The 71,794-nt window shown below is 37.4% G+C and overlaps 4 protein-coding genes, 1 long non-coding RNA gene and 1 pseudogene across 11 annotated transcripts in view; 5 read left to right on the top strand and 1 right to left on the bottom strand.

Annotated features, from left to right (window-relative positions):
- Positions 1-570, top strand: part of LOC126623718 (beta-glucosidase 12-like) — a 3,525-nt gene extending 2,955 nt beyond the window's left edge. Inside the window, exons 12-13 of the mRNA XM_050292700.1 lie at positions 1-108; positions 225-570. The exon at positions 1-108 is cut by the window's left edge and continues 1 nt beyond it. Coding sequence (XP_050148657.1) covers positions 1-108; positions 225-396 — 280 coding nt within the window. The 3' untranslated portion in view covers positions 397-570. The remainder of the gene's footprint in view (positions 109-224) is intronic.
- An 11,041-nt stretch (positions 571-11,611) lies between these two features.
- On the top strand, positions 11,612-15,008 carry LOC126624449 (uncharacterized). Of its 2 annotated transcripts, none has more exons than XR_007624110.1 (3): positions 11,612-11,791; positions 11,878-12,273; positions 14,442-15,008. It is a non-coding gene; the product is annotated as an uncharacterized LOC126624449 (long non-coding RNA). The 2 variants fall into 2 exon arrangements; XR_007624109.1 differs by lacking the exon at positions 14,442-15,008 and having other exon boundaries at positions 11,612-11,786; positions 11,878-11,977; positions 12,204-12,366.
- A 9,172-nt stretch (positions 15,009-24,180) lies between these two features.
- On the top strand, positions 24,181-45,135 carry LOC126622148 (pre-mRNA-processing protein 40A-like). 4 transcript variants are annotated; one of them, XM_050290807.1, is made up of 31 exons: positions 24,189-24,323; positions 24,425-24,499; positions 24,886-24,953; positions 25,268-25,329; positions 25,879-25,944; positions 26,040-26,372; positions 26,460-26,621; positions 26,714-26,790; positions 26,936-27,005; positions 31,092-31,144; positions 31,235-31,292; positions 31,415-31,752; positions 31,859-31,919; positions 31,997-32,092; positions 32,230-32,298; positions 32,382-32,459; positions 32,798-32,884; positions 32,980-33,014; positions 33,120-33,225; positions 40,686-40,766; positions 40,852-40,944; positions 41,016-41,069; positions 41,160-41,276; positions 41,443-41,541; positions 41,861-41,908; positions 41,981-42,073; positions 42,911-43,018; positions 43,170-43,234; positions 44,171-44,270; positions 44,393-44,689; positions 44,780-45,135. In XM_050290807.1, exons 4-31 carry the CDS (start codon positions 25,297-25,299, stop codon positions 44,915-44,917), a joined length of 3,015 nt encoding a protein of 1,004 aa, XP_050146764.1. In that variant the 5' UTR covers positions 24,189-24,323; positions 24,425-24,499; positions 24,886-24,953; positions 25,268-25,296; the 3' UTR covers positions 44,918-45,135. The 4 variants fall into 4 exon arrangements, with proteins under 4 accessions (XP_050146763.1, XP_050146764.1, XP_050146762.1 ...); XM_050290805.1 differs by having other exon boundaries at positions 24,844-24,953; XM_050290808.1 differs by having other exon boundaries at positions 24,190-24,323; positions 24,844-24,953; positions 44,783-45,135.
- On the bottom strand, positions 35,663-38,650 carry LOC126622150 (uncharacterized). Of its 3 annotated transcripts, none has more exons than XM_050290809.1 (2): positions 38,319-38,650; positions 35,663-37,417 (listed from the first exon to the last, which is right to left on the bottom strand). In XM_050290809.1, the coding sequence occupies exon 2, from the start codon at positions 36,465-36,467 to the stop codon at positions 35,793-35,795; it is 675 nt and encodes a 224-aa protein (XP_050146766.1). In that variant the 5' UTR covers positions 36,468-37,417; positions 38,319-38,650; the 3' UTR covers positions 35,663-35,792. The 3 variants fall into 3 exon arrangements, with proteins under 3 accessions (XP_050146766.1, XP_050146768.1, XP_050146769.1); XM_050290811.1 differs by having other exon boundaries at positions 35,663-37,257; XM_050290812.1 differs by lacking the exon at positions 38,319-38,650 and adding an exon at positions 38,102-38,312.
- A 3,169-nt stretch (positions 45,136-48,304) lies between the features above and the next one.
- LOC126621040 (phytosulfokines-like) lies at positions 48,305-48,880 on the top strand. The gene is made up of 2 exons (XM_050289402.1): positions 48,305-48,487; positions 48,587-48,880. The coding sequence occupies exons 1-2, from the start codon at positions 48,359-48,361 to the stop codon at positions 48,716-48,718; spliced, it is 261 nt and encodes an 86-aa protein (XP_050145359.1). The 5' UTR covers positions 48,305-48,358; the 3' UTR covers positions 48,719-48,880.
- An 18,051-nt stretch (positions 48,881-66,931) lies between these two features.
- On the top strand, positions 66,932-67,596 carry LOC126622641 (non-functional pseudokinase ZED1-like; annotated as a pseudogene).
- Positions 67,597-71,794: the final 4,198 nt, after the last annotated feature.

The following is a 71,794-nucleotide window of genomic DNA, read 5'->3' as shown; positions in this document are numbered from 1 at the left end:
TGTATCAGAGTCGAATAATCCAAAACTATCAATTGACGAGGCTCTTCTTGATACCGGTAGAATTGACTACCACTACCGTCACCTATGTTACCTTCAAGCGGCGATCAAGTAAGTAGTTATTAACAAATTAATTAAGGCTATATACTGCCTAGCCTTCTTAAGTTATTATTATTTAATCATTATATTGACCTAATCCATTTGAACATTTGTGTATGTGTGTGCAGAAATGGTGCGAAAGTGAAGGGATACTTTCCATGGACATTGTTGGACGACTTTGAATGGAATTCTGGATACACCGTCCGATTTGGTTTAAACTACGTGGATTATAATGATGGGCTGAAAAGACACCCAAAACTCTCAGCACATTGGTTCAAAAATTTGCTTAAGAAGAATTGAAGAAATTAAAAGAAATTTATTGTTGATTATAAACATTTAAGTGGATAATTTTCCTTCTTCTGTATTTGTATTTCAATTCCTTCTGCATTTGTATTTCCTTTCAATAATGTAAGTATTCTTTGGGATTCAATAATTCAATAAAAAGCTATAAGAGCTGTGAATGCTACAGTAAAACATCTGTACATAAAGGAATAACTTATTTATAGTCATAAACAGTTTCGGACCCAGTTGGGGTTCAGGAATAAATACCACATTGTAATAAGTTATTATTTTTCTTGGTCCTGTTGTGAAGAAACTCGCCTTGACATAGTAGTAATTGTTAATAAGTACAATAATAAGCAAGGCCACAAAAAAAAAAGTTTTAAGATGGACTAAAACATTTCTATACTGTTGTTTGGGACCATTTTTTTTTTTTTTTTGGGAGTTGATACCACTGCTTGGAGCTTACGGGTACGCATGTAAAACCTTGTCAATATCTTCTTGTTGAAGTCCAAATATTTCTAGCTCCTCAAGATTATCTCCTTCTCCTTCTTGCCTAATTGTATTAGTGATTATATTTTCAATTAAAGCGTACTCAACTTTTTGCACAACTTAACACAAATGTTTTCAGTTAGCTGGCTTTGCATATGACCTTGGGTGACATGACAAATTTGATAGAAGAAAAGAAAAAGTATACGCTTGAATTGGTCGAAGATTGGATTGTACGTATTTGTCAAATTTACTTAGAAGAACTAAAGAGTTTCAAAACTTTTGCTATATATTACAAACGTCTATTTTTTTATTCTTTGTTGAACATAAGGATGCTAATAGATTTTAATATATTCCACATGTTTAACATAGTTTTAAAACTCGTGGCATTGCGCGGGCTCAATTGCTTGTAAGAAACTATTTACAAATGTTGATGCACAAAATCATTGAGACTTTGGAACGACGTAAAGTGCGAAGTTTGTAACCATCGCAAGTTTGCTCCATCACCTAGTGAGGATAATATGTAAAGAGATAGAGGTAGGGAAGCAACACAAGATGTACATGGTTTAACTTAAATTTGGCTACGTCCACGAGGGTAGAGGAGTCCTCATTAATAGTGAAGATTTTACACAAGACATAAGTTTAAGCATAATCATCATTAGTGAGTTCTAATGACGAGTTTAATCACAATAATGACATTAGGAATTAATTGTACGAGAACGGTCTCCTTGTATAGTTGATGAGGGTCTTCGGCTCCCATCCCCGGTTGATGTGGGACTTTAGGAGTTATATTTTTAGGTTGACACGTGTCGTGTTGTGATTGGTCTCTTGATTGGAGAAAAACTCGTGTGCTTCGGCCAGGGTGCCTCCACATGAACACTTCAGTGCGTCCTTGAAGGTATGAAGTTGACTGGTGCTAAGTAGTTTTGGGGGTGGGGAAGTATGGAACAAACAGTTGTTCCCCAAGTTCACGAGTGGGGAAAGCTTCTCGGTTGGGGACTTGTAGAACCCAAATTGGTGAGTACTCAAGAAACGTTTGAGTACTAAAGTGTATTAGCATATAATGGGAGTCCCCCATGTCTCTTATCGATGAGGATTACCGAAGGAGGCGTCTTATATTTCCCGAGTCATTGAAGAAAAAAGACTTCAAAAATTCTTTACTCATTTTTTTTTGGATGTTGCCCAAGTACGATTTTTGTTTTTTTTGTTTTTGGAGTTGATACCACAACTTGGAGCTTGCTAGTACATATGTAAAACCTTGTCAATATCTTCTTGTTGAAGTCAAAATATTTCTAGCTCCTCATGATTATCTCCTTCCCCTTCTTGCCTAATTGTATTAGTGGTTATTTTTTCAATTAAAGCGTACTCAACTTTTTGTACAACTTAACACAAATGTTTTCAGTTAGCTGGCTTTCCATATGACCTTGGGTGACATGACAAATTTGATACAACAAAAGAAAAAGTATACGCTTGAATTGGTTGAAGATTGGATTGTACGTATTTGTCAAATTTACATAGAAAGAAGAATTAATGAGTTTTAAAACTTTTGCTATATACTACAGACATCTATTTTTTTTATTCTTTGTTAAGCAGAAGGATTCTATTAGATTTTAATATATTCCACCTGTTTAACACAGTTTTAAAACAAATCGCGCGGGATCAATTGCTTGTAGCAAACTATTTACAAATGTTGATGCACAAAATCTGTGAGACATTCGAACAACGTAAAGTGTCAAGTTTGTAACCTTCGCGAGGTTGCTCCGGTCACCTGTTGAGGATCATAATTAAAGAGATAGAGGTAGGAAAGCAACACAAGATGTGTGTGGTTCACCTTGAATTGGGTTACATCCACGAGGGTGGAAAAGTCCTTATTAATAGTGAAGATTTTACACAAGACATAAGTTTAAGCATAATCCTCATTAGTGAGTCCTAATGACGAGTTTAAGCACAATAGTGATATTAGGAATTAATTGTATGAGAACGATCTCTTTTTATAGTTGATGAGAGTCTTCGGTCTCCTTGTATATACTACAATGTTTGACATTCTGGCACAGTTGAATGAGATGTTAATAACGCTTCATACTGCAAGGTGATACAAGGTGAGTTCTTTCCTTACCTGGTTAGTGAAAAGAGTGGAGTACTGGTTGTACTTTCCATCACCTAGTTAGAGGACAAAGGTGAGTTCTTTCATTACCTAGTTGGTGGAAAGGGTGGTAAGTTGCCAAAGGAAAAAATTATCACTTGGTTGGTGATACGAATGTGAGTTCCTTCATAACCAAGTGGGTGAGAATAATGACGAGTTGCCGAGGCACATTGTAACACATGTCGAAGGGAAAAAGTGTATGTCGACACTTATTGTGAAGGCCCTGTGTGTTGTTTTATAATCTACCACAACGCAAAAGAATACTTGTGGTTGAAGCTACGGGCATATTCACATAATGACTAGTTTGACTTTTGACGAATGGTGTATAAATGTTTAGCGGAGTGTAAGCAATCAGCCTAGAAGATGCGTTGCACCACAAAAAGTCTCTTAAGCTTAGTGAAAGAATCTATTGTATCAGGTTGAAGACAACAATACTAATTGAGAGCTCCTATAGATAGAATGAAGGGGAAAATGAGACATCGTTCTTCATTATTATGCCTTGGTATGCCATGGTGGATTCAAAGAGATGGATATGCTCAATTGGATCTTCCCCCTCACCAATTTACGATAGCAAACCAATCTTCTATTTTGTTTCTCCTTGTAGAGGGGTGCCAAAGATCCTTCTTGTCAGAGGGCTTGGCCTCGGCTAATTCCAATCAGGTACCTTGGAATGGCGTTTGGCCTTTAGTCTGTTCACTTCCTCAAAAAGTTGTAGGATAAGGGGGTCCTGAGTGGAGTCAGGGACTATTGGAACCCTCATTCGTAAGTATCCATCATTTCTTGGAAGTGGAGAAGTTTAGTCAAAAGTATGTGACTTTTTTTTGGATTCACCATACTGGCTTCAAGGAAATTTTGGTTGGAAGTTCCTCGAGACTCAAACACCTTCTTGTCCATCTAAGTCTTGTCGTTTCTTCCTTAGGTTAGTAGTTGACCTTGGTTATGGTAACAGACTGATTCCTTCGATGACCCTTGGGTCAATGATCCTTGAGTCTATATGGATAGGTTTTTCTCGACGATGCCTCAAGAGGTCTTGACAGTCGCGATAACCAACTTTTGATCATTCCAATCCTTTTGCAAGGAGATGACCTTTTCCACTTATCTTGTTTCAATTTGAAGCAACTGGGTTGAGAGAAGTCTCGTGTTGAACAATATCTTGGGTAGAAGGCCATTCCTTATTAAGAATCCCCGTGTTGAAGACATGTGAACTTCGCGTGGGTACCTATGTGTTGATCCGCTGTCAAGAGGGCAATGACTCTTGAGTCTGAGTCTGTATAGCCTCTTGAAACATCTCGAAGAGCTTCATATACTGCTATTGGAGGATCTTATTCCGTATCGCCATTTTTTATATTTTATTCTGAGTTCTAACCTCTTGGACTTTAGTTTGAAAAACAAGCTTGTTCCTTTCCCTCATTCGCTGCCTCACATTAGGCATGCAAGGGGTGTTTTTCTGCATGTTGTGCTTTCTTTCACTCCCCATGTTGGAGAGCGATGCCTTATCAAATAGAAACTAGTCTGACAAAGCTGGTGAGAGTAGGAATTAGTGTCGTCCCCATGAACGGTGTAAAATCAGTTAGACTTTGGAACAACGTTAAATGACAAGTTTGTGACCTTCGCAAGGTTGGTCCGGTCTAACATGGTTGCGTGAATTATTGCATATGCCCAAGCAATGATTGGGACCTTGGTACGTATAACCAACAATCGAGCAATCATTTGTAAACACTTAATGAACGCCTCTGCCCAGCCGTTATGGGTATAAACATAGGGTACTGGATTGTCACATCCCAGACCGGCTCCACCGTAACAAGATATTGTTTGTTTTGGGTTTACCATTCCCTCACAGTTTTATTTCTGGGAACTCGACACGAGAACTTCCTAGTGGGTCACCCATCCTGGGACCGCTCTTGCCCAAACTCGCTTAACTTCGAAGTTCCTACAGAATCCGAAGCCAGTGAGTCCCCAAAAGACCTCATGCTACAAAGAAGGGAGTGTACACATATAAAGCACATTACCATTTTTCCATTGGTTGATGTGGGATCTCACAATCCACCCCACTTAAGGGCAACCCAATGCCCTCACTAGTATATCCGTACCGAATGGCAGAGTGGCTCTGATACCATTCCTATAATTTCATTTTTGCCACCCTTGCTGGTCTCTACGAGAGTCGAACTCAACCGCACAAAAGAATATTTCCATTTCCATATCCCAATCTCGAAACCACTAAAATCCATCCCTTCTAATATGCAATGACATATGCATATAATCACCATCATCATCACAATATCCACATTATCAACAATAATATAAATCATATTTCAAAATACACAATTATATCAATTACAGAGAAATATCAAGTATAACACATATTTCACAAAGCTTAAACAAGACAAATACCCCAATGGTGATAAGTTCCCCAAGAAACCCCTACCTCGACTCCAGACAAGTTAAAATCTTTTTCCTTAGCTTTCCCAAGCTTTAAGGCACCATCAAGTCCTTAAGCCTTCCTCTGCAAATTTAAACCTCCTTTTTTCTTCAGGGTTCTCACTCAAACTCTCTCTATAAACTAAAAGAAAACTTGCTATTAAAATTCCTATTCGAAGTGTCACTATTTACAGGGGAAAAGGTGATGATTGAAACCTAAACCTAGACCTTCCACCACCTACTTCATATCTTAGATTACTCAGCTATATAGACTGCTTACAAAGCACCTTAAACCCACCATGGACAACCACCTACAGCCATAGACTCTCCACCACACCCCTAGCTCATCCACCTTCTGTTTATGGTTTCCACCGTTTTCTAAAAACCCTCCACCTCCTAGTTACATAGCCTACACTAGCTAGCAAAATAGAGTATTGGAAAAAGATATTTAGGAAAAGATAAGAACAAGAAGGGAAGAAACAATTTCTCCTTGCTAATTCGAAAATTAGAAAGAGATAGTCTTTGTCTTTTGTTTGGTGGGTTATAACAATAGGCCTACACACACAAAAAAAAAAGTTGGGCTGAGTGTAAAATAAAAATTGGGCTGAAAATCCTATTTGAAATTAAAAAAATAATAGTAAATTAAATTTCAGGACTTACATGGATGTTTAGCTTCAACCTCAACCGACATGCAATAGTCATCAAAAGTATTATATATGAATTCTTCAATATTAGCCAATCAAATAGTTTTGATTGGATAATCAGGGTGGTGAGCCCTGAGCTTGTTAATCTAAGCCACTAGTGTTGAGAAGGCATCGTTTCTTGTGGACAACAAGCACATGTGTGACCAATGTGTGGAAGCGTCAACCAATACCATAAAATATCTAAATGGTCCGCAGGGAGGGTGAATTGGTCCACAAATATCCCCCTGAATCCTTTATAGATAAATATGAGGATTCGAACGAATCTTGTCATAAGAAGACTTAATAATAAGTTTTCCCATAGGGCAGGTTTGACATGTGATTCCTTGAATCGAACCTAAACTTCAGGTTAATGGATGCCCGTGTAATGATTTGAGGATACGGCGCATCACTGTTCATCTAGGGTGTCTCAAACGATCATGCCAAAGTGTAATTTGTGCGCAGTCCCAGAGGTAGAGCCGGCCACATAGTGGCTTTCTATAGGGCGTATGGTCATAGTATAAATACCACTAGGGATACGCTCCATCTTCTCTAGAATATGCTTCTGGCCATATTCGAAGGAATTTAAGCACAAAAATTCAACTTCGTTTTCTACATAGGTTTCAACGTGGTAATTATTGTTTAATTATTCTCTCGAATATCTTTAATGCTCAACAACTTTCTTTTGGAACGTGGAGAATAAAGTGCATCTTGAATGGTTAAAATAGTGCCATTGGACATCATTATACGGGCCTTTTCGTATCCTTCGATCAGGCTAGATGGACCTAAGAGGGTTGTCAAATGTGCATTCTTAGGTACAAAGTTAGTGAAATAAATGCGTTCATGCAAAACGGTATGTGTGGTTGTACTATCTGCCAGTCAACTAACATTCCCACTAGTCATACCTAGAATAAAATTAATTGAACCGGTCATATGCATTAAAGTTTGAAAACTTAAATTCATTCAATTAATTTTTTTTTGCTAAAAGTTTATGAACTTCAGGTTCATAGTACCTACAAACAAACACATATATATACGGAAATATACAACAAATATATACAAGTAGGTCTTCGGGGCCTATGATAATAATTGAATTAATTATTTGGACTTCGGGCCAAAATTAAAGGTTGGGCGAAAAAAAAATATAAAAACCCATAGGGCCTAAACAAATAAGCATTTAAACTCGGGGCCCAAAATAATAGGCCAAAACCCACGGCTGGGCAGAGTAATTTGAAATGTGAGGCCCAAGTCCAAAAATTAGGATGGGTTGGGCTCGGCTCGGCTACAAGCAGTTCTCGAGGCGCCCGATCGAGCCAGGTGCACCGAATCACAAGCTACAAGCTGAGATCTGGTGCGGTTAGGTGCAGGGAACCCCGAAAGCCCTACAGGGGTTCTGCTAGGTTGCAAACACAAAGACACCAAAGCCCAATTGGGCTGGAGTCATTCGTGGGAAGGGCTTTGAGTAAGAAGCCCATATGCATAAACGCAGGCTGCAAATGCAGGCCCAGATGGATATGGCCCAAATAAGGGTGCCATTATGTGTGATACAGACACAGATATACTAGCACAGCGGCTGGGATCCAGTGCGGTGGGAACATCATGGCCAATAGGCCGGTGTTGGGCTAAGAGAAGCGCTGAAGCCCAAAGGGCTGGTGCTTGCCAAGAGATAGTCCAAGCCTAAATAGGCTTGGGTTTTTTATCCAGACACCCCAGCATGAGCTGGGTAAACTCGCCGAAGAAGAAAATCGGTGCCACGCTTCTGGCGGTCATGTTGTGGTGCAAAAAAATCATGGTGAAGGTCGTGGGTTCAACGGCAACCCAAAAATTGGAACGGAAAGTAAAAGCTCTCAACTTTGTGTTTAGGAACCCTAAAAATTAAATCAGGATTTCAAAAGAAAAACCGATAAGATTCAAACGAATCTCGGTTAAGACTCGTCAGTGACAACTTCAGGTTGTCTAGAAGGGTAGCCGTGGTGGCTGAGCATGGCTGCAGGCCATGCTACTCGATGGTGTAGGAGATGTGACGTCGTTTGGGCGTCAGGTTTAGGGTTTGGGCCTAGAGCCATGGCTCTAGGATTGGGTTTCTCAGCTCGGGGAATGGGGTGGCCCATGTGACATGGTTAGGTTTCAACGAAACCCAAAAAAAAATTATTTTAATTCAATTCCAGATTATAAAATTAATGAAATTTGATGCATATTTAACATATAATTTAATGCATGGACATATACATGATGCAATTCATGGCAATATCAATTCACATAACTCAACAATTATGAATATAATGCATACACAATTTATGTAGAATCTAAAATTCGAAAAACTTAAAGTTGGGTCATGCATTATGGTGAATGTTCATGCTCTCAGGGCTGCAAAAATATCGAGTTAAAAACCGTTGTTTTTGAAAGAATTTGATAGCGTGATGATATTGATGAACTAGTTTGATGTAGAAAAATTGCACATCAGATTCCTAAGCGCAGCAGTAGGAGCGTGCTGATAACGTGTTGTGGCCTATATTTAACTGACAAAGAGAGGGGATCGGCGACACAGAGAAAATATAGAGAGAGAGAGAGATGTGTTTGTAGGATTGTGTAGAAGATGTGTTATTCCCCTTGTAGGGTTGCCTTTAGTTATAGTAATAAGAAAGGGATGAAATCCTTCTCCTCCAAGGACTACAAGTCCTAATAGGGAAGAATAACTAAAATCAAATCTAATCTAAGATTTATACAATCACACTTAAATAAAAAGTTTATAACAATAACTTATTTATAGTCATAAACAATTCTGGTACCAATTTGGGTTCAGGAATAAATACCACATTGTAATAAGTTATCATTTTTCTTGGTCTTGTTGTAAGGAAACTCGCCTCGAAATAGTAGTAATTGTTAATAAGTACAAAAATAAGCAAGGCCACAAATCAAAGTTTAAGATGGACTAAAATATTTCTCTAATATTGTTTGGGACGATTTTTTGTTTTTTGTTTTTTTTTGGAGTTGATACCACATCTTGGAGCTTGCGGGTACGTATGTAAAACCTTGTCAATATCTTCTTGTTGAAGTCAAAATATTTCTAGCTCCTCAAGATTATCTCCTTCCCCTTCTTGCCTAATTGTATTAGTGATTATTTTTTCAATTAAAGCATACTCAACGTTTTGCACAAGTTAACACAAATGTTTTCAGTTAGTTGGCTTTGCATATGATCTTGGGTGACATGACAAATTTGATAGAAGAAAAGAAAAAGTAAACACTTGAATTGGTCGAAGATTGGATCGTTCGTATTTGTCAAATTTACTTAGAAAGAAGAATTAAAGAGTTTTAAAACATTTCCTATGTATTACAAACATCTATTTTTTATTCTTTGTTGAACATAAGGATGCTAATAGATTTTAATATATTCCACCTGTTTAACATAGTTTTAAAACTCACGGCATCGCACGGGCTCAATTACTTGTAAAAAACTATTTATAAATATTGATGCACAAAATCAGTGAGACTTTGGAACGACGTAAAGTGTCAAGTTTGAAACCTTTGCAAGGTTGCTCCGATCACCTGGTGAGGATAATATGTAAAGATATAGAGGTAGGGAAGCAACACAAGATATACATGGTTCACCTTAAATTAGGTTACGTCCACGAGCGTAGAGGATTCCTCATTAATAGTGAAGATTTTACACAAGACATAAGTTTAAGCCTAATCATCATTAGTGAGTTTTAATGACAAGTTTAAGCACAATAATGGCAATAGCAATTAATTGTACAAGAACGGTTTCCTTGTATAGTTAAGGAGAGTCTTTGGCTCCGTCCGTGGTTGATGTGGGACTCTAGGAGTTTTATTTTTATTTTGACGCGAGTAGTGTTGTGATTGGTCTCTTGATTGGAGAAAAACTCATGTGCTTCAGCAAGGGTGCCTCCACATGAACTCTTCAGTGGGGCCTTGAAGGTATGTAGTTGACCGGTGCTTAGTAGTTTCGTTGGTAGAGAAGTATGGAACAAACAGTGCTCCCCCAAGTTCCCGAGTGAGGAAAGCTTCTCTAATAGGGACTTGCAAAACCCAAGTTGCTGAGTACTCATGAAACTTTCGAGTACTAAAGTGTATTAGCATATAATAGGAGTCCCCCAAGTCTCTTATCAAGGAGGATTACCAAAGGAGGTGTCTTATATTTCCCGAGTCATTGAAGAAAAATACTTTAAAAATTCTTTCTTTTTTTTTTTGGATGTAGCCCAAGTACATATATTTTTTTTTTCTTAAGCCCAATTCCTTCTTTCTTTTTTTTGTTGAGCAAAGAAAATTTGGTTGAAATTTTTTCCTTTGTGTATACAACTTCAGTGGTTGAAGCATTTTCCTTTGTGTATATAACTTGAGTAGTTGAAGCATTTTCCTTTGGACAAATGGCTTGAAAGGTTGAAGTTTTTTCCTTTGGGCACATAGCTTCAGTGGCTAAAGCTTTTACCTTTGGACATATAGCTTTAGTGGTTAAAACTTTTTCCTTTGGGCACATAGCTTGAGTGGCTGAAGCTTTCTCTTTTCCTTTGGACACATAGTTTAAGTGGTTGAAGCTTTTTCCTTTGGGAGCATAGCTTGACTGGTTGAAGCTTTTTCCTTTGGATACATAGCTTGAGAGGTTGAAGCTTTTTCCTTTAGGCACATACTTTGAGTGGTTGAAGCTTTTTCCTTTGGGCACATGTCGTGAGATGGTTGAAGCTTTTTCCTTTAGGCACATAGCTTGAGTGGTTGAAGTTTTTTTCTAGGGACACTTAGCTTGAAAGGTAGAAGTTTTTTCAAGCTTCAACCACTCCATATATTGATGTTGCTTCGCACACTCTTGATCAAGAGTGTGAGAAGCTTTCTACAAGTTGTAGTTGTATCCTATGTGTCGAAGCTTTGTTGGCCTCCTACACAAGTGATAAAATAATTAATTAATTGCTTAATTAATAATCAATAATTATTTAAACTACAATTAATTATTAATTAATGTCGACCTGGTCAACTTTGTGTGTTAGTGCAACGGTTGGCTTCGAGCTTTGCTTTCGAAACTTCTGTCATGATTTGTAGAGGACCATGAAATTAATCCGTTGCGTTCCTCGTTTACATTTTTCAATGCATATGATTGAGTATAAACCAGGGAATATGTGTGTGGAATTTAGCGGTTTTATACCACTTGATATTTAATACGGCTTTATGCTGTTTGGGATTTGAATAATTAATAGGTAAATGACCCATTAATTAGAATTTGAGTATGACAATCTGGCAAGGGTTTAGGACCACGTCACTTTCACATTTTTATAAGGGAACTTGATGGTGCTTTGACTTGTCTTTTTGTACTTTCTTTTCTCCCCATTTTTTTATATTCTTCTTTTGAACTTTCAACCCCATTTAAAATGGGACTTTGAAACCATTTGACCCAATCTTTTGACAGCAAGCTTTACTTTTTATATATATATGACTTTAAAGCTTCCAGGTTCAACAACCTCTCATCTTCTCCACGTGAGGTGTGAGGTGCAGACTTTATTTACGCCCCCCTTCACGAGATGGCTTTCAGAAATTCCTATTTTTCTTGGCTCTAATACACGATGGTTTTCCTTTAGAAGCAAGAATCAATTTCGATATACTTGGGCTGCCGTGGATTTCGTATATTTCAAACTTCTATTTGGATTGGGTAACCGTTGATTTCCAAGTGAGGATGGGTAAGGTTTGTTAGAGCTCAGATCCTTTTCAAATTTCTTCAATTTACCATCATTTCCCCCCCTTAAATTGCAAAGGCCTTTTTTTGTGTAGGCCACAAGCTTTCATTTTTCTGCTGCATTGTTCTCGTGCTTGTACTTCTTTTGTGGATCGAAAAATTAAAAGCAAAAAGGGAGGAGAAAGTAACAAGCAGGTGACTCCATTTTCATTTTCTGTATTCTAGATTTTGTAGGTTCTGATGTATAGGGGAGAAGAGTCTTTGTGTCCTCTTTATGGAGAGTCATTTTTTCTTTTCTTTGGAATATGTAGAGGAAAAGTGTCTGCTGAGTGTGATTGGTTAGTGCGAATCAATTTCCATTCGGTGTTGAACACTGCTTCCACCTTGACTTAATGTCAATTTCTTCCTTTCTGATTTGCAGCCCTGAGTTTGTTGATAACAAGTGTTGATTTATGGCTCCAAATGGGAGGATTGTACTCTAAAATTTTGTAGTAAGACATTCTTCATGTTTGCCATACTTGAATGAGTCTTGATGCGTTAATGTTTAATTATCAATTTCCGATATCTACATTTCTCCGTAAAGAGTCTTGTGACTGGTTTGGTTAGTAGACATTAGACGCCCTCCTTTTTTTTTTTTTTTTTGCTCCCGTCCATGTGCTGCCTTCTATGCTTAATCAGAAAATAGATGGGCACTATGGCCTTTCTTATTTGAATGCCACGTGAATGGCTTTATGATAGCCATGCTCATGGTAACTTGATCATACTTGGTTGTTCTTTCTTATTGACACTTATGCAAACTAATGCTTTTCCCAAAATCTTCTTGTAGTTTTGATTTGTCTACTAGGTCTTTGGGTGTTAATAAAGGTTGCCATGTAAATGGGTTTCCCTAATTAATTTGAGAAATTTGACAGCAGGCTTTTCCTTCCCTGTAAACTTGGGATAGCTTGAACTCTTTCAAGTCCAACTTCACGTGGAAGAGAAGCAAATACATTCTCGCTACTTATTTAGAGATTGGCAAATTTTCTTTCTTTCCTTTTGTCTTGTAGAATCTGTCAGTTTCATTTCAATGCTTTTGGTCAGTATTTTTGACCTATGCTTTAACTCTCTTTTTTGGTAAAGTCTCATGCTTTGACTTTGGTCCACCTTTGAAATACTATGCAAACATCATCCCAATATACTTTGCTGGAACTTTACAAATATAAAGGGAGACACCATCTTTTCCAATTTCTCCTTTTCCTTGGATTCTTATCCCAAGTGGGTTTTTATGGAATTTTATGCAAAGGCATCCTCTATGTCTTGTACCCGTGAGTAGCAAAGAAAACACCAAAGAATTACTAACAGAACAATTTGTTTCCTCTGGAGTTGCATCTTGGCTTCTTTTGGTCCATAAATGCACCTATTTTCTCATTGGAACTCAAAGAATGACTTTCCATATAAAACTTGGCTTCTTATGTCTGCTTCCTTAGCTTGATTTTTGACAGATGACCTTTAGAATGATCCTTTGTTGTTTTCAACCTTCTTTAACTTTACCCAACATGATAACCACATGAATGGCATTCATGTTATCTAGAAGACTTTTCTTCCTTTTCCTTCTCTGGAGTAATCTTTAAAGTCTTCTTCCTTTTCCTTCTCTGGAGTAATCTTTAAAGTCTAGGACATCAGCAACGTACCACCTTCTTGGAGCATAGTGTTCTGCTTTCGCCAGCACTCTTCTGCACCGTTGTTGATTGAATGAAGAACAGGTTGTCATCGATATTTGGAGTCGAAACTTGCTCTTTCTTTATCAAATCTATTGCTTGTCGTGACACCAATGGCTCATTCTTTCTTGGCATGGACGGTGAAAACGGATCTCTTAGATTTGATTGGAACTTCACGGGGTGGTTTAGGCCACCCTGAAGAAATTCATGGGATTTTGGAGATTATTTCTACTGCTGTCAGTGGGGAGTCCATATCCTCTTCTTCATTTCTCTTTTAAACGTTGCAACTTTCTTGTATAAACTGAAAGTTATAGACTCTGGGTAGTTGATTACGCCTTCTTTTTTCACTTTTGTCTGCAACACAACATTAAACAAGAAAGAAATAAATTAAAAGAACTTGTTTCATACCTGGTGATGAATTTTCTTCTTTTGGATCTTGACTCGAAAGCACGAATGGTTGAACCCCTTTTCTCTTTTCTGGTAGCACTTTGTTGCTTTTGGTATTTTCTCTCAAAGTTTCTCTTATTTTCTGCAAAGTATCGCCTCCTCTCTTTGTGTCTCTCTTTCTCATTGCAACTTATGCCTATTTATAGATATCTTAGGAAGGCTCTGGAGCTTTTATGTGGGGAGATAGAGGTTGTGTCTTCCGCCACTTTCTCTCAACTTCCCTCAGTGACTATCCCAGTCTTCCACGTCCTTTTGTTGCAGAAAATGGGGAGCTCCTGTTTTGCACGTTTCTTCCCCCTTTTGTAGGAAGAAACTTCATATATTATTTTATTTATTTATGGATGTTGATTTGTATATAAAGCCCATTCTCATTTTTTGGGCTAGATTACTTTCTTTTTTTTTTACCTTGTAGTTTGACCCAATTTGTATGGACTTTATTTTTTTATATATTGTATATATTTTATTGTTCAACACCATCAAAGACCTTGGGACGCTAAAGTATTTTCTTGGCATAGAAATGGCTACTTCTTCCAAAAGGATTGTTCCTAAATCAAAGGAAATATGTAGCTGATCTTAAGATTAAGGAAGAAGAGAAGGAAGTTTTCTAGAATAGAATAAAGGTATAGATATTTTTTTTTAACTTGAAAATAGAAGAATAAGTCAATGATTATAATAATAATTAATTAGCTTGATTTTTTTTATGGAAGTAGGGAAATATTTTTTTTGATGATGAAGATATAGTAAAAAATGTATGTGATCCGTCACATGAAGCTTCAGGTTGCGGAGCATGCGCACAAAGAGTATAGAAATAAGTTAAAAAAAAGAAAGTATTACTCTAATAGAGCAATTGAGGTGCGCACCCATCCTTGTCGTGATGTGAATCCTGCACAATAGGTTGAGTTGGGGGCATACTGGAATAGAGAAAAAATAAGGGTAATCTTTATATGATTTATTTTGTTATAACTTTAAATTTGTCTAATAAATTCTCTTATTTTTCAAGAGGTTGCTAAAAAAATAGGATTAATCGGCTGTTGAAAGCAATGAACCATACAACCGGTTCAAAATCTTTTGCAAGGGTGCATCAAGAATTTGTATGGGTTGTACATTTTTGAGAAATGTTACTAATTTGAAATTTAATATATGGTTGTTAGAAATTTTATTTTTAATATGAAGTTTGCTTAAAATTGTTTGTTTTTTCGTTGACATATAAATAAAGCAAAAAAAGCATGGGAAGGAGGCAAATCCTATTACTTTTTTTCATGAATGTCATACACGAAAAGATAAAACTTGGATTGATGAAACATCTCAACGCATAAGGGTAATTGATTTTTTTCGTGTTAGTATTTCATTGTTATTAATTTTTATTATCTATAGTTAATTTTTCTGTTTTATGATTGTTGAATTTTAATTTTAAAAATTGTATTGCAAGGCAACAATTGAGAGCAATCTTCAAACTTTGATTGAGTCAGGCCAAGAGGATAATGATGAACTTAGGACCCGAGTTTATGTCGATACGATGGGTCCTGAGAATCATAATAGAGTCAGAGGATATGGTCATGGGGTGACTCCTGATATGGTGTCCTATGCATCTTCTTCATCTTCTACTTCAAATTCCTCCAGTAGATCATCTAGGAGTTCAATGGCACTGTTGATGACTGAAAACAATGAGTTGAGAAGGAAGGACGAAGCGAATACTAAACGATTGGCGGACCTAGAGGTTAAGGTTGAACAATCAAACAATCGGCATAATCAGTTGTTATATTTGTAATGTCGGATTTAGTGTTTGCTATGACGGATGAGTTTTTGTATATTATGTGGAATGTTGGATATAAAATATTTGTATATTTTGGCACTATTTTTATTGTTAATAATTTTTATTAATGTTTGTTTTGGCCTATACATGAAATTTATTAATTTTTTTATATAAATTTTTTTAATTACTATTAATTAAAAACGAAAGCGGAGACAAATCTGTTTATATATTTATTATTAACATAGGTGGTGTCCGTTAAGACCGTTAGTAGATTGCATATTTTATTTATTTAATTGTTAGCTGTTGTCGGTTGTAGCTTGCATATTTTATTACATCCGGAATATTTTATTTGTTAATTTTAACACTATGTTGGTTAAAACCGACAATGGGTTGAATACTTTATATTTTAATTGCGACTTGATGTTGGTTATGACCGCCATTATGTCAGAAGAGCATGTCGCTTTTAATTGACGTAGAGTTCAGTGTCGCTTTTAACCGACGCAGATTCGTGGCAGATTAAGCAAACAAACCGACATCGAAGCCTTTTTGTGTTGCTAGCAATGGTGTCGCTATTCCAATCCAACATTGCATGGTTTTATGTCGGATTTTTATCAACTTTCCGACAGAAATTGGAGTTCTTGTCGGTTTTTGCTTCGCCAGTGATAACCTCTTTTGTAGTATTGTGAGAAATTACCCCTAACATGCTTAATTTGTGGGATGGTAGATCACGTTGAGGAGCAGTGCATGCATTTTCGAGGGCGCAATGATGATGATCTTGCGAAACCATACGGTCGTTGGTTCTAGAATGATGTGATTAGTTTGGATATCACAAAATTCAAGGGAGACGGTTCGGTTTAAATCCATCCCCAGGCTGGAAGATGGCAGCGCCACTCCATGACGATGAGGAGATGTTGGAAGGTTCACCAGAGAGCTGTCGACACGTTGGTGACCAGAGAGTTGACCACGAAGTTAATGCGACGAATGAAGGGGGAATGAACAATCTGTCAAATGCGAATCAGGAAAATCAACCTCGTCCAAATCTGCCAGATTTAAATGCAGCTGCGTCCGAGGAGGATATGGAATTTGATTGTATGGCTGTAATTCCTTATTATGGCGGTCCAGTTAGCCTTATTCCCATGGGATCTAATGACAATCATCTCGGGGTTCCCGCTATGCAGATTGATGATAGGTCAATGCATTATAATGACATATTCACTACTACTCAGCAAGAATTAACCTTATTTGGTGTCAATATTAAAAACCAGCCCCTAACAGATCCATGCTTGGAGACACGGATTCATGATGAGGTGGCAGGGGTCCCTCATAGCAGTAGTGGAATGAGCCAATGTGTTCTTGAGTCTGGGATCATCGACATCCTCTAGTTTGCAGAGGCTGATGGTCCAAGAAAGTAATATTAGCCCTTTGGGCCATTAGGAATTCTCTTTGGGACCTGACCCATTTAATCTTATGCCTATCATCGAACGTAAGAAGAGCAGGTGGTTCGAGGGGTTTGGCTAGTTCTCATGCACGTGCTTGTGAACCTTTCCCTGAGTTGGGTAAGCGTGCAAATCGTGATGAATATTTTGGTTTTCCCATCTGTGTTTCAAGACGTAGACTTGATTTGAATGGAGGGTCTTTCGATTTATAGGCGGCAGCTGCCGAAGGTCAGCCCCGCCGCTCGCAATGAGTTGTATCAGTTGGAACTGTCGGGGGCTTGGGAACCCCTGAGTAGTTCATGTGCTTAAAAAGTTGATATCCAATAAAGATCCCAACATTGTCTTTCTTTGTGAGACTAAGAGCAGGGTGGCTCAAATGGAAAGATTCAAAGTACAATTGCAGTTTGATTTTGTTTTCCCGACAACTCCGACAGGCCTTGGGTGTGTATTGTGTTTTCAACGAAATTCTTAAAGCTGATGAACAAGAAGGTGGTAATCTGCATCGAGATAGGCGAATGGAGGGTTCCGGAATGTAAATGAGAGATGTCAACTTATTGACCTGGGCTATGGTGGTAATAAATTCACATGGTTTACAATAAGGGTGGAGGGATAAAGGTGCGACTCGATAGGGCTTTGGCCAATTATGCGTGGCTGGAACTATTTCCCTCCTACAAGGTTACTCATTTAAAGAAGTCTTCTTCTGCTCACACACCACTATTTCTCAAGGTTACAATAAGGGTGGACGGAGACCGTTGAAATGCCGGAGACAATTTCATTATGAAGAACAATGGACTTCACAGAATGGGTGTCGGGAAGCAATAAAACAACGAGGGGCTAAAGTGATCGAGGGTGTTCCTATGTTCCAGGTTACGGAGGAAATCAAAGAAACAAGATCGAATTTGGCTAAGTGGGCCGTCAAAATACTTGGCAGGGGTTTAAAGAAATTTATGAAATAGAGAACAAGCTTACCTCCTTTCTCGGTCAACCTTTTACAGAGGTTACGATTGGACAGAAGAGAGAGCTAGTTGCAAGATTAAACTCCTTGCTTAAGCAAGAAAAAATTTATTGGCGCCAACGATCAAGGGAGAATTGGATGAAGCTTGGCGATAGAAATACAAAGTATTTCCACCAAAAAGCCACGCGTCGACAACGACGGAATGGTTTGTATGGACTGAAAAAGAAAACGGAGACTGGCATGACAATAAATCGGGTATGGAAAAGGTGGTTGTAGATTACTTTACGAAGCTTTTCGAGTCTAATGGTGGTGAACATCTAGATAAGGTGTTAAAGCACATTGCGCTGAGAGTCACCATGGATATGAATGAAGAGCTCAGTCAGCCATTTGTTGATGAAGAAATCAAATTTGCCCTATTCCAAATGCATCCCATAGAGGCCCCTGGGCTCGATGGCATGCCTCCAGGTTTTTGCCAAAAACATTGGGATATTGTAGGGACTGATGTTTGTAATGGAGTGCGCATGTTACATTCAGGATGTATGCTATGGAAAATCAACTACACTCATATAACATTGATTCCCAAAGTTCGAGATCCGAAGGAAATGACACAACTTAGTCCATTAAGTCTATGCAACGTTATCTACAAAATTGTGGCTAAGGTGATCACCAATAAACTTAAGAGGATTTTGCCAAGGATTATCTCTCTGATGCAGAGTGCCTTTGTTCCAGGAAGGTTAATCTCGGATAATACCTTGGTGGCGGGGGAAATTGCTTACTCCATGCATAAACAAAAATCCGGTTGGAACAGTATTATGACTTTGAAACTTGACATTAGTAAAGCTTATGATCGTTTGGAATGGAATTTTTTGGAGGAAATGATTAGGTGTCTGGGCTTTAATGAGAATTGGATTCGTATGGTAATGTTGTGTATCTCAACGGTTACAGATTCCTTCAAAGTTAATGGCGAGCAGATGGGGCTTGTTTCTCCTAAGAGGGGGATTCGACAGGGTTGCCCCTTATCTCCTGACTTGTTTGTCATATGTGTCGAAGGTTTGTCCGCGTTGTTAAGTAATGGAAAAGAACTCGGACTCATTCATGGTGTGTCGGTGTGCAAAAATGCACCGAGGTACTTTGGAGAAATGCCAGAACATCAAAACCTTGCTGCGTACTTACGAATTAATGTCGGGACAATCCGTTAACTTTAATAAGAGTTGTGTAGCATGATGTTGATCAAACAATTCTTAGCAAGTTGTCTTGGAGTTCAAAAAGTACAATTTCATGATAAATATCTGGGCTTGCCGGTATTTGTGAAACAATCAAAGAAATCAACCTTTGCATATGTTAAAAATCGTTTGTGGAAAAAGATGCAAGGTTGGCGTGGCGGTTTGCTTAGGAGTAAGGGGAAGGAATTATTGGTGAAGACGGTAGCCCAAGCAATGCCTACTTACACCATGCAATGTTTCTTACTCCCAAAAACATTCTGTGAGGAACTAAACATGTTGATAGCCAAATTTTGGTGGAGTGGGGATCCAAGAAAGAGGAAGATTCATTAGATTAATTGGAGAAAGTTATGGAAACCGAAGAATGGAGGAGGATTGGGTTTTCGCGATTTATATGCCTTCAATTTAGCTCTTTTGGCTAAGCAAGCTTGGAGGTTTGTTTCTCAGCCTTCTTCTTTAGCTTTTCGCCTATCAAAGCTCGGTATTTCCCTAACACAGATTTTCTGAGTGCAAAAGTGAATTCTAATTCTCCTTTGTGTGGAGGAGTATTGCAGCAGCTCGCTCAGTAATCTTGTGGGGCTTGCGTTGGCAAGTAGGGGACAGTTCATCCATCAAAATATGGGGCGATAATTGGGTGCCTCGGGATAATTTTTTCAGAATAATCTCGCCACCTCCAGCGAATTGGCATAGCATTGCCACAGTGAGTAATTTATTTGTGGAGGAAACACGTTGCTGGAACCTAGAACTTCTTGGCAATTTGTTTAGCCCGGAGGAAGTGGAAACCATAAAATTTATCCCCCTAAGTGAATGAGTTACGGTTGACAAAATTATCTGGCACTATGAAAAGAATGGAGCCTTCTCTGTCAAAAGTGCTTATCACTTGGCGAGAATAGAGGTGGAGATGATTAGAACAACAACAGAACGAGCTTGCAAAACCATGAATCGGTGCTCTAGAAGAAACTATGGAATGCTTGCATTCCAGGAAAAGTTAAAACCTCTACTTGGAGAGGTTGTTTAGATGCGCTGCCAACTAGATCGAACCTCTCCAAAAAGAGGATCACTACTGAAACTAATTGCTTGTTCTGTTCCGGGAAGTCGGAGACTATAGGGCATGTGTTGAGGGATTGCTCCATGGTGGCTGTGATGTGGTTGTCGACTCTGGGATTGAGAGTTCATAATAATAATAATCAATCTCTGTTGGAATGGTTGGCCCAGCTAGCACAAATAGTACCTAAACATGCTTTTGACTTGGTGTTGATAACGTTATGGAGTATTTGGCGAGCGCGGAATGACATACGCTATGGAAGGGTGTTCAAGCTTTGCCTCATGATATCTCCATTCGAGCCGAAGAATGGTTGCTTGCATCACCGTTGGCATTCACCAAAGAAGAAGAATGGGATCGCAACGTCGCAAAAATGGACTTGACCAACTGACAGATAGGTAAAATGTAATTTCGATGGTGCATGGGATGAACGATAAAGAATCGGTGGCATTGGGATAATAATTCGTGATTGCAAAGGGGAATTCATTGCAGTGATGTCGGGGAGTGCCACCACCGTGGGCTCGGCAATGTAGGCTGATATGATTTTTTTATGACCTGCACAAAGAGAGGTTAAAATCACACAAAATACTTGCAAGAGAGCAAGGTAGTTGTAGTAAAAATGGTTATGCAAGGTCATTCCACAAAGATTATTTAAAACAATTTATGCAAAACCAAAATCTTAGTTAATTATTTAAAAACAAAGATTGGAAAAGGTTGATTTTGAATTTAAATAAATAAAAATGAATTTAATAAAAGTAATTTAGGAAAAACAACTGGTAGCCAATTAAGAAGAAATCAGATAAAAAAGAAATGGTTTTGAGAAATAAATTTGGAAAAGCACTAGGATTCCACAATTTCCTTAACAATCCTATATATGTAGATTTACTAATTATTTATGAATTACCCATGCAACTTTAAAGGTTAGGTTTACTACATATTCTACTCGTGGTATTCAAGTTTAGCCAAATTGAAGCCGATTACTTATTCATGCTAATGCTCAAGGCATCGCCCTAGCAAAAGAAGGTTAATTACTCATATTCATAATAAAATCAAAAGAATTTTATTAAACTAGAAAACAAATGAAAACACCTTGTAAAATAAAGTCTGAAAATCTCTAAGCTTTAGCCAAATTTCTCTCTCTAATATTGCGTAAAGAAGAAGGCCACAATGGCTTATTTATACAACTAGAAAATCCAATCCTTCCTAGAAAATGACTTAGAATAAAACTAGGAAACCAAATAAATTAAAATAAATTAGGAAACATAATTCTAAATTGACTAGGATAATCTGCTCAAAATCTGCACAGCCACGTTTTGGACCCATATATGCTCCAAAACCAGCCTAAAATAACTGGATTTAAAGTTTGGACTATTCTGAACACTTCTCCAGAAGGCCACAAACCCCTCAGAGGTTATTTTAGGCTCCAAAAACACAATTAAGCCCAAAAACGTCACTTTCCAATACCATGCACTGCATCTTTATTTCCTTGCAAAAAAATAATCGCTTGGTGGAAAAATCTGATATTTTGATAGAGTCAAGCTAAAGCAACTCACGAACGTCCTCCAATTTGAATCATTTTAAAGTTCGTCTGTTTGATCATGTTTTGTTTCAGAAGAAGTTGAATGTCCTAGATTGAAAATATAAAGCAAAGTATCAAAATTCTACCAAAATAATTATTAAAACATACTAAGAATAGAATAATATATATAATATAATATTGACTCGTCGCAGGCCGAACTTACAGCGGCTAGGAAAGCAGTGTTTCTTGCGCAGGCTACTGTTGGATGCAGTGTAGAGGTGATTTTTGAAGGTGACTCAAGCCTGACTGATGCTGCGATGAATATGCAAGGAGAGGATTGCTCGGTGCTTGGACCTATCATCAACGATCTCCGTGCTTACCTATTGGATTTCTCGCATGCCTAGGTTAGCTGGATTCGTCGCGAGGCCAATGTTGTCGCTCATCGCCTTACGTGTAGTGATCTTGGACGAACTGGTGAGAAGACTTGGATTGGCGGGCCATCAGATCTTCTAATGGATGTATTGTTGGACGAAAACTCTGCACGATTTTCTATTTTAGCAAATTATATTTTACTGCTTATTTGAGGATAGATAGCTATTTAAGCTATTTGTGCAGGACCTTCTTTTTCTCTCGTCCAGATTGAAATCCCTAATAGGTTTTTATTGAGGCCCTTATATGCATACTATCCTCCTATTTGTACTTATTATTTTCCAATAAATGAATATCGTACTTTTTTTCAAAAGCACTAATCTTGTTCTAAAGTTGAAGTTTTTCAACCCACATTTTTGCACCCTCGAGTCTTATATCTATTTTTTTGGCCAATGAAAGTTTAACTTGTATTCCAAGATCTATAAATCTTAAACATTTTTTTAATTCAAAGTCAAAATTAGATCTCTCTTAAATCACATATTCGGGCAGTTAGTTGACTCTAATATTGACTATCTTCCTTAATAAAATAAAATGTCTTTTAGGGTGCGTTTGGTAAGCAGACGGGACGGAACGGAACGGAACGGAACGGAACGGAACGGGACGGGACGGGACGGGACGGGACGGAACGGGACGGAACGGAACGGAACGGAATGGAGGTTCGTGTTATGTTTGGTATGCATAGGACGGAACGAAAAAAAATGACGAATCAGACCCCCAAACAATTTCTTTCTCTTCAAATCAAACACAGAAAAATCCCAAAATTGATTTCAATCGTCCTCCGTGCAGCATCCACCTTCTTCCCTCCGACCCACCAAACTGTTTCACTCTCTCTCTCCCCAACCTCCCTTTCCAAATCGGCGACTTCGTCCTAATCCCCGGCACCGCCCACCTGCTCACCAACCACCTCGACCAGGACCACAACCCCCTCCCCGGCACCGCCCACTTGCTCGCCACCTCAGATTAGGAATGACGAGCTTAGCTTCGAATCGGGTCATGTTCCGGATCAGATCCACCTCACTTACACGGACGGAGATTACGAGATACGGGTCATGTTCGTGACGCCAGACGGCGCCGGAGAAGAAGAGGGTTTGCTATGGTGACGTCGTCGTCGTCGTCGGATGGGTTTGCTGGGATTGGGTTAGCAGTTGGGTTACTGGGTTTGTGGTGTAGGAAGAGGAGGGCTACGGGAGAGGGGTAGAAGAGAGGAGGTTACGGGAGAGAAAGGGAGGTAAACAATGTAATTAATGAAAAATAAGAGGGGTATTGTTGTCCAAAAAGTTATAAAGTTTATGTCCCACGGGATGGAAAAACTTGTTCCAGGGGGGAGGGGGAACCAAAATCTAACCCATTTTCGTTCCGTGGGACGCGCGTTCCACATAATTTTAGCGCACCAAACGTGGGACGGAACGGTTCCGTCCCACTCTGTTCCGTCCCATCCCACGTACCAAACGCACCCTTAAGTCACTAGTAAGAATATTCTTTTGATATACATCATCAAACAATTCATCTTATTATTTGGATTCTCCAAAATGGGGAGAAAAAAAAAAAAAAGAATACACATATACTCGATGGTTGTTGCAACTTATAGTTATGTTCATAACCACCTGAAAAACACAAAGAAAAACGTCATTTTATCCGACAGTATTTCATTCTAAACTACTAAATCTACAAAAAAAAAAAAATTCAAACTTAAGTATAAAAAGATATAAGCAGTATCAAATTTCAAAGAGAGAAGAGAGGACGGAATGACGCTATTGACAACAACTAGTCTAATTCACGTGTGCCACAGTCAAAACGGTTTAATTAAAATCTTACAACAATATATGCACCAAAATAAAATTTACCGCAATAAGAGGGGCCGCCGCATCATAAACCGCAAAGTTACCGAGGACTAAGTTGAAATTTTCCGTTTTAGTTAAAGCTGCAAAATTCAGACCAAATAAAAAAAAAAGAAAAATAAAAAGCTGCGACGGGCGAGATCGATAACGCTCGGAGGCTTCAAGTTCTCACGTGCTTCACCTCACAGCTTTCATCACTGAGCTGGTACGATTTTCCTTCAAATTTCATCGTAATTTTTATTATCTTTGTGATTATTATCACGTTTAAATTCCATTGATGTCGGATGAATCAAAATTCTATTGCAGTTTCCAACATGTATATGTAGATACTGTATGTATCTCCGGCTTCAATTGTCCTCGTTGGGATATCCAATTAATTAGGTCAGTTTTTGTTTAATTGGGATTCTTAAGTTTGAAACTTTAGGGATTTTAATTTGATTGGATTGACATTCTGGGTTGGTTTTGGATTTGGTGGTGGCAGTGTCACAGCCTACATTTTGCTTTCTGGAAAATATCTTTGTATTTGGCTTTTCTGAGAATTTAATCCTTTTTTTATTTTATTGAGTTTTCAAAATCTGTTCTTGTAAAGCAGTATAAAATTGTATTTTTCAGTTAGCAATTAATTTTTTTAAAATAGTTCGCAGTCTCCGAACTGCAAGATAAAAATGGTTACTTAGGATTTGTTTCATAACTTTCTGGGTTTTGTTTTTTGTTTTTTGTTGCAGATTTGATTCCTTGAACTTGAATTGGATCACTCTTTGGTGCAGTGCTTATTAAGTCTTTGTTGCGCATATCAACCGTCATAGAGGACTTCCTGCTATCAAATTATAATTTGGTACTACTCTACCTTTACCCTTCTTTTTCTTGTTTCATCTTTCTGTCCATTGCCTCTAGAATGTAGTTTAGTCTTAATATCTCTTCTTAGCAATGATCATTTAACGAACATCTTTCTGAATCTGCACCCCTCAATGCCACAAAGTTTAGGTTTCAGTTTTCTTTGCAGACTGGATCAAATCATATACGACTGTATGTTTGGTGTAATTTCCATTACGTGGATTGCGGACGATAAGTACTTGATAATTTGAAGCGTCCATCCTAGCATGCTCCCTTGATTCTGTAAGATTCTAATGATGTTTGTTGTCTTTGCAGTTGCTTTCAGAGGCTTGTAGCTTAGTGAAATGGCCAATAACCCTCAATTTTCAGGTCTACAGGTAATTTGTAAACCACCTAGATTTTAAAACAATTTTTTTTGTTTTTCTTTGATGCTCAGTGTGTATGTTTCTTTAATCTATATTTCCCGCCACTTAGGGATGAAGGGTGATCTTTTCGGATTCTTTTGAGGCCATTACTTTTTATCTACATTCCATATAGCTTAAGGCACTCATGGCATCTTAGCTTCATGCATCAAGGCTCTTCTTATATCTTCATAGGTTCTTATGCATGTGAAGTGACTAAGTTCCATTTTCCGATATATTTAATATTTTGATTTTCCTCCATGGTCTTCTTGACTACTGCCTTCCTTTCCGCATTTTCCTCTGTTCTTAATATAATTTGTTTCTTTTTACAAAAAAAACCCCCCATTTACCTTTCATAATTTTACTGGTTATACTTTTTCCTGTACTTGAATTTCTTTTGAAAAATACATGTAACTTTCAAAAAGGATGAAAGCTTTCGATTCCATAAAAGAAAAAAATTATAAAAATAGATGTGGCCAATTATGCTTTGCTAATTAACTTTGCCATTTTCTTTTCCTTGTAAAGCCTCTTCGGCCTCCTATGGTTGGTGCTGTTGATCCTCCTCGAAGTCTGCCACCCATGTCTTTTCAAGTAACTCATTTCTTCTTGACGAATATTTGTGTCACCTGTACAATATTAGTTGTTATAATTAAAATAATCCCTTTCAATTTAATTTTATGCTACAGTTCCGCCCAGTAGTTCCGACACCACATTCGCAGGAGTTCATTCCTGTGGCTTCTCAAAATTTTCAGCATGCCGGCAGGGCTCCATTGATGAATGTTAGGCTGCCTCCCCCAAATCACCAACCCCAGTTTTCACAACCAATGCAGCATCTACCTCCAAGGTCTGGTCAGCCAGGTCATGGTATGCCTCCATCACAGGCAATTCCATTGCCCGTTGCTCAGCCTAACAGGAATTTTGCATCTGAGTTGCCTCTACCTCAGCCTAATTCACAAGCTCCAAATAACATCATGCCTAACTTTGGTGGCCCACGAGCAGCTGTCCCTTCATCATATACTGTGAGTTTCATGAGTGTTCTTGGTTGACCTTTTGATTTACTTGAAATTCCTTAGGCCGCCTTGAATTCATAACTTGCACTTATGCAGTTTGCAACTTCTTCTTATGGTCAAATACCAAGAAGTTTCAATGACTCCACCCAGTATCAGTCTATATCTCAATCGCATGCAACCAGTGTTTCATCCGAGGGACAAGTTACACCTCTGCAGCAAGCCAGTGAACGGCCTGCTGTAACCACCTCCATTGCTCCAGTAAGAATTCTTCAGCTTGGAGCCTAGTTGTCATGCTTCTCAGTTATCTATGATCATTTATTGCTAATGTTCATTATCCTTTAAAATTTCAGGAAACAGGTGTTCGACCTCCCCCGGCCGGAGGGACTGCAGCAGAGTGGAGAGAGCATACATCTGCTGATGGAAGAAAGTAATTAGTCCTACTTTTCCACATATTTGTATTGTACTCTTTGTTTTGTTAGAATGTTGTGCTTTAGTGATTTCTTGGCTGATCTGCACTTTTCAAGGGTCACTCTTGCTAATTGAATATATTCTTTGCTGTATGAACTCTTCAGATTTTATTACAACAGGAGGACAGCATTATCTACTTGGGAGAAGCCTTTGGAACTGATGACACCAATGGAGGTGAGTCATGCAACTAACTTGCTTTTCCTGGTGTCCTTTTTTAAATTTTTAGTGATATCAATCGACAGTTTTCATTTCCGTGAAATTGTGAGCTTGTCGGTGTGTTTCCTTTCCGTGTTGGTGCTATTCTTACTGGGTTTGATTTATCAAGTTACTTGTGAGTGAAATGTCTTTCATTTTTGTACACTGAATGCAAACTTTTATGAAGTCTGGTGAAACTTTAGCTCATTACTGGAGTTCCTCTCAAGCAGGCACCCACGATTTGTAATTTTATTGCAAGGTTACCAATGTCGAGGGCCTGGTTGGACCATTAGTTATTAAGCTTTTCTGTTTACATTGACTCATTGCAATAAGTCATTTTTTGCAACTTTATTTATTTTAATTGGATCAACTATGGTGCTAAGTTCCCAAAAATTCTGTTGGTTACTATTCTCATAAGTTTATACTGTTAGGATGTCTTTTTTATTTTATTTTTTTTATTTTTTATTTTTTATATTCACACTCCCCCTCACATGTGGGCCTGTCTTGACCAGTGGAGAAACCAACATGTGGAACTCATAAATTGAGAGGTTGCAGTGATAGGATTAAAAGCACACCACAAAGTAGCACACACATGTCCTATTGATTTTCCTTATTAAAGCTAAGATTTGTCAATTGTAGCATATGAAAATAAGGGTCTTTCCCGCAGAAGATTGTTTTAACTAACTACTTAAAACTGGGCTGCTGTCCATACTGACCAGCCACCAAAAAATAATTATTAGACTAACTTACGCTTATCTAAAGTCTACAAAATTTTATATGACAACACTAGACACACATAGCTACACTCACACAAATTTTTGGGATTTTTGGAGTTGATTTGCTATTTAAATTAAATTGAACAAAAACAGGACAGAAACAAATTTTAAATAGTTCGTAAATTAAGAAAAACGAGTTAGGGGAATTGCTATCCACCACCAAATAATCATGCAAACATGTTATGTTTCATTCAAATTCCTTTTATTTCCGGATGAAGATGCTCAAGTTGGCTCAATGTTAGAACTCAACCTATTACTCTTTCTTACGTAGTATGTTAAGAGAATGGCGTTTTCAACTTAACTTAGTCCCTAGCATGCAATCTAGAATGACGTGTTCATAGATTTAACAAGTAGAAATCATTAAGAACGAAAAGAGTTTGAGTCATCACAAGGCATCGTAAGTACTGGCGTTGTCTTACTTATCCTAGAAATTGGTTCACATATTAATCGCAATTAACAAGTACTACTCTAGAACATATGTAGGTCCTCATTCGACAAGGGCAGGCACACACATATTCATAGTGTTAGAATCCTAGATATGCTTACTACGTATGCATCCATAGAAAACAAATAAAGAATTCATCAATGAGACAAGTAGTGAACCAATTTTCATCCATTCATAAAAGTAATTCAAACAAAATGTCATAACAAAATTGCAATCATATTCGGGGCTTCAAAACAGCCCCTAACTACTAAAAATTTAGTTACACATTATTATCAAATAAAACCAAAAGAAAGACATGAGTTTGAGAAGATAGAACCGAAAGAAATCGACCGAGGCCTCCTCCTCTATTTCCTTCCTTCCCCAATGCTGCTTTTAAACCAATTCTTGCTGCATCATTTCTGCTCCATAACTCACCCCACTAACAGCCAATTAGTGATGACAATAAGTGAGAGGAAATGGTAAAACAATTGTAACTCTTTGGGTAGTCTTTATGCCAATTACTCCCACTTAATCCTCATCTTTATTTTCATTTCCTCTGATATTTGAATAGGTATCAGCTGGTTTGTTCTTGGCTGCATCAGTTTTGGCTGCTAGATTTATTGGGTTTATTGCTTTCATTGCAGTTACAAACTGTCCAGTCTCTTGTGAACCTTTCAGTGTTAAAATGGCCATAACTTCTTCTACAAAAATGCTATTAACAATCTGCGAAATGCTCCAGAAAATAGACATCCGTAGCTTTCCAAGCATATAAGGCTCATTCTCTAATTCATTTTAAGCTGTTCGCAACTTGCTTCCAAAGTCAGCTGACCTGCACAGGCAGTTTTGACGAATTTGTTACGTAATATCCAACTTGTGCTATTTTTCTTTTCTTTGCTTGACAAATCCTAGAAAACACAAAAACAAAGTAAATAGCTCAAAAAAATAAGGAACTAACTAAGAAAAGACAATTGAATTTGATGTAAAGTATATATAAATATGAGCTTATCATGCAGTCCCAAGGGTTTAAACTTTAAACTCAATACTTTGGTATCAACCACTATCCGGAAAAGTTTAATCTCTTAGGATGCAGGCCAACTATTGTCTTATATCCCAAGAGTTCAAAAAAAGGGGAAGCGTTAATGGAAAAATTGTTGTTCTGGAAAATCCTACAGCTTTTGTAAGGGGAATATTTAGTACGTACAGAATGCTGTTTTGGTTTGGAATTACTTGACAGGATTTAGAATTTTAGGCCACCGACATGTAGTTAGTAAATTTAAAAGAATACACAAAATGAGTCTCTCCATAATTGTTATTTGAGTTTCATGGTAATTGTATTATCTTACCTAATCTTTTATGTTCGGTATACATGTTCTGGTAAATGACTTGCATCTTTACTTCTTGTCATATTGCTAATATTATTCTTAATCATTTAGTGTTTGATGTAATTCGAAGGTATTCTCTTTTGGTAAGGGCTTCCAAGGTTTTATGAGTTTTGTTTTCTGCTGTTTTCTATTTGCATTAGTCCTAGAAACAGTGTTAATGGTCATTTAATTCCTTTTTAAGAATTTTTTCAATTTATTCTTCATCCATTTATGCATTGGCAATGTCCATAGTTTTAAAGATGCTTACAGGTACATGCCGTGCCAATCTATTGAGAGGTAGGATATGCTGTGGGTCTTTGTTGCTTGCTCTACCTACTATGTAGCTTGAATGTAAATTCTGTCATTTGCATTATTTGATTTTACAATGATATTGGCGTGATATGTTGTATGTTTAATTCTTAGTGCATACTATTTGAATAAATTATCATTTTTCACATTTACACTGATAAGAAACTCGAAAACTGACCCCATAACTTGCATAAGCATAATCTTTCTTTTATACATGCATATATTGTGTTTCCAGTTTCAAAAATATGGCTCTGATAGCTACTCATCCCTCATTATAGTATAAAAATATCTTATTTGAGTTTTTAAAAAAATTTACTATCTTCCTTGTAGTTTGAAGGGTTTGGCCTCATATCGTTTGGGGTTTGTCCTTCAAGTCGTGTGTAATCTTTAGTGCCATAGAGGATAAGAAGGTTGCAATGGCTGATTATTTCAATAGCTTTGGCGACTTTTATCATTGGGATTCTATATTAGAATGGCCTTTGCATAAGTTGATGTTGCAAGTTGGTAAGGGTTAAAGACCTTTTTTGTCACTATGTTAACAATTTGTTAAGTGCTGCCAAACATAAACAATCTTAGTCCATTTTGTCTGTTTACAGTTAGAACATATTAAAATATTCATTAATTGATCTAAAATCAATAGATTTTTTTTTAATTATTTAAACTTTAAAATTTCATTTGGGTAATATTAGTAAAGTAATAAGGAACATCAACCCCTTGCCACACCCACCAGTCAAAATCCCCCCACCATTTTTAAAATTTGTATTAGCTTTTAGTTCTAGGGGCAATGGAGGGAGTTATGGGTATTATTAGACAGTTTCAGGTGAAATTCATCCATTGTTGACCTTAAGCAACTTTTGTCTGCGTGCTTTTATGTTAGGAAGAAAACTAGAACTATTTTAGACTTAATATCATTTGGTTTTCGAATTTCATCTTCTCCATTGGCTCTTTCTTGTATATTTTTACTGAAATGTGCTGATTAATGTCTTCTTCAATACGTGTACGCCTTTGTGTGCGTGAGAGAGAGAGAGAGAGTCATCGTCACGCGTCTTCTTCGTTGTGCTGTTTATGCTTTTGCTGTAAGAACTTTGGTTCGTACTGTTTTATTCCTGCCCTTCCTTTCTCTAGCATTCTTGTTTTGGGAGAAAGTGTTATTTAAGATAGAGATTCGACTTATTTAGTATCTTCACTGGGACAGAGGGCAGATGCATCAACAAACTGGAAGGAGTTTACCAGTCCTGATGGAAGAAAGTGAGTAATTGGTATTTTTGCATTGAGAAAGTCATGAACGCATGTTCACAATTGCATTTGCTTACCTCATCCTACATGCAAATGTTGCAGGTATTACTACAACAAGGTCACCAAAGAATCAAGATGGACTATGCCTGAGGAACTTAAGGTTTTTGTTCCAACCCATTCGCTTATGCCACTCATCATTCCCTCAACCTTTTATAGTTTTTCAGTTTTTTTAATTTTCTCCACTAGTCCTCTAAAAAATATGTTTTTATTTATTTATTAAAGTTGGCTCGAGAGCTAGTAGAAAAGGCGTCTGTGAAGGAAATACAACAGGAAACGATTGGTGATCATCATGCCACAGTCACTGTTTCTCCCTCTGTAGCTGAAGCTGATGCTTCAATCGGTACTGCTCAAGTAAAATCAAGCCCTGTTTTGGTGGCACCAGTTGTTGCCACTGGTGATGTTCAAACTGCTGTACCATCGAGAACATCTGCCTCACCTGTTGTGGATTCTCCCTTGAAAGAAAATCCCAGTGAAGTTCAGACACCTGTTGCACCATCTGCCTCTGTTATGGGAAGTACTGAAGCTGCTGTCACAATCAACGATACTGGTGCAGAACCAATGTACTGTCATTAACTTGTTTTTTTTATGAAATTTTCTTTTGCATTTGGAGGAGGTATATTTGGCATGTATTCCGAGAATCTGACTTTTCTTGCACCCGATTTGTAGGGAAATATCAGCTCAGGATTTTGATAGTTCTGCTGATGGAGTTCCTGCTCAGGAGAATGAGGTATTTCTTAGTTTTCTTCTTTAGTTTTTTAATTCCTGACATACTTTTCTAGCAACTCATACAGCGAGGTGTTGCAGGAAGCTAAGGATGATGCAACGGGAAAGAAGATTAATGATATTGCCGCAGAAGAAAAATCAGTTGATCGGGAACCCATACCATATGAAAATAAACTGGTACAAATAAATTTCAAATTTTGAGACACTGTGTTCTCTTTCATTGTTGCTTTCTCAAATTTGGATGCATTTCAGTCTCTGTCATTGTTACTTTCATGGCAATACCCTTATTATTTACCTTCTGCTTTCTTTTTCAGGAGGCCAAAAATGCATTTAAAGCGCTCCTTGAGTCTACAAATATTGGTTCTGATTGGACTTGGGATCGGGTAATTCAATTATTGCCATATATGCTCTCAGTTTTTAGCTAATATATGTTAAAAGTTCATGATATAATCCTGAAATTTAGCAGGCCATGAGAGTGATAATTAATGACAAGAGATATGGTGCTCTCAAAACGCTTGGAGAGCGGAAGCAAGCTTTTAATGAGGTAAATCTTCACATTGTTGTGTGCACTCGTATCAAAGAAATTAATAAATATACCTAGTAGTGGTTTCATGAAAGTGAGTTCCTGGGAAGGGGATGTGGTATTGTGTCAATCTTCTAGACTTTGGTATGTAGTGGTCAACTCTCAAGTACTGGATCCATGGATTTGTTTTTTTTGCACTGAGGTTACCATTAAATCCTGACCGTCCTGTCTGGTATTCTTATTAAGTTGTAGATGTGTATTGTTTCAATCACTGTTAGGGTATATAATTGGTGCTGCTAACGATTCACTGTATATCTATATACCTGTAAATAATCACTAATGTTGTTATTATGCTTCAGTTCTTGGTACAAAGGAAAAAGCAGGAGGCTGAGGAGAGGCGTATCAAACAGAAAAAGGCACGGGATGAATTCAAAACAATGCTGGAAGTACGTTGTTATCTGCTCCCCTCAAATTCTTCTTCTCTACATAGAAATTATATGCTTTGTCTCATTTTTTTATTCATGGCTTGAATTCCTTGCAGGAATGCTCAGAGTTAACATCATCTGCAAGATGGGGGTCTGTCTTTCCTTGTATCAATATTCTTCTGTTTCCAATGTGTGGTTAATAGACAGTTTGATACCTATATGTATGTATAAGACTGATGGTTAAATTATCATACAGAAAAGTAGAGAGCATATTCGAAAATGATGAACGTTTCAAAGCTGTTGAACGGGATAGAGATCGCAGGGAGATGTTTGAAGACTATATTGAGGAACTCCAAAAGAAAGTAATTATCTGCCACCTTAGTTTTTCTCCTGTATATGTAACATTTATATGCATGTTGTGGATGTTTACACCCCTTAGTTGCAAAACGTACATTGGCATTGAGCAACTTAAGGCTGGGATGCTGCTGAGGAATCCTTGCTTGTCTAACTATTGTACCGGAGTTGACCTCCTTAAGACTTAGTGTGCATTTGTGTGTGTTTCCACTTTCCAATGTGTATATTTTTATGCATGTATTTATGTACAGATAAAGGCATGGATATATTGAGATTTGCTCATTTTAAAGCTTGATTTTTGAATGGCTATTCTTAGCCGACAAACAGAGCTTTAGATATGACTGACCTCATAAATTAGGTGTGACAAATTTAACCTTGCCGAGTCCAAGGGCTTTGCCCCACACCAAAAGGAATCTTGGTGGTGGAATGAGGAGGTACAAACAAAGGTGAAGGCTAAGAAGGAATGTTGTAAAGCCTTATACAAGGAGAGGACCGATGAAAATGGTGAAAGGTATAGAAAAGCGAAGCAAGAGGCGAAGAAAGCTGTCAGAGAAGCTAAGTTAGCGGCTTACGACGATATGTATAAACGACTAGATACCAAAGAAGGAGAGTTGGATATCTATAAACTATCTAGAGCAAGGGAAAAGAAGACAAGAGACCTAAACCAAGTGAGGTGCATCAAGGATGAGGATGGAAAGGTTCTTGCTACAGAGAACGCGGTTAAAGACAGATGGAGAGGTTATTTTCATAATCTTTTCAATGAAGGACATGAAATGAGTGCTTCTTTAGGGGAGTTGAGTAACTCAGAAGAGTGTAGAAACTACTCTTTTTATCGTCGAATCCGGAAGGAAGAAGTGGTTGTAGCTTTGAAGAAGATGAAGCATAAAAAAGCAATAGGCCCAGACGATATACCAATCGAAGTGTGGAAACTTTTGGGAGAGACAGGTATAACATGGCTCACTGACCTTTTCAATAGGATTTTGAAAACGAAGAAGATGCCAAATGAGTGGCGAACGAGCACTTTGGTGCCTATCTACAAGAATAAGGGCGACGTACAAAATTGCATGAACTATAGGGGTATTAAGCTAATGAGTCATACAATGAAGCTCTGGGAGAGAGTCATTGAGCATAGATTGAGGCAAGAGACACGGGTTTCGGACAACCAATTCGGGTTCATGCCAGGGCGCTCAACCATGGAGGCAATCTATCTCTTACGAAGATTGATGGAAAGATATAGAGATGGGAAAAAGGATTTACACATGGTCTTTATAGATTTGGAAAAAGCGTATGATAGGGTCCCAAGAGACATTCTTTGGAGGATTTTAGAGAAGAAAGGAGTACGAGTAGCATATATCCAAGCTATAAAGGATATGTATGAAGGAGCAAAGACTGCCGTAAGAACTCATGAAGGACAAACCGAAAGCTTTCCCATAACTGTAGGATTACATCAAGGCTCATCCTTAAGTCCTTACCTTTTTGCGTTGGTAATGGATGAGTTAACAGGACATATTCAAGATGATATTCCTTGGTGTATGCTTTTCGCAGACGATATAGTGTTGATAGATGAAACTCAGGAAGGGGTAAATGCAAAGCTTAACCTTTGGAGAGAAGTGTTGGAATCTAAAGGTCTTCGCCTAAGCCGATCAAAGACAGAATATATGGAGTGCAAGTTCAGTGCAAATGGAGGCCAAAACGAGTTAGGGGTGAGGATCGGAGATCAAGAAATACCAAAGAGCGACCGTTTTCGTTACCTAGGATCTATCTTGCAAAAGAACGGAGAATTAGATGGAGATCTCAACCATAGAATACAAGCTGGATGGATGAAGTGGAAGAGTGCATCCGGTGTGTTATGTGACCGCCGTATGCCACTGAAGCTCAAGGGAAAATTTTATAGGACGGCAATAAGGCCGGCGATGCTGTATGGCACAGAATGTTGGGCGGTGAAACATCAGCACGTACACAAAATGGGTGTAGCGGAGATGAGGATGCTTCGTTGGATGTGTGGGCACACGAGAAAGGATAAGATTAGGAATGAGGATATCCGGGGTAAAGTAGGAGTAGCCGAAATTGAAGGAAAGATGAGAGAAAATCGGTTACGGTGGTTTGGACATGTGCAAAGAAGGCCTACTGACGCTCCGATTAGAAGATGCGACTATGGGACAGAGGTTCAGGGCCGAAGGGGTAGAGGAAGACCTAGGAAAACTTTGGAAGAGACTCTAAGAAAAGACTTAGAGTACTTGGATCTAACGAAGGACATGACACATGATCGAGCACAATGGCGTTCTAAGATTCATATAGCCGATCCCACCCAGTGACTTGGATTTTCCAAGTCTCCAACCGAGAAGTTTTCCTCACTCGGAAAATTAAGGGAACACTACCCCAACCTACATGCTCCACTCAGAAAGCTTCAACATACAAGCTTCAACAAAAGAAAATTCAAAGAACTTAGCGAATAAGGCTTTGGTGTATTTAACACAATACGTTGAAATGAAGGAAAGCTTATTTATTGATATCCCCGATAAGCTACAAATATGTACATATACATGAGTCAAAATAAACACACAAGAGGGAGCCTTCACAAAGGTTGCTTAGGAGAAGTCTCAGCAGTCGGTAGAGCCTCAGAAAGAGAAGGCACCGGAGGGGGATCATTTGGAGCCTCAGTACTGGACAGAACCCTAGAAGGAGGAGGCATCAGAGGTTGATCATTTGGAGCTTCATTACGCGGTACAGCCCCAGAAGACGAAGGCAATAAATGCCTTTGGAACAAACCCACAAATCTCTGATGATCAAGTAAAACCTGACCATCAGTTTCCTTCATCTGGTCAAGCTTCCTCTTCATGTTTGTAGCATAGTCATGTGCGAGCCGGTGCAACTGTTTATTCTCATGCTTGAGCCCTCTAATCTCCTGTTTGAGACTCATCACTTCAGCCGCCAATGATTCAACTTGGCGGGTTCGAGCAAATAGGCGTTGGGCCATATTAGACACAGAACCTGCACACTGAACACTGAGAGCCAGCGAATCCTTAACAGCTAACTCATCAGACCGTTTGGAAAGTAGTCTGTTATCTTTGGGAGTGAGAAGGTTCCTGGCCACCACCGCAGCGGTCATATCATTCTTCATCACGGAATCCCCAACGGTAAGAGGACCAGTGGGGGAGACGAAGGATGGACGCCATATGTTGTCTGGAGAAGGCGGGGCTGCCTCTTCAACAAGGTTCAAGTCAAAACGACGGTCGGAGGGGCCAGACATTTTCAAAGGTGTTGAAGAGAGAAGAGGTCGGACAAATCAAGATCTTAGAAGTGCAAGAATGAAGCTTCTACTGGTGGAGATTCAAGTGTGCTTTGGAACTTAATGCCAGCCCCTATAAAAATCTGCACTCGACGGAGCTTCAGAAATCGAAGAGGCGCCTGCTCAGAAATCGAAGAGGCGTTTGCTTTCTCAAAAGCTGGGCTGCTTAGAGATCACGAGGGTTGATCTCAGAAATCGAAGAGGCGTTTGCTTTCTCAAAAGTTGGGCTGCTCAAAGACCACAAAGGCCGATCTCAGAAATCGAAGAGGCGCTCACTTTCTCAAAAGCTGGGCTCCCCAGAGACCACGAGGGCCGATCTCAGAAATCGAAGAGGCACCTACTTTTCCAGCCTTGTCAGCACCTGTCACACGCACACTCAGCTTTGCGGAAATTATGGGCATTCTATCGAAGACTTCTGGGGAAGTAGAAAACACATGAATCTTACTGTTCAATCACCCACTTGCCACACGCAACAATAGCTCATGGGTACCACAGAAAACTTTGCCAAAGTTCTCTGCCAAAGTTGAGCACGTGAAGCTTGCAGCTCCCACTACATCACTCTGACCAAGAAGGGTAAAAGAATAGCAAATAAACAGCACTAACAAAGTTTAAACCCATAAATTTTGAAGGTCTAGCTACCATATTATTACCCACAAGGGTAAAGGAACAGTACCACTGCTGGATAATTGGAAAGTCCCTGTGTGTCAACCTCTGTGCTTCGTGGCAAGGTAGACTAGCAAACATGCCCAACCTTTACTCACATTCGAGAAAACACTCCCAATAAGATTGCTTGCTCCAAAATCGAAGAGGCATCGTCCTCCGAATCTCGAGAGCCAGACTCCCAACATGACTACTTTCTTAAAAATCGAAGAGAAGCTTCGTGGCAAGGTAGACTAGCAAACATGCCCAACCTTTACTCACATTCGAGAAAACACTCCCAACAAGATTGCTTGCTCCAAAATCGAAGAGGCACCGCCCTCCGAATCTCGAGAGCCAGACTCCCAACATGATTACTTTCTCAAAAATCGAAGAGACGCTGCTCCCCGAATCTTCGAGAGCCAGACCCCCAGCATGATTGCTTTCTCAAAAATCGATGAGGCATCGTTCTCCGAATCAATCGAAGAGGCGCTCGCTTTCTCAAAAGCTGGGCTGCTCAGAGACCACGAGGGCCAATCTCAGAAATCGAAGAGGCACCTACTTTTCTAGCCTTGTCAGCACCTGTCACACGCACACTCAGCTTTGCAGAAATTATGGGCATTCTGTCGAAGACTTCTGGTGAAGTAGAAAGCACATGAATCTTACTGTTCAATCACCCACTTCCCACACGCAACAATAGCTCATGGGTACCACATATAACTTTGCCAAAGTTGAGCACGTGAAGCTTGCAGCTCCCACTACATCGCTCTGACCAAGAAAGGTAAAAGAATAGCAAAGAAACAGCACTAACAAAGTTTAGACACATAAATTTTGAAGGTCTAGCTACCATATTATTACCCACAAGGGTAAAGGAACAGTACCACTGCTGGATAATTGGAAAGTCCCTGTGTGTCAACCTCTGTGCTTCGTGGCAAGGTAGACTAGCAAACATGCCCAACCTTTACTCACATTCGAGAAAACACTCCCAACAAGATTGCTTGCTCCAAAATCGAAGAGGCACCGTCCTCCGAATCTCGAGAGCCAGACTCCCAACATGACTACTTTCTCAAAATTGAAGAGAGGGTAAAGGAACAGTACCATTGCTGGATAATTGGAAAGTCCCTGTGTGTCAACCTTTGTGCTTCGTGGCAAGGTAGACTAGCAAACATGTCCAACCTTTACTCACATTCGAGACAACACTCCCAACAAGATTGCTTGCTCCAAAATCGAAGAGGCACCGCCCTTCGAATCTCGAGAGCCAGACTCCCAACATGATTACTTCCTCAAAAATCGAAGAGACACTGCTCTCCGAATCTCGAGAGTCAGACCCCCAACATGATTGCTTTCTCAAAAATCGAAGAGGCATCGTTTTCCGAATCTCGAGAGCCAGATACCACAGACCATTTTTTCAAAGTGCTCTGACAGAGTTAAAACATGTGAAACTGGCAGCTCCCACTACCGTGCTATGACCAAGCAGGGTAAAGGAATAGCATTACTACTTGTTGTTAGGGAGACTCCTATATATGTCGACCTCCATCCCCAACGGACAGGCAGACCTGCAAAAATGCTCAACCCTTCATCATATCTGAGAGGGCACTCCCAACGAAGCCTTTCGAAATATTCAGCTTTCTTTCCCCCCGATAATACCTCTGCAAACAAGCTATACTAGAGCAAGAATATCTCATATCATCAGGGTTAAAAGCAAGAGTATCCCATATCATGCTTTTTCCCTGTCTTTTCCTTTGGCCTTGTTTTTACCTGCAAGACAAGGAGAAAGAGAGCAATCAGTCAGCAGTTGGAATCAAGCTTCCAGCCAGGAACTGACTGCCTGGAACCCCTTACCTGATTACTTACTTGGCATTGCTCTCGAGTACTCATCTTCAACATCTTATGTTTCCAGGGAAGATTCCGCATCTGCTTGAGGAACAGATAGGGCAAGTGCGAAGGATACAAGGAAGCATGTGGAGACAAGCGTAACAGCACACGTGCCGATACATCCATTACTCTGTCAAAAGCAAAAGTATCCCATATCAGCAGGGTGGAACATACTCTAGATTTGATGGACTTGTTTTGACCCTCAAATTCTTCAGTCGGCCTTATACTCTGGAGGAAACCAGAAAACCCTCCAGCTCAGTTCAAGAATAAGCCTGTGGAAAGTTACTTCTTCAAAAGCAAAAGTATCTCATATCATCTCTTCTCATTTTTCTTCTCTTTATCCTTCATGCTGCTGCAAGATGGGGAGAAGGTGAACAATCAGTCGGAGCTCTGATTGCTTACCTTGTCTGTCACCTCTTTCAGCAGACCCCCTAGCTCGGCGACTTGGGGGACTCCTACTACATGGTTTGTATCGCGCTTGACCAAGCCTGAAACTACAAGTAAGCTTCAAGTGAAATTGATACATTACCTTGTGCATCTCCACCAGTTAAAGATACCACCCCTGGATGGAGGAAGAGTACTTCCAGAGAAGATGCCACATCTACCTATGAGACAGATAAGGCAAGTCAAGACGACACCACACTCCGATACTTAGAAGTTTCGTGATTACGAGATCATTCTCCCACAATATTTCCTAATGTCATTTGTACTAAATCATTCACTTGTACTCACTAAAGGAGAGCTTGAACCTATGTACTTGTGTAAACCCTTCACAATTAATGAGAACTCTTCTATTCCGTGGACGTAGCCAATCTGGGTGAACCACGTACATCTTGTGTTTGCTTTCCTATCTCTATCCATTTATATACTTATCCACACTAATGACCGGAGCAATCTAGCGAAGATCACAAAAAGCGACCGTTTTCGCTACCTAGGATCTATCTTGCAAGAGAACGGAGAATTAGATGGAGATCTCAACCATAGAATACGAGCTGGATGGATGAAGTGTAAGAATGCATCCGGCGTGTTGTGTGACCGTCGTAGGCCACTGAAGCTCAAGGGAAAATTTTATAGGACGGCAATAAGGCCAGCGATGTTGTATGGCACAGAATGTTGGGCGGTGAAGCATCAACACGTACACAAAATGGGTGTAGCGGAGATGAGGATGCTTCGTGGGATGTGTGGGCACACGAGAAAGGATAAGATTGGGAATGAGGATATCCGAGGTAAAGTAGGAGTAGCCGAAATTGTAGGAAAGATGAGAGAAAATCGGCTCCGGTGATTTGGACATGTGCAAAGAAGGCCGACTGACGCTCCGGTTCGAAGATGTGACTACGGGACAGAGGTTCAGGGCCGAAGGGGTAGAGGAAGACCTAGGAAAACTTTGGAAGAGACTCTAAGAAAAGACTTAGAGTACTTGGATCTAACGGAGGACATGACACAAAACCGAGCGCAATGGCGTTCTAGGATTCATATAGCCGACCCCACTTAGTGGGAAAAGGCTTTGTTGTTGTTGTTGTTGTTGTTGTCCTCATTGTGATAGTATCTATTAACTTAGTGTGGAAGTACTTTAAATTGACATTTGATGCCCATTATCATTTGGTGCTTTGATGATCATAGATTCTAAGTAAATATGCTCTTATTGCTGTTAAACTGAATTTGGAACAGGAACGAGCAAAAGCACAGGAGGAACGTAAGCGCAATGTATTGGAATACAGGAGATTCTTGGAATCTTGTGATTTCATCAAGGTTCTCTTTTAGCATGGTTCTTTTGTATTCATGGGGTTCTTTTGCCATTAAAACTTATGGATCTTGGCATCACCTTCTCATTTAGGCAAACATCCAGTGGAGAAAAGTTCAAGATCGTTTAGAGGCTGATGAAAGATGTTCACGTCTTGAAAAAATTGATCGTTTGGAAATTTTCCAGGTAATGCTTCTCATTTATCTAGTTATACTTCCAACTGGATGTTGAAGATTATTGTAAAATGTCGTTCACAGGAATATTTGCTGGATCTACAAAAGGAAGAGGAGGAGCAGAAGAGGATACAGAAGGTTCTTTATTGTTTGACTGTGCTGACATTGGTCTATATGTTTATGTTCAAATGGACAATTTTTTTTTATCTGGGTTTTCTTGGAGAACAGGAAGAATTGAGAAAGGCAGAACGTAAAAACCGTGATGAGTTCCGCAAATTAATGGAAGAACATCTCACGGAAGGCACTCTTACATTCAAAACTCAGTGGCGTGATTACTGCATGAAGGTTAGTATACCTTTTTCCCTGTATCTGTAACGTTATTTCCTTTGAAAAAATTCAAAATTGTGATGAAAACATAATTTTTTTCCAGCTACACTTAATTTAGCTGCTATCATGTTGTTATCTCATGTTTTGAACTTCCTTTTTTCCCCTTTTCTTCTGTCCTCTTTAGGTTAAAGACCTACCTGCATATCTGGCAGTTGCATCAAACGTCTCCGGTGCTACTCCAAAAGATTTGTTCGATGATGTTGTTGAGGAACTAACGAAACAAGTAATTAAACTATACCTTGGCTTTTTTATATTTCTTAAAATGAAACAGGATCTATAAATCTGTCCTCCAATGACAATTTGTCACCTTTCCCTATGAATCTATTTGGTTCAAGTTTCCATGTTTGGGTCCCTTTAGTTTGATTCTGTAATTACATTTCAGCAAAAAATTCTTCTTTCTTTTCCTGTAACAATATTAAAAAAGTTGTAGTTAAGCATTCTTTTTTAAACGCATGAGTAAGGCATCTTACTGTTTTTTCTTGAATCTTTAGTTAAGTTCTTAGTTGCTTACAAACTAGAAATCTTGCCTATTTCTTTTACAGTATCAGGAGGACAAAACTCGAATAAAAGATGCCGTGAAATTGGGAAAGGTTTGATTGGTCAGATTTATCTTGTTTATATTTTCTACTGTCATTAGATATCTAATGTGTGGTTGCTTTTAGGTCGTGCTTGCATCAACTTGGAAGTTTGAAGACTTCAAAACTGTTTTATCAAATGATATTGGCTCTCCACCGATATCAGATGCCAACTTAAAGGTACATTTAGACTTCAAACAAATATTATGATATTTAAACTTGAGAAGTCAATGGGAGAGATTCTTCCTTCAGCTACTAGATACGGTAGCACACACAGATGTAGGACCACACGGGGTTTTTGGGAACCAAAATACATTGGTTGGGTGGTTGGATGGGCATGAAGTTTGGTCACCGGACCTTAGAATTTCTCTTACGGATATTAACTTTCATCGTGTGGGTCATTGCTCTTAAGAATCATCTAAATAACTAAAGTTAATGATTTGTGGAAACCACCATGGACAAACACTGGTCAACATCTCAGTTATAGATAACAATGTATTTGCTTGTTAATTTTTAAAATCGTGCCTACACTTCAGTAACCAATGTACCAATTTTTCAAAAAAGCATCCAAGAACATATTGCAAAGAAGGTTGCTACATTTACTCAACCTCAGATATAATTCCTTAGTCGTGATGAAGCTACCATATGCATTCTTAAACTAAATCAATGCCATTGTTCCAAATTTTCAGTCTTTGCCAGTCAAGTTGTCACGGATGAATTTTAGATGAACTTTTCACTGCTTTAGGATGAGGTAGATATAACTTATAAGCATTCAAGAAGTTTCAAGGAATATAACACATAGCAAAACATCACTATGTGCAACTATATTCTTTCATATTGATGTTTGAAGTGTCAACCAGAGTGGCGAAGTTTCCGTGCAAGAAAAGTCTCTTCTCTGTTGACAATTTAATTTTTAATGATCCATTGTTTTTATTTTTTTCCTTTCATCCTACAATAAGTGCTTTGTTTTGGTAAATGTGCTGCAATGATCTTATGTGATTTTCAACTGCCTTGCAGCTAGTTTTCAATGAGTTACTGGAACGAGTGAGGGAAAAGGAGGAGAAAGAAGCTAAAAAGCTTAAACGTCTTGCAGAGGACTTCTCTCATCTTTTATCTTCTATCAAGGTGTGGCATGCTGTGTTCCAATTTCTGGTATTTATGATTTTGTTATTTTCCTAATGGTTTGGCAATTGGCACCAGTAGAATATATTTCAATATTATCTTCTAGTTTTTGGTTTGAAATCTTGTCATCTTTCTGATTCATTATTTGCTGCAGGAGATAACTCCATCTTCTAAGTGGGAGGACTACAAACCACTTCTTGAAATTAGTCAAGAGTACAGGTATAGTTTATTACACGTAACAACTTGAATCACCTTCCAACCATGTTTTGTGCTATAATAGTGTTTTTGGTATGTTAATTTTAGGTGAAGTGTAGATTTAGTCCTTGAATTATCACCTCAGTGAAAATTAGGTCCCTGAATTATTTTTTTCGGGAAAATAAGTCCCTAAATTCATTAAATATTGTTATTTCATCCCTACTATTATATTCAAAGCTATTTTATCCAATTTTTCGTCAACTTAAGTCAATCAACACACTTTAGAGTGTAATATCGTCATTTTTTCCCCTATAAGCCTTTAACATTTCATATAGGTTGCGGATCTAACGTCTAATCTACCCTCCAAAGTTAACTTACACTATTTCTTATGAAAAACTACCAATTTACCCTCCAAAGTTAACTCCATACACTATTACTTTTTGAAAAACTAGCAATCTACCCTCTAATGTGTATCACATGCAAGTGATGTGACTGAAATTGACGGAAAATTAAATATAATAGCTTCGAATATAATATTAGGGATGTAATTGGCAGATTTTTTTAATTCAAGGACTGATTTTTCTGAAAAAATAGTTTAGGGACCTAATTTTCACAGAGGTGCTAATTCAGGGACTAAATTGGCAGTTCACCCTTGATTTTATGTGGTGACCAACTATGGTTAATTTGAGGCACAATTTTCTGACTCATAATGTATCTGCTTTAACAATCACTTTTGGGCCTAAAGTTTAATATCTGAGAGATCTCTATTGTCTGGCCTGATGTTTAGGGCCGTAAAGAAGAAAATTTGGAAAATAAACAAAATTTTGAAGAAACTGAAATTAAATTATAACGGGAAAGTTAAGTTCGGCATATTTCTTATCACTGGATACGTTTGTTTTAGGTTTGTTAGTCTTCAACAAATACTATCCTCTTCCCTGATTATGTTAGATGCATGTGTAGTGGCATTGGCGACGAGAACTTCTGCAAGGAGATATTTGAAAAGCATGTAATGCAACTGAAAGAACAAGCAAAAGAGGAGAGAAAAAGAAAGGAGGAAAAGGTACTAATTAGCTGGATCACATTATTTGTAAATCCGTATCTGTTTGATGTTTAAGCTTTTATTCACTATTCGATGTGGAATGAAACCTTGAATTTGAATTCCTTTTATTTTACACCCTCTAGGCAAGGAAGGAAAAGGAGAGAGAAGAAAGAGACAAAAGAAGGGCGAAGCCAAGAAGGGAAAAAGAGGTGGAATATGAACGAGAAAACGGGGAACACAACAAGAAAGATGGAGCAGACAATGAAATAGCTGATGCAATGGATATTCATGAGTCCAAAGAGAAAAAGAGGTCAGGACATGACGATAATAGGAGACATAGGAAGCGGCATCATAGTGATGAAGATCATGGGAATGGAAATGAGAATGATCGGTCTAGAAAATCTCACAGATCTAGCAGTGACCACAAGAAATCAAGACGGGTATGTTGAGAAATAATTGTGACTCTTCATTTGATTTATTATCTAAACATTGATGTAAAGTTTAGCTCATTTCCAATCGTTATGTCACAGCAGGAACCTGGTCCTGAATCAGATTCCGAAAGCAGACATAGAAGACATAAAAGAGATCACCGGAATGGTTCTCGTAGAAGTGGTGATCGTGAGGATCTAGAAGATGGGGAATTTGGCAATGTTGGGGAAAGTCGGTAGTTGTTTCATCCTCCAACTTGCTTATACCCATGTTTAAACTTTTCTTAATATTGTGAAATATATGTTTTCCTTACAATCTTAGAACTTCTAGCGCTATATATTTAGTTCGAAAAGAGCTATTTCCTTTTTCTTTTACTAAGAATTAGCCGCATCATGCTGCACTACTTCCATCTCGTTTTAACCATTAACAGGCTTCTGTTAAACTATTTTTCCGGTCTCTTCCTTGTCTTCTTGAGCTTGAACATATTTGTTTCTTTTGTGTGCCCTTCCAAGGGTTTCATTGTTTACACAATACAGAGGTTGCTTCTTTTTCCGGTAGTCTTTTGTTTCTCCGGGGTGGCCGGGTTTGAGAAGAATCACGTCCATTTGGTTTTTCTACGGAGAACCGCCACTTCTGTGGCTTTTAGCATTTGAAGTTGGTGTGGGACTTCTTTTCGTCTGTTGGAGCGACCTACTTCAATGAAAAGCTTGTTGCGAGTCGCTGAAAAACAAGTTTGTTGCGGCTAACTTGATGAACCGTTGCCTTCATCGAAGTTGGGGAGCATATTAGCTTTCTAGTCATAGTGATGCGGAAATCATGTAGATTGCAAATAATACAAATGGAAGAAATGATATTTGAAACATGTCGTACTCTGTTTTTCTAACTTAATAGAAATTGGTAGGATTTCGTTCAATGTTTTTTATTCAATTTCTGTCATTTGGAAGATTATAATGAAATTCGAATTATCTAAAGATTATTCAAATGAAATTTTCTTTTGTTTGGAAGATTGTACCTTTCTTGGCCTTTTTGTACTGCATACCTGGATTAAGTCAAGTTAGCTAAAACAGTGTACTATTCTTTTAGCATCCAAATTTAAATTGCTTTTTTTTCGTAGTTAAGATTAATTTAGTGTAGAATATTGCTTATATCTAACTTTGACATATGCAAGCTTTGTAAGGGGTGACGAAAAGAAGTTTCTTTTCATTCCCAATTGTCATGCCTACATTCTTACCTATTCTCTTTATACTTTTAAGCCACCCAACCCTACCAACACCCAACAATTAATAATTAATTCCAAAAGAATGGTCTACGTTTTAGCATATAAGAAGATTAATCAGAAAAATCCCACATAGCTTATTATCATCTGCTTATGCCTGTTGACAAGTTATTTATATCTTTCTTGTTACGTGACAAGCATACGATAACTCTAAACTCCAAAATGAGGTTGCTGAGCATTGAAACTAATAATGTTCAGAATGAGCGGTAAAAACCAAAAACTTCATTAAAATGGAGTAAGAACCCAAACAATTTTTTCTGCCACTTAGTATTATGATCTAGTAGTATTCATCTTCACTTGTAATTAATGAGATATTTTAGGTTCGATTCTTATTAAATGCGAACTTGAATCACATTATTGCTAATCCATTGTGAGGCTTAGTCAACTCTCCCACCCCCTTAATGTAATGTACATAATATCGTTTGTTAAAAAAAAATAAAAAAATAAAACAATTTTTCTAATTGTAATGTGTTCATATCACCTTGTAAGAATCCAAACATTTTTCAATAGTTTTTCTCTTTCCCACTTTGTGTGTGTTTTTTAATAGTTAATTAAATAGAACATTCTTGATTACATCCTGCAATACCTATTGGTGATTTATTCAACTAAATATTCATCACCCGTGAAGTTTTCAGGTGACATTGGAGGGGACAGAATATTCGTATACACATGTGCAGTTTTGGACTAATCCGATTTTTAATATCATTAAATTACTCTAATTTTAGATAAAACCAAGATTTTATATGCATGGTTCTTGGAACATACGTGCATGCTTACACTATTTGCTTACATGCCTTCAACTTTGTCAACGAACGTGCATGTTAAATCTGTCGGTCCGTGACCAAAAAATACACCCGCGGAGAATAATCCTGTGTTCACAACTTCACATGCAGGTGTTAATTATAATTAACTAATTAATTGTTTTGACTCCAATAAAAAGTGTTAATTATTTGATTAGCATTTGCATGGTTTGGATTTTAGAGATGGGGATGAAAGAAAGACTGAATAAACAATTCGTAGCAAATTGATAGATCTCATCGCCGACAGTGATCGAATCAAATACGAGATTGCACTTCAATGTTTATTAAATAATTGTCGCACATGAAATTTAAACTCAAAACTTTTTTAACTCAAAACAAAATAATCATCGACAATCAATTACGATTATATAATATTAATGTGACTCAAAAAATATGTTCAACTTGTAACGAGTTAATGACATATGTGTAGAACACTTAAATTTACAATGTGGCTATTGACAAAAAAAAAATTTACAATGTGGCAAAGGTGATACGTAAACAATATCTTTGGTTTAGGAGGTTTTTGGTTGTGCAAATGGATACTTTATCGTTAAATGTTAAGTTTTATACAGTTTGAAGGAATTTGTGGTTAAAATGGTTAAGAATATTTATTCGTGTATCCAAAATAGTAGATTTCCTTCGTCATACTCTCTCTAGTATAAAAAAAGGGTGATTTAGTTAAAATATCAAATGAGCAAAATATTTTTTTTATGTCATTTAGTACTACAATCTAGTAATAATCTTCACTTATAAGAGAGGCCTTAGGTTCGATTATCACAAAACGAATTTGAACCACATTATTTTTAGTTCATTATGAAGCTTAACTCACTCTCCTACTACCCCTGAGTGTAAATAATATTGTTTTTTTTAAAGAAATCTGCCAAGTCAAATGGCATTATGACATCCCCATTCCAAATGGGACTTGGATTCTCTGCCCTCCCATTTCGGTACCCTCCCCGTGGACTTGGATTCTCTGCCCTCCCAATTCGGTGCCCTCCTCGTGCCCTCCTGTTTGTGTGGTCACGGTTAAGCCACGTCAATATTTTATATTACTATTTTTTTTTGTCTTATTATTTTTATAAAAAACAATATAAAATGTTAGCATGGATTAACCGTGACCACACAAAACAGAAGGACACGGGGAGGGGGACTTAGATTCTCTGCCCTCCCATTTCGGTACCCTCCCCGTGCCCTCCTGTTTTGTGTGGTCACGGTTAATCCATGCTAACATTTTATATTGTTTTTTATAAAAATAATAAGACAAAAAAAAAATAGTAATATAAAATATTGACGTGGCTTAACCGTGACCACACAAACAGAAGAGCACGAAGAGGACACCGAAATGAGAGGGCAGAGAATCCAAGTCCTTCGAAATGCCGTTGCGGAAGCATTGTCCTAACATTACTTAAATACAATTGCGGCTAGCTAGCCTTCTAGAAATGGTCAACGGCTAGTAGTAGGCAGAAACGAGTCATCCGATTCATTTTCAAAATTCCACATATGCCCTTCTCCTGTTCTTCAACTTCTATATATAGTCCTCCATACAGTCTCTGCTTACAATCTAATACAGCTAGCTAGCTCACATCTCATCGTTTTAATCAAACATGTCGTCCAAGCTCACCAGCCTCTGTGTGGTTGCCCTCCTCCTCTTCCTTGCATTATCCGGCATGACGGCGCGGCCGTTGCTTTCTTCTTCTTCTTCTGATGTCAGTGCAGTGAAAGTTCAACCTGAGGTAATTATTTCACTAATTATAAGTTATTTCTTCCAAAATCAGATTATAAACTAGCTAACCTTGTGGTAAAATTTGCTAATTTGTGTTTTATTAATGTAGTTGAAGGATGTTGAGGTAGAAAAAGCCATGGTGGAGGAAAGTTGTGATGGAGTTGGAGAAGATGAGTGCCTGATGAGAAGAACTCTTGCGGCTCACATTGATTACATCTATACACAGAAGCACAATCCATAAATTAATTTTTCTTCATATGCAATTATGCATCATGTATTCTTAATTGATTTAGTTGATATTTCTATACTTAATTTACCAATCTATTTTAGGAATTTTTCTGTGTACTAGCCGGTGTATAAATGATATATAGAGTTGTGGAGTAGTTCTTCAATTTTCGGTTCATTTCTTTCCCAATTTTTTTTGTTTGGTTAACTTAAAAGAACAATTGAATTTGAATACAAAATTTATTATTTTTAAACTCTCAAATTGTAAATGACACATATTTACATGAAATTTAAACTTAAGAATTAGAGGTCTCAAACGCAAGTTTTTTTTCCACATGGAAATTCTAAATTTCTATGTTTATAAATCCAAACAAGGGAATTGGCGCATGTCAATTTATAAATTCTAATTTTTGTCAAAATTCCATGTTTATTTCCCTTATCCAAACAGTATATAGTCACCACTTAGTGTCACGGTCAAGTGGTATTCTTCTTCTTTTGTAAGTGAGAGGTCTTAGGTTCGATTCTTGCCTAAGACGAATTTTAATCATATTATTGCTAGGTCATTGTGAGAGGCTAAGCCCACCATCTCTCTTTTAATGTAAATAATATCGTTTGTTCAAAAAAAAAAAAGTGTAAAAGTCTTTACAATTCTCCTATATGAGTAAATCTTAACTAATAATTAATTACATATTCAGGGTTAAAACTAATAATGAAACTATTTGAACTACATTGACTCGAGTCATCACAAATTAAGATGTTACCAAATTACCTTTACCAGAGATGGAGGTTTGATCTATAAATGTTACATGTAACTTTATACATTTGGATTCCTTTAGTATTCCAATCTAGTGATATTTATCTTTACTTGTAAGTGAAAGTTTTTATTTCAAATTTTGTAAATAGCGAGTTCAATATTAATTTATTCATTCACACTCTTAATATAAACATATTGTTAATTATATAAAAAAATACATTTAGAGATGGAGACAATAAAGTTGTTACTTAATTAAACAAAAACTTTAACAATATGTACTGGACATATATATAATAAGGAGTGCACCTTAATCCTAATAATTTGGAGACATATATCATATTGTCGACAAGTAATCGATCTAGATCATGAGATTGCTAGCTTGTAGCACGAATGATTAAGCACAATTTTGTATTTTAATTGTATCTTGATCCGATGACATAAAGACAAGATCAAACATGATGAGGTTGTATAGAGGAGTGACAAGCGTGCATACTACAATAGTGGAATGCTACAAGGACATTGTGCTGACCATCTTATCATGACTGATATTATCCAGCCAGAAAAAAACAAAGAAAAAAAAAAGTTTTACCAAGTGAATTTCATAGTAATAGATATCATTTGGCGGAATAATTCTTGTCTGTGACGATAATATTGTTACATGTATAACATTAATCTGTGTATGATTAATATATGAATTTAGATAAAGTATACGTACACGTGTTATATTTTAAGTAAATTAATAACATTGTATGACAATATAACGGCTAATCTAGCCCTAACATCAAATAAAATCTGAGATGTATCGGTCTATTGTATGTGATGATTGAATGATTTGAATCTGTGTTATCTCCACTTACACGAGAGAAAAGACTCAGCTGTTGCATACAACCAGGATAGACAAATCTTTTCTCCATTAGTTGATACAAAAGCACACGAGATAAGACTGTTCTTTTGCTGGGAATCCCTTCTTTTCCGAGTCAACCAAACTTTGTAAAAGTTCTTCCTTTATGTACATCTTGGACCGACTTGAGGATTGAAATTGTCACAATTTCTATCATTATTGCATATGTGCTTTCTAGCAGTGATTTCTAAAAGCATATTTGTATACACTGCTATCATCCAAATTCGATTTCTAAAGAATGATATTGTTGATATTTCATGAACTTTAGTTTCTAAAAGCATATTTGTATCCACAGCTTCAACTCCTCTCTCCGTTCTCATGGTCATAATCATTTTCGTATTTCTCACAATCATTATGCGTTAATAAATCTAAGCATTTTAAAACATTTTGCTTTCGTTCTCCCTTATAAATAAATCTTCAAAGCAAACCGTAGGTTTGTATATTTTAAACTGACCTTATTCCAACGCATAACTCTAATCGCTCTCATCTTAATGCCAAAATTTGAACCACACACGATATGGTCGGTTTTTTACTTTACTAGCTTACATATATCAAGTATACGTACGTCTCATTTGACCTTTAGAGGCTATGATATAAATGCATGCCCTCAGTATTAGCTAGGATGTGATCCAATGCCCCCCATAAACTCGATTGATCACTATCAAGAGTCATATATCCATGCATGCCCTACCCCAATAATCTGGTTGAAAATACTAAAGGTATTACTGCGTTGAGTGTTACGTATACAAAAATATCCATGCATGCATGTGAAATATGTGATCAGAATTGGATAACCTAGTTTTGTGGTATACATGGCTGCAGCAACGTGAGCCATTACATTTCTAGAGATCTCCTCTATTCAATTCTTGCAACAAATCAAAGCATGAGAGGATACCTACGTGTGATCTGTTGTCACCAATATTAATTAATGGTCAACCATATATGTTATATGCATGGCTATGCTAGCTATATATCTTTGAAGGTTGATTTGCCACCCACATATTTAGAGTCGTGTCGGGTGTGTTTTGATAACCTGAAGGATTAAGACGTGTTTAATTTGACCTTAATATAAAGCTATAATAAATTTTTCACCAACTTAACATACCGCCCATACTTCTAAATCTTATTTAGTTACAAGCTAACGTTACAAAATTCTGCTAGCAATTTTCCATTATTTATATATGGGGTTTGGGTCAATGAAATTAAATAGCAGTTTCTGTGATATCATTATTTAGAGAATTCTAGCATTTAATAATCAACGTTCAACTGCCTACTGCAACCGGCGGACACACTTGTGTAGTTGTGCTTAAATCATCAGTAGTTGATTTGGCAGCATCGCAACGATGTGCTAGCGCTATAGCTAGGTACACAATTTAATTCGGGCTTCAAACAAATATTATGTCACGTCACAGTCTAGCAAATATGCCCCATATTTCTTTTCAAAACGAAGGAGTTTTGAACTTGAGACTTATTCTATACTCTTAATCCATTGCAGGCACTTCACAAAATTTTAATCAAAACCGCTAATTTGCCCTAACATAAAATGATCACTGAGGCTGTTGCATTTTTTCTTTTTTTGGTCAATTGGTAACATTTTATTACCAACACACAATACATACAAGAGTGGGGCCCAAAAACACACAAAGCACAAAGCAACATTAGGACCTCCAAAAGAAAAGCCCAACCCAAAAGGTGAGCCCAACAAGTTTGATTTTTTGGTGTCCGAGTTGTTATTTAAACTTGATTATGTTTGATCAGGTTTATCGAATATGATTTATATAACATATTTTTCTTCATTAATTTTGAAATGTTAATTAATTTGAGCAACTGGGCTCTCCAAAATAAGTGTGATCTGGGAAGCTAAATCTTTATCTTGGTAGGGAATGAAATACGATGGTGGTTCAAAATTCCGAGGTCCAACTGAAATCAAATTTGATTGGTGATTCAACTGATTTGGGGATGTTACTCACTACCTCTATTGCTTCAATTCTTTTTTTTTTTTGAAAAATTATTACTTTGTTTTCTCTGTGATTTTGGTTCTCACATTTAAGAATTCCAATTTTAGTGGTGTTACTGAACAATTTGCTGCCTTGCTGGTTTGGTATCTTTTGCAACCAAAGAAGTTAATTTTCTTGGGGTTAATTCTCTTCATAGAGTCAGAACTCATTCTTTTGAAAGTCAGATTTGTTCTTTGTTTGCATGTTGAGATGAAATGAACAATTGGAAAACAAACTCTTTGACTATATAGCAGAAATATGCTCGGACCATCAATTTGAACAATTGATTGAATGGATGGTTGTTTGTGAAGTTCCTGTGTTATAACAAGTAAAAATATAAAAGGAATGTACAACGCCAACTACTGTTCATCGATGGTGGTTGGGGTCTTATCACAGTATTAATTATCTTTAATATGAAACGTTTCACAAAATTTGTTCAAAGTTGAGGTGTACAGAATATTTATCGCATAAAAATTGATTTCTGCACTCTTTTCTACTTTAACGTACTTTCTATTTTTAAATTGCACTCTTTTCTATTTTAACGTACTTTCTATTTTTAAATTGGCTAATGTTAGGGAGATTAAATTTGTAAACAAAATTTTAGAAACAAAAAGATGTGGAAGTTGATGATTAATTGAATTATTACTTTAGCATTGATAAACGTGCTCATTTCTATTAGTGACAAATCATTTAGTCTATAAATTTAATCTTCCTAGCATTACCCTTTTAAATTTTGTATCCAATAAATTCAAGGAGAATTAAAGAACGAAAATAAGCAAGAGTTCAAGGAATGATAATAAACAAGGGTGTTTAGGAGCAAAAATAGTGCACAAATTATTTCTCATATTACACATGTCTGTTGGGCTTCTATTACACAGGTCTATTGGGCTTCTATAACACATATCTATTGGGCTTCTAAGTATGCAAGTTGTGGGTGTTTAGGAGTATAAAACCCAAATCTTTTGTAAACTAATTCAATTGTTAATACTTTAGCCACCCGAGAGAAACAGGTATAAGGTTTTACCAAAAAGCCTCAACAATATGTGTGTCTACCATTACTTATAAAGCACTACATTGGCTCTTCCTTTAGCTGATGTGGGACTCAAATGTGGCCTCTAATCTCAACCACCAAACTCCAACAATCACAACTTGCAATCGTAATGCACTTCAGATACTTACGAGGTACTCAATAGAATAGAGTTTTTAACTGTTGAATTCTAAATCAAAGATACAAAGAGGCAATTGTTATTGGTACTCTTGAAATCTCATTTTGCATTTCAAAACTTTCTTTAATTAGATAGAAAAATACATTTGTGAAGAATATATAATGATATTTTTGGAGTGCTTATAACAGTTCTTATCTAAAAATTCAAAAATTCAAAAAATTATATATTCTGGAACATTGTAGAACTTTCGTGTACTTAAACAGCTTATCAGCGTTGAGATTCTTGAGATGACACATGGCAAGCCACATATTTTCTTCTAGCATACAACTATCCCTTGGCACCAAAACACATATCTTCCTCGCCAGAACACCAAAAACCCACCACACAAAACCTTTTAAATTCCAATAGGAAATCAGGAACAAAGAAGGCAAGAAAATCCCAATCCCATTCGATGGCTGCAGAGAAACAATACTGGCTTCTCAAGTCCATGAAGGTCAGCGACCTCTGCTGCTTCTACCACTCGGGCCCTAAGGCCTGCCGCGTAATCCGCGTCTTCACCATCGAGCGGGAATGGTATTTAGAAAAAGGGGATGATGGGGTGGTTGATGTGAAGGTGGTTGGGGAGATGAGGAAGCCGATGGACTTAAAGGAGATGAATGGGGAGGAGGGGCTTAAGGGGTTTGCTTTGTTTCGGTAGCTGAAGCTGTCGGTCATGCCGATTTTGTGTTAGGATCGAATTCTCAGATCCTTGCTCAGACCTACAGGTAGCTAGCAACAATGGAATAGTGTATGTAAGTGTGGAGAGGAAGACTAGAGAGAGAGCTGAGCTCCTTGTTCAAACCTGCAACTAGCTAACAAATATAGAATATAAATTTTAATAAAAGAACACTAAGGGATTAAATTGAGTACACAATTTTTTAAATTCTAATCTTTTGCAAGGACTATACTTCCAAAACCCCTTAATTAAATGCTTACTGTTCTCTCAAGCTATGATTGAGATAATCACAATCCTATCATTACCCTCTCCTTCTAAATCAACCTTGTCCTCAAGGTTAGGACTCAAAGCTGGAACTGTTGCGAGTTATATATTTATATATTAGTTAAAGTGTAAATAGTAGTATGTTGTCCCACCTTGACGAAGTGCATATATAATATCAATTGTAACTCCTATATATACTACACTTCGGAGATTAATGAATATACAAGAAATTCTTAAATATTGTCATATATATTTTTGGTATTTTACCATGTTTAATTCAACTTGGTATCAAAGCAGTTCGCTCTTAGTGACCTGTGTGCTTAATTTTGTGCTCACTTTTCTTAGTATCGTACCAAAAAAAAAAAAAAAAAAGGTGAACAATATCGTGCTACAATCCAAGAATGGTGCCATGCTACAGTACATTGCTACAGTGTCGTGAATAGTGCATTGCTGCAGTCCTGAAATAGTTATTCTGCTACAACGTTTTGGTAAATTGTCTTAATTCCTCTGCGTATCTTTTGTGCTTTTATTGTTTGTGTTTTAGCTAAATGACTCAATACAATCATAGTGTTGTTATGCATCTTGGTGGAACAAATATATGGATAATTGATACTAGGGCCACTGATAATGTGACTAGTGACCCTAGAGTGTTTGATGAGTTACGTGACTTTGTTCGTGATCCGTATATTACTAGTGCAAATGGAGCATCTTCCCCTGTGAAGGGTGAATGCACTATCTCTCTCACTCCAACCTTATCACTGGTCCATACTTTACTTATTCTTGATGTTAAGTGCAATTTTTTGTCGGTAGGAAAACTACTTGATACCTTATATTGTTCCACTTACTTCTACCCCATGTATTGTTATTTTCAAGACATTCAAACTCAGAAGATAATTGGTCATGGTAAAGGGGGTTTGTACATCTTGACTATGGAGGATCCTATTGCTTCAGGTTCAAATAATAATCAAGTTCTAAGTGCTAAAGTGGATGACAAACATCAAATTTGGTTGTGGCATCGACGTTTGGGACATCCATCATTCAATTATATGAAGCATCTATTTCCTTTTTTGTTTTGCACTTGTGGTGATTCATAGTTCAAGTGTGAAACATGTGTCATGACTAAGAGTCATCATGCTTCATTTCCCATAAGTGATTCTAAAGCTACTTTGCCATTTGATTTGATACATTCTGATATATGGGGTCCGGTGAAGGTTATTTCTAATGGATTTCGTTGGATTTGTTGGTTTGTTACTTTTATTGATGACTGTACTCCATTAACTTAGGTGTTCTTGATGAAGAATAAGAGTGATGTCCCTTTACTTCTTCAAGAATTTACTACAATGGTGTCTACTCAGTTTTAGGCCAAAGTTAAGGTCTTCATGTCTGATAATGAAGAAGAATATGTGAATCATACTTTGGCATGCTTTCTTTCGTGATCATGGTATTATTCACCAGACGACTACTCCGTTTACACCCTAACAAAATTGTGGGTCTAAACGGAAGAATCGTCAAATAATGGAGGTTGCTCGCTCCTTGATGTTGGTTAAATATGTTCCTCATCATTTGTGGGGTCAGGCTGTTTTGGTTGTATTTGATAAGTCGTGTTCCAAGTAGGGTTCTTGATTTTCAGACACCGTTTGATGTGCTACAAAAACATGTTTCTCCTGTTTTTGTATCCAAACTTCCTCCAAAGGTGTTTGAGTGTGTGGCTTTTGTGCATGTCTACTCTCATCAGTGGAGTCAACTTGATGCATGTGCTCTCCTATGTGTATTTATTGGATATGCTAACAATCAGAAAAGCTATAAGTGTTATCATCATTCGACTTAGAAAACAAATATTACCATGGATGTCACCTTTCACGAGGAAGTTCTGTATTTTGTGAAGCCCTCTTCCGACTCCCCACTTCAGGGGAAGAGGGGTAGTGAAGTGCATATTCGAATAAATGGTATGGATGATGTGTTGTAGGCAGAGTTGGGGATGGAACCTGTTATGTTGCGTGATACTGACCAGTCGGCTATAGATGGCGATCGTCAATTGTCACTCCAGAGACTATTTCTACTAACGACTAGTCGGATGTGCCTAAAGAGTTGCATGTTGTTGGTATGTCTTACGAATTGCCTTTTGATAACAAGTTGCCTGTTGCTAGTATGACTAACAAGTTGATGTTGATTGTTCGTCCAGTGATGATTCTTCTAATGGTTTGGTACAAGATGGTGACACATGAGGTAAATTATGATGATTCTTCTACTTATCAGTTGCCTTGAGTTAATCGTGGAAAACCTAAAGTACAATATGAGCCTAATATGTAGGCCAAAGCCAAGTATCTTATCAACAATTATGTGTCTACTCATCTTTGTCCAAACCATATGCATCTTACATATGTCGGCTATCTAGTGTATTAGTTCCAACAAAATTGCAGGATATTTTGTCTTCACCCTAAGTGGGTTAATGCCATGAATGTTGAGATGAAAGTTTTGGAAAAGAATTCCACTTGGGATTGTAAACCTGTTGATACTTCGATTAAGAGAATCATCGTTTGTGGTTATTTTCGGATCAAGTTCCTAATCATAAGGAACGGTATTGTGAGGAGATTAATTTATTTGTCTCACACTCGCCTTGACATTGCTTATGCAGTTAGTGTGGTAAGTCAGTTTATGCACTCACCTAGTGAAGCTCATATGGATCACTACTACAATATTAGCTTTAAGTGTCGGATGATGGTGGCAGTTAATAAGCCATTATGTTGGATAAAAGATATCCGACACATCATTTAGTTAGTGCTTGATAAAAGTGAATTTATGTCGGATATAACTGACAGGATTTCCTGGCGAATAATTACTGTTGGATTAAACCGACATAAAATTATTATAACCGCCAGTATTTGTGAATTCTTTTTTAAAAATATTTTTTATATATTCTGGCCTTTTTGAAGTTAATGGTGGTGGTTATAACGGACATAAATTGACTATTTTATTATTTTAGTATTCTGGCGGTTATAACCGACAGAAATTGACTATTTTATTATTGTTACCCCAAAAGTTTTTCAGTTTGTTGTTCATTCAGATTATTTCTCTTCTTCATCTTCAATCCTCAATCTTCAATCATTTTCTTCTCTTCATCTTCAATCTTTTTGTTCTCTTCATCTCACAATAAGTTTTTCATTTCTTTTGCTTTCATCTTCTATTTCTTTTTTCATCAAGCACTTCGTAGCTTATTTTTATTTTCTGATTGGATTTTGCAGGAGCTTTATTTAGTTGGTTGATTATGTAAAGAGTAGATCGACGACAGAATTCTTCAATAGTTCAAGTTTTATTACTGAACTTCTTGATGTTTAAATTGGTTGTTTAACACACAATATTATTTATTTAGAGATTTTAATTCAATTAGTAAGATAAATTAGGAATATTTGTGTTCCATTAGTTTATTTTATTTACTTAAATTGTTATGAAGAAATTGAGATAAATATTATTTGTAAATATTTATGTTAAATTGACAATATTTAATATACCATAAATTGGTAATATTTAGTAATATAGGTATATATTATGTTAATTAACTAAATATTTCACCTAATTGCTATGAGGATATACAAAACTTAAATTTAATAAATAATCAAGTGTGTAGATAAACATATTTTTGTTAACCTTTTATTGTTTGTTTAATTTGTTTTACTGTGATATGTGTTGGAAATTAAATTGCAATTGTGATAGTTCAAGGTTGAAAGATAGGGATTGAAATTTCTAATAGTTATGCCTACATGATAGGGATTGAAAGATTGTAGGCATCTTAGTTTCAACGTAATATTTGCTCTTGTACAGTGGTAAAACATGAAAAAGAGTTGGTTGACAATATTGCGAAATTTGGAAGCGTATACAGATGGAATTAATTTGTTTTTGGATCAAGCAGTTGCGAATCGTGCTAGCCCCGATAAGTTTAGATGTCCTTGCAAAAGATGTTGTAATTGATATACTTTTGTTAGAAAAACTATGGTCGAACATCTTGTGTTGTATGATATGGATAAATTAAGATTACAAAAATGGTTCGTGGCGAAATCATGGGGAACCTTTCATTGGAGAGCAAAATATGGGGATTGGAGAAGAAGGTTTTAGGCCATCTACTGAAATAAGAGATTGGTTGACTGGTATTCATGATGTTCTTAATGATGTATTTGTCCAACCATTAACAGAAGAAGGTATTGGGCCATCTACTGAACCCCTTTTTGGTGAAGGGCGTCCAGAAAAGGTCAAGACTTTTTTTAAGTTGCTTGAAGAGGCAGATCAAGATTTGTGTCAGGTTGTAAGGAATTTAAAAAATTGGAGGCGTTTGTAAGATTGTATTAGATCAAGTGTTTAGCAAGAATGTCGGATGGGATCTTCACCACATTACTCGAGTTAATTAAAAAAATGTTGCTTGGTGGAGATTGTTTGCCTGAATCTTGTTATAAGGCAAAAAAACTTATAAATGACTTGGGTCTGATGTATGTGAAGATTGATGCGTATCCCAATAATTGCATGATCTATTTGAAAGACACTGCAGAGTTGACCGCATGCTCAGTTTGTGGTGAATCAAGATATAAAAATGTCAATGAAGAGGATGGCTCTAGAAAAAAAAATCGCAGCTAAGGTTATGTGGTATTTTCCTTTAAAACCACGATTGCAGCGGTTGTATATGTCGAAGCATACGGCTGAACATATAAGGTGGCATGCAATTGAATGTGCTAAGGATGAGTTTATGAGACACCCTTCAGATTTTCCAGCATGGAAGCATTTAGATAATTTATATCCGAAGTTTGGATCAGAAATTCGAAATGTCCGATTAGAGTTGGCCAGTGATGGATTTAATCCTTTTGGAAAAATGAGGCAAGCCCATAGCACATGGCCTGTGGTGCTTTTAGTTTACAATTTACCGCCCTAGATGTGTATAAAGCAACCGAATTTGTTGTTGCCTCTGTTAATACTAGGACTGCGCAGTCCCAATAAAGAGATTGATGTGTATATGCGTCCATTGATTGATGAGTTGAATGAGTTATGGGAGGTGGGCACTCCTACTTATGACGCGTATTCCAACCAAAATTTTATGATGAAGGCTGCCATCTTATGGACTATAAGTGATTTTCCAGCTTATGGAATGTTATCAGGATGGAGTACACATGGATATAAAGCATGTCCACATTGCATGCATGATAAAGAATCTATTTACTTGCTGGCGAGTCGTAAGATTTTCTATTTGGGGCATCGACGCTTTCTTTGTTGGAAATGTGCCCTAAAACCAATCATATGATGATACTTTACGGATATTTCACATGTTAAACTAATCTAGTTTAATAAAAATGGCAAAGATTATTGTTTGAAGCCGTCTCATATAAATGTTATATGCTTAAACAATAAGTCCAATGAACATGTAATTGAGAGAATGTGATCTAAAGAAGTTAGATTCATGAGACCATTCTCTTTCGTATACATATCCTAAACGTTCCTGATCATAGAATTGCCAATTGGCCATTGATTGTCCGTTAAGATCAGTACGTGCTATGTCTTCTCTTAGGGAGAGTAACTAGTCTCGAGCCATTGGTGTGACTGACACCAAGACAAGCATGTAGGTGCTCAATAGAGAATGAGTCCACTGAACACGATCAACAAGGAGTTCTCATAATCATGTCACATGAGAACTCATGGTTGGGATAATGCAAAGTAGTCATTTGACCTGAGGCATCATAGTTGTCTTGTGGTTAGGTCCTTGATCTTTGACTATGTCAAAGTCACTCCATCAGTGGGTGTCAACGGCATAGTTGGGGTTAAGCCACTTAGCCATGGAGACAAGTGAATGCGCAACAAGGGATCTCTAACCTTCAAACCGTTTGAGGGAGAATACTTTATGATATAATTAAGAATCTCTAGCCAAAGTATGAATGAGATTTAGGAAGTTGTTCCAAATCACATTCAAGGTAATCATATAAGTAAAAGAATCACATTGGATAGTAGACATGAATAAACTATCAAACCAAACAATGTGGTCAAAAGTATTGTTAAAATAGGGATCAAGCCATTCATAGTTCGCCATTCACTACACACCAACTTTTATCACAGTACGTCAAATAAAAAAGCATAGCATTTCTCAACCAATTGTTAAAATTTAACAAGCATAAAATTACTAGGTTCATGGCTACATAATAAACCCACATGACATTCAAGGTTTCCATTCCATCCATCATATAAATCACTATGTTTTCAACATGATACCTCCATCCACAGCATGTAACCTATCCAATAACCAACGAAGCACAATATTATTCTCAAGCCACATTGATCACTAAAATAATCATAATAATAACAATCATATCCAGCATCATTCCACAATCCCGTTAATTAATCCATTCATGAATCAAGGATGCATGATCTTATCATTTAACTACGTTAATCAATCCATACGATAACATATCATTTCTCATATATAATTAAAGAACTCTATATAATTCCCTACTTGGATTATGAGTAACAACATGGCAAATCTAATTTATTTTCACAAGGATCGCCCAATGCGGATTAACCAAGCGCGATCCAAAAATAGTATGGTCCCCCAACGCGGATTAACCAAGCAGGACTATCCATGTACCACTACTACATTGTGTTGTTAGATCAACACACAAACCACTTACCCTTATCTCATCTGCTATGATTTACATCGTAATCACTTGCACTATCAACTTCTCATGACCACTATCTTATCATACAAGCATAAGAGTTCTACATAATACTTTTCATAAGATTATGGGTTCACATCGTCATAAAAACAATCATACATATCTAATCACATTTCATAAACGTTTCCAAGCTACAGTCGAATCACAATTAATAAACATAGATTGATGCTAAAAATAAGAATAACAATTTAATAGAAAGCACATTTAATAAACAAGTATAACTCAATATGGTGTCACTAATACATATATCGAGATACACGTCAACTGGGAACGACATGTCATCGTGATGAGCCAACTAAGCTCCATCAAGCCTCAACAACCAACTAGAGATAAACGACACTCTAGAGTAGAGCACATTGACTAGGACGTCAACCGTCGATAAGGTAGGTCCATTAAGGTCAACAATCTAAAGGTTATTCAATCCGGAAGATCCGCACATCATAATCTAGATCTGTAACTTCCTAAGGTCCACATTATGCTCAAAGAACAACATACTAAAATCTCATCACAATTCGACGGTCGAATTTCCACCAATTGCTAGGATTAGGTGGCGGTTAACAATTAATTTTACTAACTTAGAAATCCAATTCAGGAAGATCCGTACATCAGATTCTCGATCCATCAATTCCAGCTATCCTCAAATAATACGTTCTGTAACGCATTAAAATTTGGTGACGATCCAACGGTTGGATTGTCGATTCAAATTTTGATAAAGTGACGTATCATAATGAAACTAAGTTCAAACAATCAAACCACTTCATATGGATATCAATTATGAAATCAAGGCATCTATTTGAACTTAAAAGGACATTGTCGGCCCACTGGCCAGGCCGCCGCGACTTGCTGGAAAAATTCAACTATTTTTAAAAATTCTCAAATTTTACAGACAAGTAGATCTTAGTGAGGGGAGCAATTTTCATACCTAGGTCAAAGTCCAATTCAGCCGAGAACAGCTTGAAATCTGCCTTGATTCGCTAGAACCCTAGAATTGGGTGTTCCTTGATTCGTCCTCAAATCAACTTCGACGCTCCAACCAATGATTGGGCATTGTTCTTGAGCTCAATGGAAGTTGTTTGATGGTGGAGATCGCCGAGAAAAATCACAGAAAACGATGAATTGTTACTGGGTGTCCTCAAAGCCGACGACTTCGGTTATTCCAATTTCGAGCCCAATCAATTCTATTTTTGGATGAGAAAGGAAGGTGGGACAATGGTGAGTTGTTTCTAGGTGGTAGCTCGGCTCAAATCGACGGGATCTGGCTGGAATTTCGTTGGATTTTCTGCCCAAAACCGGGTCGGCGCGCGCAGGTCCGAGGAACCATTTAGGTCGATGGGGGTCCGAATCCCCGCTCTCACTCGTTTCCCTCCTGTTGTCCCTTCTCTCCTCCCCCATTGGTCAGTTACCTTCCTCTCATCCCCCATTCGTCAGTCACCTTCCTCTCTCATTTTCCCCTTGGCCGAGCCTCTTCTTTCTTCCTTTCCCTCTCTGCCATCAGGCAGCTTCTCCTCCTCTCCTTTTTTCCCCTTCTTTTCTTATTGGTCCCTCCACAACCAACTTTGATTGGTTACCATTCCCACATGATGGGAGTTCTAATTAATTTAAAACCTATAGTTTAGCAAAACAATTCCAAACGTCCGTAACTATATCGTTATAATTCGAACGCGTAAACGGCTTTCGCCTATGCGTTGTGAAATCGAGCTCTATTCAGAAATATAAATTGTGACCTCGAAAGATCTACGGATTTTAAAAAATAAATTTCCAAACTTCAAACTTCGTAACTAGTTTAATTAAAATCTAAATTCAAATAAATTAATATAAATTCCCGAAAATAACAAAAAATTTCAATAATAACAATACGTAGATTATAACAATGAAATCCGGGAACGGGATTTCACACGCCCACTGCCTCGCTAAAAGGAACCTAATGGATCGTACACTGAGTAAGGTAGAGATTTAAAAAACAACGGAGATGAGTAAGGATAATTAAATGGTTTAATATTTATGGCTAGGATTAATTAATATGTTAATTAATCAAACGAATATGTTCATTAAAGACCTCTGGTTAGTTTTGGGCCGCAAGACTTAATGGGATTTGAATGTCAAGCCCATTAACTCAAATTGTATGACAACTTGAAAACACAAAGGGCTTGAAAGCCCAATAAACCCTTAATGGCTGGCCATGATAATAATGGAGTGGGTTTTGAACTTATTAAAAGTTTGCCACTTCAATGAAGGTAGGTATAAATGTGACTTTATAGCCTTTTCTTCATTAGGGTTTCTTTTGGAGAAAAGATGAGAACACAAAGCTCTCTTTTCTCTCTTAGAGGTCTGCCACCCTAGAGGAAATTAGCTAGCAATCTTACTTCCTCTAGGTCACTTATCTCCTCATCAATGCTCTCCTTGGTGTGGAAAAATTAGAGGTTCTCTATTTTGGGAACTTGGAGAATCCTTTCAACCATCCCCCTCCAAGAAATCCATGAAGCTAAGAAGCAAGGAATGAAAGCCCTCTCCTTGGGTGATTAGCCTTTGCTTATGCAAAGAGGAATCAACAAAGGTATAAGATTTCTCAACTCACTTTGTTTTTTAGTTGAGTCTTGGTTCACCTAACTACTAGGCTTTGAATTTCATGGGTTAAGTTTTGTTTTTGAGTGCATACAAGCATGATTTCGCCTTTTAATTGTTAATAGCATGCATAGATGTTGCTCAAATGAACTTGTTTTCACAAATTTTTCCTTCATTCTTCCTGTTGATCATAGGTTTCGAAGGCAAACCGCATCTTTTAATGGTCGGCGAGAGCATCATAGTGCACCAAATAGTGGACTGGTTTACAATGTCTTGAAGAACTTTATACTTTAAGATTTACTTTTGGAAAACCAAAGAAAGATGCTTCGGTTAGGCAACACAGAAAACGAACTGAGAGCAGTACAAGTAGTAAGAGTCAGTGGAAGAAGAAATCTATTTTTTATGAACTACCTTATTGGAAGCATCTGTTGATTAGATACAATCTTGATGTTATGCATATTAAAAAAAAAATATATGTGACAATATAGTGGGAACATTGTTAGATATAGATAAAAAGTCTAAGGGTGGATTAGTTGCACGTGCAGATCTTGAAATCTTGAACATAAGACATGGACAACATCCACGTAGAGAAGGAAATAGAATATTTCGACCTCCAGCATTGTTCACGTTGAAAAGAGAAGAAAAAACTGCATTTTGTGAAGTGTTGTCTCTTATTCGGGTTCCCGATGGATATTCATCAAATTTTTTGTGATGTGTGCATGTGAATGAACAAAAAATACATGGATTGAAAAACCACAATTGCCATGTTTTAATGCAATAGTTACTCCCGCTTGCAATATGTGTGGTTTTGCCTAAATCTGTTACTATGATATTATTAGAGTTAAGTGCAATTTTCAAACAATTGTGTAGCAAGAAGGAGTCCGAGGAAGGTTTCAAGCAATTGAATTAAAGAATTGCCTTGACATTATGTCAATTGGAGAAGATATTCCCGCCTGCATTTTTTGATGTAATGATGCACCTCCCAGTTCACTTGGCAGATGAAGCAGTTATTGCAGGGCCTGTTCAATATAGATGGATGTATCCAATTGAACGGTAATTAACAAATCTTTATAAAATTTGTTAATTTATAATGATAATTTTTATTAGTAATTATAATAATTTGTGTTTTGTATTATAATTATAGGTATTTGCAAACACTAAAGCGCTATGTTCGTAATAAGGGTCATCCTGAAGGTTCTGTTGCTAAAACATATTTGGTGGATGAGTGCTTGTCCTTTTGTTTCATGTATCTTAGAGATGTCGAGTCTCGTCGCACTCATAGAGGATGAAATGAAGATGGTATTGGATGTGGAGTATCTGTTGGGTTATCAATTTTTGACTCTAAATGATGTTATATGGGTTCAGAAGAAAATATGGAGCTTGAGTTAAATGTTCTTGATCAGTGCCACAGATACATTCTAAATCATTGTGATGAGGTCAACCCATTTAGAAGGTAAGAACATCTAGTCATACATCTTAATGTTTTATCAATTTTCTTTACTTTGAAAAATTATTTAAGCATATTTGGACCTAATTGGCTAGGCAACATAAGGAATTCTTGAAAAATCAACATCGTCGAGTAAGGTTGACTGTGCGAAAAATCAAGGAGCTAAGTAAGAAGGAATTTCCAAAATGGTTCAAGCAACATGTGAGTTAATATAACAGCCACATTATTACTTTTTTTTTAACATTTTAATTATGACGTGTTTATATTTGTCGTGTCAAATTTTATCCTTTTGCTTATTACAGATTAATCCAAGATGTCATGCTAATGACATCTTGATATCTGAACACTTGCGTTGGCTAGCCAATTATCCTAGTAGGATTGTGACGAAATATAAAAGTCACATTATTCATAGGTTCATATTTCGTACAAAATCTGTGGACCATAAGCATATCAAAATTGTGGTGTCTTTGTACCTGCAAATGTCCCTGGTGCAATTGGGCAAGTGAATTGTTATGGCAGAGTCATAGACATGTTTAAGGTTAGATATTGTGGCCCTACCGAAGCAGGAGACAGGGGTCGAGCTGTGATGTTGTTTAAGTGCGAATGGGTTAATAGTGAAAGTCGAAGAAGTATGAAGACCGATCAATATGGATTTACTTTAGTAAACTTCAATCGATTGGGATTTAAAGAGGATCCTTTCATATTAGCTTCACAAGAATTACAAGCATTTTATGTGGATGACACAATTGAAAAAGATTGGCATGTTGTTGTTTGAACGCAGCCGAGAGATTTGTTTGACGTATTGGAGGATAATGATGCACTTGATGATTATGCCATACCTGATTTGGATGATCGTGTACTTGACAATGAAAATTTGCATACAAGGGTTGGCGTGGAAGAGACTCCTTTTCACGAAGTATTACCGTTGCCTACCCAGTTCCCTGATTTTGTCAATGTCGACGATGACCTAACAGAAGATGAAATGGAATAGTTTTATTATTTACTTTATGCTTTTTAAGTATTAATTTCTGACAAGTAGTTTTGTATTTATTGATGCACTTAATTGATAATATCTGACGGTAGTTTTGTATTTGTTGTCGCATATATCTAACACAAGTTCTGTCGGTTTTAGAGATTTTTTTGTCGAAAAATTAATTTCCTGACGTTGGCAATTATGTCGCTTAGTATATCCGCCACTGCATCCATTTTCTGTCGGATTTTGCTTAATTTCCGACAGGAATATATGTTTTTTGTCGGTTATCATAGTGACACTAATAAATGATTTTCTAGTAGTGGATGCAATAATCCATATTTTGAGGTACTTGAAGATGGCTCATAGCAGATGCTTGATTTTCTCCAAGAATGGACATTTGAATGTAGAAGAGTATACAGATGTAGATTGGGCAGGTTCAATCACAGACCTGCGATCTACATCTGGATACTTTACTTTTGTGGGTGGTAATCTAGTTACTTGGAGAAGCAAGAAACAAAAAGCGGTGGCTAAGTCAAGTGCTGAAACTGAGTTTCGTGGTATGTCTCATGGTGTATGTGAGTTGTTGTGGTTGAAAAAATTGTTGAGAGATCTTGGATGTAAACCCAAGGGTGCTATGAAACTCCATTGTGATAACATGGCTACTATTGAGATTGCTCATAATCCAGAGCAACATGATCGAACAAAACATGTGGAGATTGATCGTCATTTCATCAAGGAAAAATTGAATGATGGAATTTGTTAATTTTCCCTTTGTGGGATCTCAAGATCAACTTGTTGATGTGCTTACTAAGGCTGTGTCTAATAGTGTGTTTTCCAACTTGCTTGACAAGTTGGGCATGCGTGACATAGATGGCCGATCAATTATCATTGTGACGTACTTCATCGGTCGTTGGCCCATTGAGGATCGAGCTAGGTCTCAGGCTGTTCGTGACATTGTCATTTTAATGCAGACTAGCAACCATGAGAATTTTTTGAAACTCTTAGGCTGCTATTTAGAGTTCCCTGTACCAGAGAGTACATGAATATGCAGCAAAAGTTCTCAACTCTGATGGAAGTTTAGGAGGTGCTAATGAAGATCAAATCTTACTACCATGGAACATTAGATTGCGTACTGCAAAGCAGCTTTCTCTTGTAGTTATCTCCATATCACCTTTCCCGGACCCATCATTCATAAAAATCTGTCACCCAAATGTATTTGCTTGGACGATAACTATGTTCCCAAACTCTACAACTTCTCACTCTCCGTAATCATTCCTCTGATGGAATGGGATATTAAAAATTCTATGAGAGGGACAGCTGGGTACCGTGACCCTGACTACCGGTTGTCTAATCGAATTTCAAAAGAAAAAAAATTATGTTTATAGCTTTGGTGTGCTTTTACTCGTATTCTTGACCAAATGACGAGCTGTGAAATTTTGTCAGGTGAAAGGAAGAGAATATTTGATTCCATATGTTCTTGAATATCGTCATCAAACCAAGGCGATTGGCGATCCGAAAATTCTTGAGGAGGTGGGGGAAAATCAGGTCATACGACTGCAGTGGCATTCTTTTCTAGACCTCGCATTGTTATACATTCGAGATAAAATTGAAGACCGCCCACGTATGGGGGATGTGGTTAGAGAACTCGTTCAAATTGAAAAGTTTGTTTTGCCCAGCTAGCTTTAATCCACTACATTCATCGGGATTTAAAACCCACATGTATTTTCTTAGACCATGATTATGTTCCCAAACTCTGTAACTTCTCACTCTCCATAAAAATTCCTCCTATGAAATCACATGTTGATGATGATAAGGTGAATAAAATTTGGGAACCTTGGTTCTTCTTACATGAAATCTGGTTACATTACAGAAAAAACTGGTGTGCTTTACTTGTATTCTTGACGAGACGAAAAGCTTTGAATATTAATCAGGAAGAATGATGTAGAGAAAGGTGAAAATAGTGTTGTATTCAACATCAAACTGTTACAAGGATTTTATACATTGGATGGATTAATTCCCGATCTAGGAATTGAGCTTATACAAGTAATTACATTCCTACAATTAAGGGATTACACAAAGGTTAAGGGATCATATAAAAGTCGGCATATCTCAATCCCTGATTATATGTTAATCATCATTTGTTTCCTTAACACTCCCCCCTCAACTTGGAATGTATATTTATGATTCCCAACTTGCTAAGTTGAAAACTGTGAGATACCAAGTGGTTTGGTGAATATGTCAGCAGGTTGTCATTGAGTCGACACATGAGCCGTTTTGACCGTTCCATTTTGGACTTTCTCTCGAATGAGATGGCAATCAATTTCAATGTGCTTGGTTCGTTCATTGAAAACAAGATTTGATGCAATGTGGAGTGCGGCCTGGCTATCACAGTATAGCATTGCAGGTTGTGGGTGTGAGATACCTAAGTCCCGTAGGATGGCTCTCAGCGAAGTGATTTCACAACAAGTTGTAGCCATGGATCTATATTCGGCTTTTACGCTTGATCAGGATACAGTAGCTTGCTTCTTGGTTTTCCAAGAGACTAATGAGTGCCCGAGGAATATGCAATACCCGGTGAAAAAACGTTGAGTGTTCGAGCAACTAGCCCAATCTACATCATAAAAAGCTTTCGATTGAATGGAGCTATTTGCAGGAAGAAAGAAGCCTTGTCCTGGAGCTTGTTTAAGATAGCGTAGAACATGGTACGTTGCTTCCATGTGCGGTGTCCGAGGCTTGTCCATGAATCGACTTAATATATGAACTGGATATACTAAATCAGGTCGTGTAATGGTTAAATAAATCAATCGACCCACAAGTTGTCAGTATGTGGAGGGATTTGGAATGCACTCTCCTTCGTCTTTGTTGAGAGATAAGTTTTCTTCCATAGGACATGATGTAGGTTTAGCTTCAAGATATCCGACATCTTCAAGAATCTCCAGTGTGTATTTTCTTTGTGAAATGGTAATGCCTTTGTTTGACCTCGCTACCTCGATCCCCAAGAAGTATTTTAGTTGTCCCATGTCCTTTAACTTGAATTGCTGCTTCAGTAAAGATTTTGTGACCTCGATTACTTCCAAATGATTCCCTGATATAATAATGTCATCCACGTAACTAAAATGATGATGATCAAATTACCTTAGGTGCGGACGAATAACGAATAGTCGGTCTTGGACTGTTGGAAACCTAAGTTTTTAGTGCAACCAAAAGCTTAAGGAACCATTGCCTTGACGATTGCTTAAGGCCATACAATGACTTGTGTAGTTTGCAAACACGGGTCTCCCTCTTTCTTCCAAAACCCCGTGGAAGAGTCATATAACTCATCAAGGTCTCCATGTAAGAAAGCATTATTGACGTCAAGTTGGTGGAGATGCCAATGTTGTGCAGCAGCCACGACAAGAAAAAGACAAACCGTAACAAGTTTGGCAACCGGAGCAAAGTTTTTTTTGTAATCCAAGCCTTCAACTTGATTGTGCCCTTTGGCCACTAGATGTGCCTTATAACGTTCCACTGTGCCATCCGGTTTAAATTTGATTTTGTAAACCCACTTACAACCGATAGGTTTCTTGCCAGGAGGTAACTGTTGAAGTGTCCAGGTGCACTTGGCTTCAAGGGCATATATTTCTTGATGCATGGCAATCTTCCAGTGAGGGTGCTGCATAGCCTGCGAAAAAATACGAGGTTCTACTTCCATGGATATAGTCGTGGTGAACGCACGATGGTAAGATGATAACTTATCATAGGAGACTACATTAGCTAAAGGATAAAGACTACCTGATGTGAAGACTGAAGCTGAGGGTGATGACTGGGAGGGGCGAGAAGGAAAAGAAGTCTCGATATGATAATCCTGGAAGTGAGGAGGTGGTTGTGTGGAGCATGTTAGGCGCGACTTTGTCGGAACAATTGTTGGGGCCGCATGGTCATAACTGGAGTGTGTTGCAGATGGTGGTGGTGATGTCGATGGCGAAGGTTCAATGGCATTTAGTGTTGAATTAGTGGCCAAGTGGCCAACTTTTGATTAAATAAAAGAAAAGAAAAGGTGGACAACATCATTATGTCCCTTCCTTATTTTGGGGAGAAAAAAAGGGCACCTTGTCTAAAGTCCTTTTTTTTTTTGGCCCATGTGAAAAGCCTTGGGAATGGCTATGTTATGAATGAGGGCAGCTGCTGCCCTTTTGTTTTAGAGAGCAGAAAAATAGAGAGCCGTAGAGAAGATAGGGAGAGAAAAAAGGTACTGCTGCAGTCCCATTTCAGAGAAGGAGTTGTTGCTCCTTTCATTGGTTAGTTCTCACTCCATCAAAATGTTATTGTTGTAATAGCTTTGAGCTTTGTATAGAGAAGAAATTAATCACTATATTTCTTTCTCTATTTGTTTCTTTGGTGTGTGAGAGCTATTGGTTGTATTGGGGTTATTTAGGTTGTGAGCTTGCCAACACTTTGTAAACTCCCAATTGGTTGATAGTGGATTATTGGGTGAGCTCCTACTGCTCCGAGGACGTACTTTAGTTACACTGACTGTTGAGGAACCTCGTTAAAATCTTGGTGTCTTTTATATTTTGTTCTTGCATTTTCAAATTGATATATTTCCTGTGGGTTAGCTTGAGTTGGTTCCAACAGGTTTGGTGTTATTAGGCCTGGCAATTCCTGACACGACTCGATAACCCGACATGACACGACACGAAATTAACAGGTGTTCGGGTCGACACGATAACGAAACGGGTCGTTATCGGGTAACCCGATAAGCACCTGTTAAGATAACGGGTTTGTTCGGGTATACACGTGGGTAACACGATACACGATAAGCAGAATATTAATTTAATAATTTATAACCCTAAAAAAATACTATAATAATTATATATATATATATTAATTTAACAATTTTATACCCCTAAAAACTATAATAATTATATATATATATATATATTAAATTAACTATAATAATTATAATAATTATATATACTATAATAATTATACCCAAAATATTAACTATCATAATTATACATACAAAATAAATCGATTTAAATCTACTTAATAAATATATATATATATATATATACACACACACACCATTGAACTTCATGGGATACGAATTATACGAAACTAATTTCAACGATCCAGCCGTCAAACATGTTTGTATATACTTCGAGATCGCATACGCCAAAAATTGCAAAAAAAAAAACATTCAGAGAGCTAGTAACAGGACAAAACTTTTTTACGGTTATAAACGAAAAATCACGATTTAACGGTCATTTTAACTCCGATTTTGATGATTTTTTACAACCACACTCCTTGACCCTATATGAATACAATGATTGAATTCGATCTTCAATTTAAAATATTTACACTAGTGGATCTTATGTTATACTTAATAAAAGTATGAATAAACTCTTAAGTATTAGTGAATCTATTGTTTTGATGGGATACTCATTCTACAAAACTAGTTTCAATGATCCAACCGTCAAACATGTTTGTATATACTTCGAGATCGCATATGCTAAAAATTGCAAAAAACAAACATTCAGAGATCAAGTAATGGGACAAACGTTTTCGACGGTTATAAACGAAAAATCACGATTTAACGGTTAATTTAACTCCGATTTTGATGTTTTTTTACA

The sequence above is a fragment of the Malus sylvestris genome, chromosome 5 (genome assembly GCF_916048215.2).
Source record: "Malus sylvestris chromosome 5, drMalSylv7.2, whole genome shotgun sequence".
Lineage (NCBI taxonomy): Eukaryota > Viridiplantae > Streptophyta > Magnoliopsida > Rosales > Rosaceae > Malus > Malus sylvestris.
This window is presented reverse-complemented; position numbering and strand designations above follow the sequence as displayed.

What these genes read in the sequence shown, in the direction of transcription:
- LOC126622148 (XM_050290806.1), top strand. Translation starts at nt 25,297, where the DNA reads ATGGCCAATAACCCTCAATTTTCAGGTCTACAG. An exon ending in ATCTTTTATCTTCTATCAAG is followed by an intron (nt 43,019 to 43,169) that starts GTGTGGCATGCT and finishes TATTTGCTGCAG; the next exon opens with GAGATAACTCCATCTTCTAA. An exon ending in ACCACAAGAAATCAAGACGG is followed by an intron (nt 44,690 to 44,779) that starts GTATGTTGAGAA and finishes GTTATGTCACAG; the next exon opens with CAGGAACCTGGTCCTGAATC.
- LOC126622150 (XM_050290809.1), bottom strand. Translation starts at nt 36,467, where the DNA reads ATGTCTGGCCCCTCCGACCGTCGTTTTGACTTGAACCTTGTTGAAGAG.
- LOC126621040 (XM_050289402.1), top strand. Translation starts at nt 48,359, where the DNA reads ATGTCGTCCAAGCTCACCAGCCTCTGTGTGGTTGCCCTCCTCCTCTTC. An exon ending in CAGTGAAAGTTCAACCTGAG is followed by an intron (nt 48,488 to 48,586) that starts GTAATTATTTCA and finishes TTATTAATGTAG; the next exon opens with TTGAAGGATGTTGAGGTAGA.